Source organism: Lissotriton vulgaris, unplaced genomic scaffold (genome assembly GCF_964263255.1).
Source record: "Lissotriton vulgaris unplaced genomic scaffold, aLisVul1.2 SCAFFOLD_970, whole genome shotgun sequence".
In the NCBI taxonomy this organism is placed as follows: Eukaryota; Metazoa; Chordata; class Amphibia; order Caudata; family Salamandridae; genus Lissotriton; species Lissotriton vulgaris.
The window spans coordinates 598,217-670,305 of NW_028245804.1; positions in this window are offsets into that span (position 1 = coordinate 598,217).

A 72,089-nucleotide genomic window follows, 5' to 3' on the forward strand; every position below is an offset into this window, starting at 1 on the left:
AAGGCTTCAACCCATTTGCTAAAAGCGCACACCACCACTAAGACATACTTAAGGTTATTGCAGCGCTCAAGCTGGATGTAATCCATTTGAAGTACCTCGAATGGTGCAGAAGGTGGAACGAACCCTCCTTTCGGAGTATGGGTCCCCTTAGCAGGATTGTGCTGCAAACATATCAGACAGGTCTGCACTACTCTCTTGGCAGTGTTAGCAATCTCGGGATGCTCCCAAACTCGTGTTAACAATCGAGTAATTGCAAGAGCCCCCACGTGCGCCAACCCATGTGTCATCTGGACCATCGCTTGCAAGTAAGCTGCAGGCAATTTCCATTTCTCCATGTCCTTGCTTCTCCAACACCCTTCATCATCTAGCATCCCATCAGTTGCCCATGCCGCAAGTTCTGATTCAGTAGCTGATTTCTGAATGTCTAATATTTCCGCTCTAGCATCATTCCATCGCTCTGCTTGGGATTTTGTCACATACATGGGGGAGTCAGTTCGAGACATAGCCGTTTGTCTCGCTATGCTGTCCGCAAAGGCATTTCCTTGTCCCACTTCATCAGTGATCTTTTTATGGGTGCTACATTTTATTATCGCTACTTTCTTTGGGCAAAGCAACGCATTTAGGAGATCACGCACCAATTCTCCGTGCATAATGTGTACTCCATGAGAAGTTAAAAACCCACGCTCTCTCCAGAGTAGACCGAAGTCATGTGCTACTCCGAAGGCGTACCGGCTGTCTGTGTATATGTTCACACATAACCCAGCACTCAGTTCGCAGGCTCTTGTCAAGGCTATCAGCTCCGCTGCTTGAGCCGATTTCTGTGGTATTCTAGCCGTTTCCACCACTGTCTTAAGTGTCGTGATTGCATAGGCTGCGGAAGTCGTGCCATCTGGCAGCCTCAAACATGATCCATCAACCCACAGTTCCCCATCCACATCTGGAAGTGGCATATCCTGTAGGTCAACACGACCCTTTGTCTGTTCCTCGGTCAGGAAAACACAGTCATGATGTTTCTCTTCCTGACCCTCCTGGACCGGATCGGGCAATAAAGTGGCAGGGTTCAGAGTAGCACATCTTTTTAGTGTGATATGTGGCGCCAACAATGTAAGCTCATATCCTGTTAACCGTGCACTCGTGAAATATTGGGTCTTTGTTTGATTTAGCAGGGCATCTACTGCATGGGGAACTAACACCAACAATTTGTGCGATAACACTATTCCCTCACTCTGCCGTATCGCTACTGCTGTTGCTGCAACTGCTCGGAAACACCCAGGTAACCCTCGCGCTACAGGATCAAGAATAGCAGAAAAGTATGCACATGGCCTCTGCTTGTCCCCGTGTGTCTGCACTAACACTGATAACGCGAACCCATCTTTCTCGTGCACGTACAATGTGAAAATCTTCGTATAATCTGGTGTACCTAATACGGGTGCAGAGCAAAGGGCTTGTCTCAGTTGATCAAAAGCATTTTGACATTCATCTGTCCATTCAAGGGGCATTGGTGTAGTTTTGGACAGTAACGCTAACAAAGGCTTTATAATGTACGAAAACCCCATGATCCACTGCCTACAAAAGGACTTTAACCCTATGAAGGCGCGTACATCTGTCTGTGTGCGGGGGACTGGTGTATCTAAAATTGCCTGAATTCGATCTGATGTCAATGCACGCCCCTCCTTAGACAAAAGATGACCGAGGTAGGTCACCTTGGGTCTACAGTATTGTAGCTTTTTCTTAGAAACCTTGTGATTATTCTGTGCCAGAAAAGAAAGCAGCGCAATCGTACTCTCCTCACATTGTGCATAAGAATCTGCAGCAAGCAGAAGGTCATCCACATATTGGATTAGAACAACCCCCGATTGCAACTCAAAGGAATCAAGCTGTCTTTTCAAAGCCTGGCTGTAGATACTCGGGCTCTCAGTGTAACCTTGGGGAACACGACAAAATCTATTCGATTTATTATTTAACGTGAAGCCAAACAGATATCTGCTATCGGGATGGACAGGGATAGAAAAGAAAGCGTTTTTCAAATCAATTACACTAAAGGTCGTTGCCGTTGGTGGTACCAGTGTGAGCAAGGTCGTAATGTCGGACACCACCGGATATTGGGGAATGACAATTTTGTTGATCTCTCTCAAGTCAATAATAAAGCGATAGACTTTGTCGTCAGTATCTCTCTTAAGAATCGGAAGAATAGGGCTGTTACAAACATTATAAGGAACCTCTTCCACCACTCCTGCAGTTATCAAATCCTGGACAATGTAAGTCAGGGCAATTTCACCTTCCCTCGAAATCTTATACTGTGGCACCCGTGGCAGAGAGGCCCCCTCCTTAACAGTAATATGAATAGGCGGAATGCGCATCTCCCCCACATCCGTGTCTGAGGTCGCCCATAACGTGTGCGGGAGAGAGGCCAAAGCTGGAATGTCTAATATGGTATAGAACCTATTTGGGTCAGGGTAATTGTCATTCAGGATAACCCGCACTCCTTCAGGAGCGCACCGTATCGTTGCTCGAAAGTATTTAAGCAAATCGATGCCCAAAATATTATCTGGTGTATAGGGCGATAACAAAAATTGACCAAAACTAAAAAATTTGTCAAGACAGAGTGCAAGGGGTTTGGACAAAGGGCTAGGGGAGGGTGTGCCATCAAACCCTACACATGTTATCATTTCGCCAGACAGGGGAGCCCTCGGAACCAATTTCTTTGACAAAGCGCTACGAGTAGCTCCGGTGTCGACTAGGAATTGATCAGTAGAACCCAAAATGCCCGCTGTTACATATGGACCTTCCTGATCTACCGGCACTTCAATTGGTTCCGCACCCCATCCTACGCAGTCCTATGCATGCACATAATCCTGGTGCTCCACATTTTCACCCTCTGATATCTGATATTGGTTTCGTCTATCAAAAGTATTTCGTTCATCCTGGCCACGACCCCTCTGCTCAACCCTTCCACGATCACCTCCGCCACCTCTCGCCCCCGTATAACCGCCCCGCGACCTACCACCTCCTCGACCACGCTGACTACGTTGTTCACGAAGTACCGGACAATCCTCAGCCCAATGCCCAAACTCTTTACAATAAGCACATTGATCCTCCGCTATATCCGTACGACCATACAACGTATTTCCTCCACCTCGTCTACCTCTTTCACTCCCTCTACCCTGTGTTCCACGAACCTGTGCCAACATCACCTTCGTTTTCAATTCTTTCGCCTTTTTATCAACACTTTCTTTAGCCTCCAACTCCTGCCGCTCATAATACTGAGCCATAGTCAACAAAGTCGCAGGGGTCGCCGTGGCCCAGGAACTTTCACTTGATTTCAATGGCTTTGCAATCTCCGGCAGGAGATTAGTCACGTACTTATCTACAAACAAATGCCGACCTGTATCGTCTGTTAAAGATTGACCACTGTAATCGTGAAACGCCTCTTCGAAGCGTGTAAAGAAATCTGAAACCGTTTCATCTGGCTTTTGCTTACACGAAGCTAACATGGTCCAATCGATCTTTTTAGAAGGTACGAGCGTTTTTAATTTAATCAAAATGGCCGTTGGGAGGTCTAAAATCAACTGGCAAGGCTTGCATGCCGGTTTCCTCTCTAAATCAGCTTCATTTATCTCTTTCCATGTACCCCCAAGTATTGTTTCATCATTATTTTTACGGATTTGTCTCCACATGTCAGGCGGAAGTATTAACCCAAAAAACAGATCTATGTCAACAAGAGTCATCACACAAGACGAAATAGCCCCTTCCACCCCTTCATAGAACGCTGCCGGATTTTTACGAAGGTCAGGTAAAGAATTTTTCAATGCCATAACATCCGCTCTATTCCAAGGCGTATACACCCAGTTATATATAAAATACCCCTTCGCATCCTTTGACATTTTATCATCATCTGTACCTTCCCCTTTTGGTGGAACATACAAAGGTGCGGCTTCACGCATAGGCATAACATGCATTGCAGAACTCTTATCTGAACCCCGGAGAGAACACTCCTTAGATTGCCCATCAGATTCCGGCCCGGACTCCTTATTCCTTTTCCGCTCGTCCCGCAATCTGATAGCCTCATCTCGCAGCTGGATCAGTTGATTGTAAAAGGCATCGACATCTGCAAGAACAAATACACCTGTATCTAAATTCTCACGATGAACTGACACAGCCTTAGGTTCTAGCGTATCTGAAACTTTACGATATGAGGTAACAACTTAATCTGCCAAAGTAGCCAAAAAATACAGTAACTCCTGGTCTGTCCAAGTACCCCTTTCAGAAATAACTTCAGACTGAGTAGCATACTTCGTGTTCACTCTACGAGCCCAACTACGTAAATGTGCGGATCTCTCCGCAGAAAACCTGAGACCAGATACACCCTTCTTTCCCAACTTATCCTGTCCGTCCTCGTCCGATTCTGCAGTTGGAGCCGTAGGCGAAACGTACGGAGGCGGTGATCGATCTAGCAATGAAAAATCATCAATTTCATTATTAAGGACAGGATAAAGCGGTCGACGAATAGGAAATTGACCAGTCGTTTGCAATTTATGTTCCCGTTCCTCCCTCTCTTTCTTTTCCTGCGCCTCTTTTTCCTCAAGCTGTAAAGCCTTATCCCGAGCAGCCTTACACTGCTCTTTGTCCGCCAAGGCAACTTCACGCTTCATTCGCTCACGCACCGCTTTCTCCCACATTCGTACACAATCAAACATGTTCTGTCTAGACCTGCGTTGAAACAAACATTGCTCCACAAACTGTACTTTGCGTAAATCGAACGACCCATGTAGAGGCCATTGCAATTCAGGATCTGATTTAGTATACTTATTCCATAATTTACTGTACATTATAGGTGGAAGGCCATATTTTATATACATGTCCCTATTTGGTGTTCCCTCTGGGGGAGCCGGCTGTGTTTCCGCTAACCTAATTGTGGTACCATTTCCAAGACAGCACATCCCTCGGAGTGTGCTTAAAACAGGCATGTTCAAAAGGTACCACGAAAGCGCGATACCGTAAAAAATGGCACTTACAGTACTTCACACAAACGTGCCGCTCAAAGGAAAAAAAACAAAATTAGAGAAACATCTCTACATGCCTGCCTATGTGAAGTGCACTACACATATATATTTCCAAAGTTCACAAATTCACAAATGTTAGCTAACTCAAATCAAAGTCATAGGTCATAGGACTTCGGCAAGCGTCTGAGGACTACCTTACCGATCACAAATCATAGGACTTCAGTAAGCGTCCGCAGACTACCTTACCGATCACAAATCTTACCCAAAGCCTCAAAGGTCCAGTTTCCAACTGCCAAGGTCTTGTAATCGAATCAGCCAAACGGCACTTTATCCAGCAACACGGACGATCGAGGACTCAGTCGGAGACCGGCGCCACCTGGAAGGTCAGATCGGAAGGAAAGGAAAAAACACCGTGGGTGCCAAGACTCGGGTCACTCAGTGGCAGCGCGCGTCCATGGCGAGTATCCAGACCTTCGTCACGACCTCTCCTTCGGGCATCCGAGTCGCCGATGAGTCCCACCAGAGTCGCCAATTTGTGGTATTGGGTTCCCAAGGCCTACATGCTCCGAAGATAACCCACTTACACCGAAAGAACTGTTGGCACGGAAACTGAAAAATGCAAAGAACAAGTTTATTAAGACCCCATGGGGTGGTGGTACATTCCTACACCACCCTTCGGTAATGCAAGAAGTATCACACCAAACATCGGTGTGACTTGCTCTTTTATACAATTTACAGGTAATAAAACAATGGGCGGCACAAAGTTACAAGCATTATGTACATATAAGGTCATCTTTGAAACGCAGCCAGCTTATTGGAGGGGTTACAACTCTGCTGGTCAGTTTAGGCGGCACATTCCAGAGGGGTGACTGGTCAATGGGGACTGCGCATGTACGGGCTTGACCAGTACTAAAAATAGCCTGTTGCTGGGCAAACTCAAGTGGTCAATGGCACGGACAACGGACTAAAGGCCATGCTGGCCACGAGGCCGCTTATGATCTAAGATGGGTGCCGTAACACACAAAATGGCGTTTCCGAATATGGCCAAGTGAAACGGGAAACGTGTAGCACAGCTAAGTGCTAACTCGGCCATCGCCAAATTACGACACTGGGGTCGTTTGTAAGGTGCAAAGCTGCACCAATTGGTTGTCCAGATCTGCCTCATTCAAAAGCATCCAATGTCCGCCTCCGCGGTGGCGGAGCACACCTTCTGCGATTTTCAAAACTGCATCATGCCACCACAATCATCTCTCCCTTTGGCTGTAGGCAATGCTCCATGGCGGTGATGCACCGCAGGGGGCCTGGGTGCGCTACTGCGATGGTGCATCGTTCAAAAGCATCCAATGACCGCCTCCGTGGTGGCGGAGCACGCCTTCCGCAGTTTTCAGAACTGCATCATGCCACCGCAATCATCGCTCCCATTGGCTGTAGGCAATGCCCCAGTGGCCATACAGTAGCTTCCGCGACTTGGGTGGCGGAGCATGCCCACCGCCAACTACCCATGTCTCCATGCTACCGCACTTGTGAAGGGGGTGGTGCTGGTGTCGCACTGCCGTGGCAAAGTGGTAGCTTCCTCAATTTGGGTGGCGGAGCATGCCCACCGCCATTTACCCATGTCTCCATGCCAATGGCTACCGCACTTGTGAAGGGGATGGTGCTGGTGTCACACCGCCGTGGCCAGGCGGTAGCTTCCGCTATTTGGGTGGCGGAGCATGCTGACTGCCATTTACCCATGTCTCCATGCCAATGGCTATCGCACTTGTAAAGGGCGTGGTACTGGTGTCACACCGCTGTGGCCAGGCAGTAGCTTCCGCGATCGATTTGGGTGGCGGAGCATGCCCACCGCCATCTACCCATGTCTCCATGCTACTGCACTTGTGAAGGGGGTGGTGCTGGTGTCGCACTTGCTTGGCAAGGCGGTATCTTCCGTGATTTGGGTGGCGGAGCATGCCCACCGCCATCTACCCATGTCTCCATGCCAATGGCTACTGCACTTGTGAAGGGGGTGGTGCTGGTGTCACACCGCCGGGGTCAGGCGATAGCTTCCGCGATTTGCGGCACATGCAATGGCAATGTCCATTGTGAACACTGCATCAGTACACAGCAGCAACATGGTTAAGGGCACATCATTATTCCATATAATCCACAGGTGGACGCACGTTATGTGTGACGCACATTGGTCTGTGGTCCCTGCCATGTCACTTATGCATTTGATGGTTGATGATACTTCACAGTGTTAAGCTGGTGTCAATAATGTGTAAGAAATCAATGTGTTGTGGGTCAGTGCTGACCTTGTCAAGGCTTGTCTCACTGTATGGTTTTGTTACTTACTTATGCTTTCATATCAGCTCATGCACACAAGTGACAGTTTTCCAGCTACTGTGATCATTGGGTTGTGGATGTGTACCAAGTTCACATGATGCATTGAAGTGTGACAGGTAACGCAGATGGGTATGAGACAGTCATGGTCATTTAACACACATTGGTGGATGGTACGGTACAAGGCGTGCCCATGTGAAATGTGGGGTTCAGTATGTGTGCATTCACATTGACCTATGTGTTGTTTATGGCACTTGTGTATTGTAAATGGAGAGGTGTGCCCTCTGTGTGTCTCAAGTGTCCACCCATGTAACCTGGTGTGCAACGCATCTCTCATGGCAGTCTTTGCTTTTCCGTGACATCCTTAACGGTATATGCTGTGGCCATCTCATGATGGTTGTCAGTGACATTTGTCCATTTACATCTCAACTAGGAGGAGGCCTAATCTCATACGTCACCTGACAGTGCTGGAGGACATGGAGGATATAGAGATCATTCGCAAATTCCGCCTCGACATACCAACACTGAAGATCCTTTGTGATCTGTTGGAGCCCCACCTGCAGCCACATCGCCACTACCCAACAGCATTCACACCCACATACAAAGTGATGGCAGCCCTCCACTTTTTTGCAACTGGTTCCTTCCAGGAGACCGTGGCCAGCACAGCAGGGATGTTGCAACCCATGTTCAGCCTGGTGCTGAGGGATGTTCTTGCAGCCATGATGTTATATAAGGATCAATACATACATTTCCCCAGGGGAGCGGAATTGGCCGTTGTGAAGGGTGACTTCTATCCCCTTGGGCACATCCCCCATGTTGTTGGTGCCATCAATTGCACCTATGTAGTTCTGGTGCCCCCACAGGCGAATGAGCACATTTTTAGAAATCGTAAACATTATCATTCAATCAATGTGCAGGTGGTGCGCCTTGCAGACATGACCATATCACATGTGTGTGCAAGATTCCCTGGTTCAGCCCATGATTTGTACAGCCTGAGGAACAGCAGGGTGCCCCGGAAGATGGCAAATCTGCTTCCCGAGCGTGCTTGGATTGTGGGCATATTTACATGAAGGTGGTGATTGAGCAGTGAGTTGACAGTCATGGAAGATGAGATTCAAGAGTAGACATCACATCAATGTGGTGACCCAGTCCAACAGACAGGTGCCATTCACAAGGCAGTGTGGGGAAGTACGGTCCAAACAGTCAATGCAGTGGGGAAGAGAGTTGCCATCAGGGCTGGCTCCGTGACTGGCGTGTGGCTGGTGCTTTGCCTCCAGAGACTCCCGGGCTCTTCTTTGGACGCCCCCTTGATCGCTTTGGCGGGGGGGGCTACTTCTTTGTCAGCGGCGTCTGAGGACTCACCTCTCTCTGTGGCCGCAGGGGAGGATGGTGCAATGTCTTCCTGATGCACCACAGAGGGGGGCGGATGTTGTTGTTTGGGACGCAGACCTGTCCCTCAGTAACACCACTTGCTGGACCATGAGGTCCACCATTAGTCCAATGTGTGTGTTGATGGACCTCATCAGCAGGATGAGCTCACGCAATAGTTCGTCAGACCGGCCACTTTGTCCCTGGACCTGTTCATATGCCCCGATGACTCTGGTGAAGTGGTCCAGGGATGGTGTGCCAGCCTCCTGAGGTCTGGGGGTGACCCTGGCCCTCCCACCTGCCCTGCTGCCAAGGACCTGTTGCCTTGCCACTGTGGCTCCATGCACTCTCTCCCTGCCCTCCACAGTTGTTGTTGTGTCTTGGTCATCCCCTGGGACAGGGAGGGTGCTGCAGGTGGTACTGGTGGTGGTGGCGGCGGAGGTGGCAGCGGTGGAGGCACAGGCCGTGACAGCAGGGGTCTGCTGTGCTGTTGTTGTTGCAGCAGCCGTGGTGGTGGGGAGGATGGAGGCCTGGGACCTGTTGGTCCCTGGCACACCAGATGGGCCGGCCTGGAGCGCATCGTCCAAACTATCCTGGGAGTCAACATCCGAGAGTCCATGTACCGGGGGTGGAGACTGACTCTGCTGGTCGTTGTCCTCAGCAGCGAGTTCTTAATCACCTGTGGATTAGATGGGGAATGTTCAGTGTTGGGCATAGTGCAAGTATTCTGTTAGCTACATGTCATCGACTGTCTGTACACTACACAATTGAGAGATCTTCACTATTATTATTAAGTGCAATACTGGGCGTAATTACATGGTGCAGAGGAACATCAATTACTCGTACATGTCATGTATCGATGCATTGCATGCAATTGGTGCTGTGTGTAGTGATGCAGGTCTCCCACCCCCAAACAGCCAGCCCAGTGAAGATGGCTACCTACCTGTAAGTTTGTTTGGTGAACAGAGCAATGGCTTCCAGGTGCGCCTTGGTGGGAGGGAGTGCTCCATGCTTCTGGGGTGGGGGACAGGGGGCATGGTGGGAGTTGTGGTAAAGGCCTCCCTCCCCCAAACAGGCCTCCCAAGCAAGATGGCTTCCTTCCTGTTATGTGAGGCTGAACAGTGCAATGGCTGACACATGTTCCTGAGTGGTGTTGGGGGAGTGCTCCATCTTGGTAGGCGATGGGACAGGGGACATGGTGGGAGTCGTGGACAGGCCTCCCAACCCCAAACAGGCCTCCCAAGCAAGATGGCTACCTACCTGTTAGGTGAGGATGAACAGTGCAATGGCTGGTGTTGGGGGAGTGCTCCATCTTGGTAGGCTGTGGGACAGGGGGTATGGTGGGAGTCGTGGTACAGGCCTCCCACCCCCAAACAGGCATCCCAAGCAAGATGGCTACCTACCTGTTAGGTGAGGGTGAACAGTGCAATGGCTGACACATGCTCCTGGGTTGTGTTGGGGGAGTGCTCCATCTTGGTAGGGATGGGACAGGGGGCATGGTGGGAGTCGTGGACAGGCCTCACAACCCCAAACAGGCCTCCCAAGCAAGATGGCTACCTACCTGTTATGTGAGGGTGAACAGTGCAATGGCTGACACATGCTCCTGGGTGGTGTTGGGGGAGTGCTTCATCTTGGTAGGCTGTGGGACAGGGGGCATGGTAGGAGTCGTAGTACAGGCCTCCCACCCCCAAACAGGCCTCCCAAGCAAGATGGCTACCTACCTGTTAGGTGAGGGTGGAAAAAGCAATGGTGTTTGGGTTGTGCAAGGAAGTACGTATCAGTGTGTTGGTTAACATTTGTTTGTACTTACCAGCCTCCACTCCCCCGAATACAGTATGGCAAGCACCTTCTCCTCCCATGGTGTGAATGGTTTTGGAGGAATGGGATGGCCACCGCCAGTCCTTTCAGCCAGCTCCCGGTTCTTGTTTCTCCTCTCTTTGACAACCCTCTTGAAATCCTGCCACTGCTTCATGATCTCCTTCTTGGATCGCGGGGTGGTCCCTACTGCATTGACCCTTTGAACTATTCTTTCCCACATTTGTGTCCTTATGGCTAATGGTGTCTGTTGGACCAGGCTACCAAACAGTTGTGGTTCCACTCTGACTATCTCATTGACCATGACTGTCAACTCACTCTCTGTGAATTTGGGCATTTTCTGTGCTGCATGGTGCGTGGTGTTTGAAGTGTTAGTGGGTGCAGGGGTGTGTGTGGTGGGTGTGGTGTTGATGTGTGAGGTATGTTGTGTGGTGGGGGGTTGTTGGTGCTGGTGTAATGGTGGTAGTGATGTTGGTGGTAGTGGTGCTGTGTGTGGTGTGTTCTTTTGCTTCTCCTGTCAGATCTGGTGTATTCCCTTCTCTTCTGGAGTGTTGCAAAGGATTGTGGTCAGTAAAGGGGCTGGGTTTATATTGAGCTGTGTGGGTGTGTCCAAATGGGATTTTGATGTCAGGTGGGTGTTGTCCATGGAATTGTATGTTTTTTTGGGCATTTGTTTTTTTCATTGGTATGTGTTTTGTGTATTTGGAGGGCATGGCTACTTTGTTTTGTGCAAAGTTTGGCATTGTGGCGGTGTTTTGGCATCGTCCGCCATGTTTTTCATTTACCGTCCGCTGCGGTGGCAATACTGCAGCTCTTCTGCTGTCTCTCCCATTCACTCCTGTGTTCGACCGTGGTGGTCGGAAACAGCGGATCGTACCGCGGGACCATCCGGGATATCCTAATTTCCTGTGCGGTGTATGCGCTTTGCTTGCGGCGGGTTGTAGCTTTTCCGCAGCGTTTCTGACCGCCGCGGTGGGTTTTTGAACGCCACCGCCCGCGTCGGGCGGTTTTGGTATGCCCGCTACCACTGCGGTCGGTCTTTTTTGGCAGTTGATCCTAATTTGACCGCCGGTTTATCCGGTTGTTTCCCGCCTCCATGGCGGTCGGGTGGTTTTCCGCCCGCTATCCTAATAGGGCCCTATGTGTCTTGAAATTGTTTTAAGTATATTATATACACACTGCATAAGTCTCCACACTAATATTTTGAAGCATTAGCAACTACTTGTAAATGTATGTTTAATACATAGGGCCTCATTACAATAGTGGTGGGACAGTCACCGTCAGGCCGTCTGTGGCGGTCCCATCACCATCGGAACCTGAAGGACTGCCCGCTGCTTTATGATGGTGGGCGGATGTAGGGTGAGTGGAGAGAACGACTGCCACCTATCAGACGGGCTCAAGGAGCCTGTCGGACCATGGGAGGGACTGCAATCCCTACAACAGTGGTGGTGTCTGATCAGACAACACCGTAGGAATTACAATGTCCCTTTCTGCCAGCCGTTTCATGGCAGTTAACTCTCCATGAAAAGGCAGGCGGAAAGGGTCTTTGGGACTCATAGCGGGCCCCCTTTTCCCCTGGGCCTCCAATATGGGCCATGTGGGTACCTATGGTGCTCCCTACATAGCCAGGCACTATATGGCAGACACCGCATGGTGCTTGCCACAATGTGTTGAGATATGTAAGATGTGTTTATTTTGTACTGCTGTGTGTGCTGCAGCCCGCAGCACATGCCACAGTACAAACTATACACATTGTGACCGCCGCGAAGGTGGCCGCATTGTAATGCGGCAAGTGGGACCGCCGACTACTATTTGGACGGTTCTGCTTCCGCCACACTGCCTGTTGAACTTAGGTCTGACTGGGATCATAATGGGGCCCATAGATCTGCCTGTGACATGTGCCATTAGAGATTTAACTCTTTCTTACTTTTTCATAATGGCTTCCATAGTAATTGCTGCACTTTTGTCCTTTGCTTATTTTGTTTTACTATTTGAGGTTGATTATGATGAGATAGGTCATGTGATCAAGGGCGAGAGGAAGAAACAAGTCTTTTTTCTTGCGTGTACACAGATTCAATTTCCAGGTGACTATGACTATGCCCTTAGTGATTGAGATATATATATATTTCTTCAAAGCGGCATTCCAGAATTGCAGCAGTAATGTGTGTTTCGGTCTCATTGGGATCTTCAGCTGACCAAAGTGCATTTCACTTTTGAAGTCGTAGACATAGACATAGTGCAATCGTACCTTAACATTACTCTGTGAAGAAGGACCACTGAATCACCATATAACAATGGATATAATGGAAGTCTATATATAAGAGCATAGAAAGCGGACAACAATGCCCAAGTGTACTACTAGCATTCAGGGATGTGGAATTTGTTTGGGGTCAAGGGCGGCAGCAAGTTCTCATGTGTATTTTGTCCTTGGGACAATTAGTCGGCCCAACCCCCTGCAGCACAAACCCTGTGGGTGCCAGTTTGCCGTACCACATTATGGATCAGGGAAGGGCACTGTCTGCATGTTAAAGTATGTTAATGCTGTACAAACTTGCATTTAAGGTTCATTAATTGAAAGCCTTTAATATTAGGGTGAGTGCTTTAAGTAAATGTTGTGAGCTCTGACTGCACTACTGACAGTGGTTCCAGTATAAAAATGTGTACACACCTTTTCAAAGTTTAGCAATATGAGGCTATGTGCAATGCTCCCAGAATGCCTCTGATTTGATGCAACTATTTGCAGAAGCTTGAATGCAAGATTGATGATTCTTTCTATTCAAAATAAAAAGTTCATAAAAAAATGAAAGCGGGGGAAAAAAATATTTTGCTAAACAACTGTAAAATTTCATGTACCATTTATTTGAAGCATCATTTAGTAACAGAGTTAAAAGTACAATACAAGGAATTTAATTAGCATACGATAAATTGCACAGTATACGTTATGCCCTAAGGGCCTCCCAAAACATATACTAAAATAGTGGTATAAGAATCACGTGACCGTTAGAAAGCAGGCCTAGGGCCTGTAGAACCGCTGGGCAACCTATAACCACCTAAGGTTAGAATGCAGGAGGCCCATGGGGGACGGGTGCAGTGTCGAAGCACAGCCCCGGATCACCATTGACTTTCTATGGAGAATGAACAAGTTACAATTTTAAAGATGAAGGGCACTTCTAGGTGAACTACGTTGGAACCCTTTTAGACTAGGACACTTTGAGAGTCAAGACCCACAGGACCACCGGAGTACTCGTGTTACCTCACCCAGGGAAGCTGATTCTATAGGTGTCTTTTAGTGTCTGGTGTCGTCGTTGATTCCAATGGAGAGCTGCGAAGAAATGCAGGCGACCAGAGGAAAAGTGTCCGGGTGGATCCAAGGGTGGATCGGAGCTATGAAGAAGCTGAAAGCAGAAGGGACAGAGTCTGGGTCACTAGCCAGTTACCAGGATGGCGAAGAGAACATGCCTGCCGATGTCAGGTGATTTCAGGTGGAAGAGGTGAAGCTTGTCTCTTAAGCCATGAGGACCAGGAGGCATCGACAACGACCAGGAGCTGGATTCGAGCTGTCCTAAATAAGAATCTAGTTGACTGCGGTGTCGGAATCCGGATTGGACCCAGCAAGCCTTGGCAACGGCAACCCACACAAGATGTTGAGATTGGCTTCTGTGCAGACCAGCAAGGTCTGAGGGAATCCTCCTTTGGAGAGGAGTGAGAGCACATCTGGAGCAATCAGGAAAGCTCATGAAATCAAAGATGGCCCTTCGTGGGGGCTCGCTAGCCAACGGACTAGGAACCGCGAAGGGGCCTCAAGCGGAAATGCACAAAGCGGGCCCACGGTACACTCATGGAGTGTAGGCCACTTAGCTTCAGTGCAAAAGGTGCTCGGGTCAGGGGCTTCAAATACCCCAATGCACAACTTCAAGATACCTCGGGAAGTAGGTGCAGTTGCAAAAATGCAGGATGTCCAAGAATTCTGGTCCCACGTCTCTTGTGTCCGCTACAGGTCTCAGCTTTGCTGATAGCGCAGGTCAGAGATGTCTGGAAGTCCGTGTCCTGTGTCGCAGATTCTTCGGGATCCGGCTGGAGGCTCGAAAATGCAGATCGGCAAAGATGCTGTTGGTGCCTGTTTGGACAGGGTGGTCCCTCCTTGACCACAAGGAATATTTCTTCCATCTTCCAGTCGAAATGGAATGTCGAAGGTCCTAGATTTATATATCAGAGTTTCGTCCAGGGTAATCTAAAGTCTCACGGACTGAAATCATATTCTTATAACAAGTTTAGGGGGTGGACGAATTCTAGGGTCCCACCTATGGGAGGACCTGGGGAGGGGGTGGCAGAGCTGGGGCTGAGCGCCCCAGTAACTGGTTTGAACTGGGAAATGCATGGAGCACCTTGTGTGCCCCAGGCAGTGTCTCGAAAGCATTCACTGAATGCAACCCACCCTGCTCCAATACACTAAAGCCTGTCTGAGGAGGTGCTAGCACCTCCCTGGACAGGAAACCTATTGTCCAGGCTTCCCCTACCAGAGTTTTGTTCAGCAACAGGAGGGCAGACTCGTGTCTGTGGCAGCAGCATCCATTTTGTGATGCTGGGGCTCTGTTTAACTTTAACTAGGTTTACCAGTAACTACATGTCTTCTCCCTCTAGAAGGGTGAAATGCTACCCCCGCGCCAGAACTGGCTGGGGGGGGGTAGTATTTCAAAGTGTTTGACACCTTACACAACATGTTTTGATAAAGCCAAACTAAAGTTAGCATTACCGCGAGGATTATAATGCACTTAAGAGTATATGGTAAGGCTATATCATAGAACAGCTATAAGGAGATGGTTCCGAAAGCTGCAGAGGGGCTCAACTCATGCTAGGGCACCCTCTCACACAAAACCAGGCACTCTGCCTCCAGGATTGTCAAGGGCTGCCATAGGAGTGACTTATAGGTTAATATGTGCCAATATATATATGTATGTATGTATTGCAATTTATATAGCGCACGTATCACCCGAAGGCATCAAGGCGCTTGCCTTGGGAACCCGTCCTGGTATTCCCCTGTGAGATAACCCCAGCAGGGTATCCACAAGGTGAAAGCCAGGCATCCCGCTGCGAGGGGCCGTAGTGGAGATTAAGCAAGCTATTGCCCAGAGTCACAGAGTGTGAACCCATGAGTCGAGTAGGCACCGGAACGAGAATTATCGAGTCTGTGGAATTTTTGAGCCCAAGACCCGCCGAGGCGGGGAATTGAACCCTGGTCTAGGACCGATCTCAGCTTCCGGGTCTGACGCCTCTAACCCCTGAGCCACACTTCTCCATATATACCATATCTAAGTAAGGGGTTATTACACCACCTTACCCAGGCTGAAATTGCAAACCTGTGGTGTCAGTTAGGAAGGCTAACCAGGGGTGGCACAATACATGCTGCAGCCCGCCCATGGTAGGCCTCAGTTGCACCTATGCCCTTGGTACCTAAGGTACCATATACAGGGGGCTCACAACGGTGACCCAGTAATGAATCTGGTATGTACCTAAAGTATATGGAGTCTATTTTATAGAGAAAGACGATAGACTGGGGCCCTGAATAGCAGGTTCCCAGTCCAACTAAGTCGAAAACCAGCAAAACACCAGGCAAAAAGCGGGGGTAACCATATAATCAGATTCCACCTTCCTACACAACTTCCCCCCTCCCCCAAACGAAAGGAGATAAGGCTAACCTTGCCCAGGTGAGCCTATATTGACTAAGTGGCCATAAAAGGAAGTACCTGCACTAGCATGGTTACCCCCTGTCTTATGGTCCACTAAGCAATCCCTCACCCTAAGGGTATCAGAGGGTATACACCATAGGGAATCACTACATGTGGGGTGTTTTGGCAAAGTAAAAGGCTGTTGCTGAGATGGAGTACTGAAGTGAGGCCCCACTAAGGTTGGGCTCAGCTTCTTCCAATCACTGTCCACCATACATGCCTTTCTTTCCATGACTGAGTTACACTGTGCTCTCAGGGTCAACCTCTGGCTGCCTACAGCTGGGATTGGATCCCTTTGGCTGGACCACTGGAGGAGCAGGGCAGGTTTGGAGCCACTGGGTCCCAGGTTTGCCTTGGCCCAACAGAGTCCATCTGGGGGAGGTCCCTTCCCAGGGGTAAGGGGGATCACTCAGAGTTGAGGAATTTGCACCTGGCTAGGGCTACTAGACTGGGTGCCCCTAATCTGCTGATGGGGGGGTACCTCTGGACAGGGGCCCTTTGGGGTCCACTGGCCTCCCTGACCTCCGCAGCCCTGGGCTGACTGAGGCAGGGTAGAGAGGGGCAGGTTACCTGCTCCAGGCTGGGTACCACCTTGGAAGGGTCCACTGACATTAGGTGCTCTGCCAGGCCAGGCCTGACTACCTCTGGGGCAGTTCCTTCACAAGGGGTAGGATCAGTTCCCTGAAGAGGCTGACCCTCGCCTAAATTCTGGTGGAAGGGAGATTTTTCTTCCTCCCCAATGCTCTCTGTCTGCGTGGAGTGATCCATAGTTTCAGGCTTCACAACACTAAAATTTGTCTGGGTTTGGGCTGTGGCCATCACAGCCTACCAACCTTTTCAGGAAGGCCTACCATTCTGTAATGGGCTTCTTTTTCTACCTCAACCCAGGCTGAGATTTCTAGATCATTGCCTAGTAAACAATCTACAGGCAAGTTTGTAGACACTGCCACTCTCTTTGGTCCAGTGAATCCTCCCCAGCTGAGATTTATTACTGCCATGGCATGATCTGAGTTGACTCCATCAATATTGGTCACCTGGTATGTAAACCCAGGTAAAAGCTGTCACCATGGTGATACTAGCCCCTGTGTCCCTATAGGCCACAGCTGTCTGACCATTGATGTGGGGCTACTGTTTGTACTTGCCCAATGTATTGGGACAAGCAGTAAAATTGGCAAACCCCATTCCACCATCACAGACTAGAGTTGATGTTGTAGAGGACCTGGTTAGGCCAGAGTCCACCTGAGTTCCCCAAGAAAACCCAACCAAATTTTTGGGGGCACTCCCACCACCTGGGAGATTACTACTAGTAGCAACAGGAGGTGTTGGAGTAGTACTTGTAGGAATGTTTTCCTTATTGCTGGCTTTTGGGCAACTGCTGTCAGTTTTCCAGTGGCCAGTTGTCTTACACACATGAAAATAACATAAAGAGAGAGAGAGAGAGAGAAGAAAGGCCATCTTCTGGACGGAGTGTTTAGCAACGACCACAGACTGGTAGTAGGGACCCCTATGGCCCTCACATGGTCCGACCACCACTTGGTCCCCCTACGGTGGCAACACAACGCCTCCGCCCCGCCACCCCCGCGTACATCGCTCCAGGGGAGAGAATGGACTAAACTCTCTGTCGACAGGTGGACAGATGCTTTGCTCGCCACCATCCCACAAACAAAGGACGACCCAACTTTATTGTATGACAACTACTCCCTTTGGATATCCAAGGCCCTTGACTCTGTGTTACCGCAAACAACCCTAAAAGAAAAGACAAAATCCAGGGAATCACCATGGTACACTCCCAAACTTAAAGAAATGAAAAGACATTGTAGGAAGCTAGAAAGAACCTGGAGGGAATCTCGCAGCAACGCAGATAAAGTAAACCACCATGATGCCATAAAAGAGTACAAAACCGAGATCAACTCAACCAAGGCCCGTTTCTTTGAAGACAGAATCAACAACGCCCACAATTGTCCCAGAGAAATATTCCAAATTGCTAAATCTCTAATCGACACCCCGTCCACCCCCCCCCAGATCCCAGTAAAGCACAATTTCGATGCAACAATCAGGCGGAATACTTCTACAAAAAAATACAAACAATCTCGTCGGCCTTTGCCGCACCAAATCTAGCTGACCTGGAAGGAGCTACGCCATCCTGCATCCCACCCCATAAATTAGCAGAGTTCCCCTTAGTAGGAGCTGACGCTCTGGATCACACTATGAAAAAAGTTAAATCTGGATCCCCAAGTGATCCCGCACCTCCATGTCATTTAAAAAAGATTACAGACACAATACTACCAGTTATTCTCAATATCCTTAACAATTCCATCACTACTGGCATAGTTCCCACGGCCTGGAAAAAAGCACAAGTACGAGCTCTTCTGAAAAAACCCACCTTAGACCCAGACAACATGGCCAATTATCGCCCTATATCCCTGCTCCCCTGGGTCAGTAAACTGCTCGAAAGACATGTCAACACATCTCTCACACAGTATTTGGAATCAAATAGTGTTCGAGGCATGTGGGCTGCTGAATTCATATCTGTGCATAGATCGCCGCTTAGTGTTGGGTCCGGATGATTGCACATTGTTGTCCTGGAAGAGTCTTCGAAGTATCACGAGATAGGTGGCTCCTCCCCTGGACTACAGTGCGCATGGGCATCGCCTCCATCCCCAGATTGTTTTTTTCCGCCATTGGGTTCGGATGTGTTTCCGTTCCCTCTGTCGGAATCGATAGTTGTTTGACTTTCCTTACTTGAGACCAAAAGGTCTTTAGGACTTGCGTCGGTATTGTCCATCGTTCGGGTTGGTTTATTCATCGGCTCCGGACACTTGCTGCCCTTCCGCGTGCTGTCGGCGCGGACGGGCCTACACGACGCTCCAGACTATTCAACATGGAACGAACTCCGTTTAAGAGGTGCCCAGTGTGTGCCTTAAAATATTCACACCTCGACGTGCACCCAGTGTGCAACAGATGCTTGTCGCCGGATCACGACGAGGCCAGGTGTATGGCCTGCTCCAAGTTCCGGTCGAAGAAGACTCTCAAGCTACGTCGGGCCGCAAGACTGCAGGCCCAGTTATCGGCACCCCCACCAACCAACATCTTTGAAGAAGACGTTGAAGACGACACCGTCCTACAAGTTTCGGACTCTGACCTGGCGTATGAGGATGACAACTACGACGCGGGAGATGAGGAGTTCGAGGAAGTCGTCGAGGAGGTAGGGGACGACGACGGGGCCATTGACACCGTGGAGGATAGCTCGGAAGAGGAGCATCCTCATACTGACTCCAGGGCCGAACCCCAGCATAAGGCTCAGGTCGAGGGATCACCTTCGGGCCTTACCCAAGACCTCAATACTCGTCCCTCAGCCCCGCCTCCGGGCCCGGCCACGGACATTGGTGATGCGCCACTCCCGGTACAGAAACCGAAAGTGAAACCATCAGGGTCCGCACCATCTGGATCGAAACCGAAAGTGCAAGTCGCACTGGTGGGATTGAAGGCTCCAGAGGCCTCGGCGCCGAAGAAATCCAAAATGGACGCCGAGATCAAGAGCCACGCCAAAATGGTCGACTCGAAGACCACAGTGTCGAAGCCGAAGGCAAAAACGCCTGACGCGGCTGCGTCGGCGCCGAAGCTGGTCGACGCTCTAAAGAGCCGCGTCAACGCCAAGAAGGTCGATGACCCTAAGAAGGCCTCCAAGAAGCGTCAGGACGACCCCAAGGCTCTGGCTGCACCGATCCCGGTCGACAAAGTCAAGGGCGGTGCTGTGTCGGCTCCGAAGACTGCGCCTTTGGTTGCTGAACCGAATCCAGACTCGGAGGACTCGCTCGAGCCAGTCCAGCCCTCCCCGTCCTTTACCAAGAAGGTCACGGAGTCCCTTCAACGTATTCGGAAGGAGGACGTGTCGCTCGGGCCAAAGAATGTGGCGCCGAAGCCTCCACAGAAACCGGCGAAGGCGCAGGCGCCCATCCACTTTACGCTGCCGCCTAAGACGACGCCGAAGGCTTTCGCTCCAAAAGATGGGGCCGGGGTGCCCTTGAAGCTGGTGTCTACGCCTAAACCATCCTTGGTGGTGCCGAAGCCACGGCACCAACCACTAGCGGAAGAGGAGCGTCGAGAGGTTGTCATCGACGCCAACACAGGCAAGCTCTCTCTCCTTAAAAGGAAGATCACCCCGGAGCCGGTGTTGGAGCATTTTCATATTCCACTTAAAAAGAAGTTGGACTCTGCGGGCACTTCTGCTCCTAGGGAGCCTGCATCTCCACAAGGTCTGGGACTCTCACCCACTCACTCTAAAGCTGGGGAGGGTGACGAGGACGAGGAGGAGGAGTACAATTATCCAGCGTACTCGGATCCAGAGGAGGTAAATGAGCCATGGTCTGCTGGAGTCGACCCTGCAGACCCTCAGACAGGACACGAGCCACAGCTTTTTGCTGCAAAGACTTCACCAACGGAGGACTCTGCAGCCTTCAACGCTTTGATTGAAAGAGCTGCGGCCAACCATGATGTCGACCTCCACGCCGACCCAGTGGATGTCGATTTTCTTTTTGACACTTTCTCAGTGGCTGAAAAAACAGTCAAGACATTGCCAATGCTGAAAGGTGTGCTAAAGCATGCGCCAGAGGTTTTCAAGGAGCCCACCCGGGCAAGAGTCATCAATCCTCGCATTGATAAAAAATACAAGGTGGCGCCCACTGACCCAACATACATCAAGGGACAGTTGCCACTGGACTCTTTGGTTGTCTCCAACGCACGTAAAAGAGCCAATTCACAGACTACGGGTGATGCTCCTCCCCCTGACAAAGAATCAAAGGTGTTTGAGGCATCAGGGAAACGTATTGCTGCGCAGGCAGCCAATATATGGCGCATATCAAACACGCAGGCGCTACTTGCACGCTACGATAGGGCGCACTATGACACCCTAGAAACACTTCTACAGCACTTGCCGGATCAGTATAAGGAGGGTGCAGAGATGCTGATTCAGGAGGGTAAACTCATTACCAATGCCTCCATCAAGTGTGCTCTAGATGTGGCTGATACCGCCTTGCGAGCCATCAATACTAGCGTTCTGCTACGCCGGCATGCGTGGCTCAGAATATCAGGCTTTAAACCAGACATTCAGACCACCATCCTCAACCAAACAGTAAATCCAGACCACCTGTTTGGACCTGAAGTAGATACCACACTCGAAAAGATGAAGAAGGACACTGACACCGCTAAATCTATGGGTGCCCTTCAGTCCCAGCAGTTTCGGGGTGGTTCCTTTCGCCGCTCCAATAACAGAGGCACCTCAAGGGGGCAAGCGTCACAATCCACGCAATTTTATAAAGCTAACACCCAAACCTCATACACCAACAAAGGTAGGGGTGTATACCGTGGCAACAACGTCAAGGGCAGAGGACGTGGAAATAACAGCTCCAGGTCCTCCACCGCCAGCAAACAGTGACGCCTTGTCACTACCCCCCGACCACACAACACCGGTCGGGGGGAGACTCCAGCAGTTCCTGCCCGTGTGGAGGTCCATCATCACGGACAGGTGGGTCAAGTCTCTCATTCAGTACGGTTATTGTCTGGAACTCACTTCCATCCCGCCAAACATACCTCCAAGGAACCGTCCTATGTCCGCCGAGCACTTGCACTTGTTGCAGCAAGAAGTTCAAGTCATGCTGCAAAAAGGGGCAATAGAGCTCGTTCCACTGCAGGAAAGGGGAACAGGGGTTTACTCCCTGTACTTTTTGATCCCAAAAAAGGACGGATCTCTCAGGCCCATCCTGGACCTCAGACCTCTCAACATGTACATTCTGTCAGAGCATTTTCATATGCTTACTCTGCAACAGGTTCTCCCACTGCTCCAGCAAGGGGACTTCCTGGCAACTCTGGACCTCAAGGATGCATATTTTCACATCCCCCTGCATCCTTCACACAGGAAGTATCTGAGGTTCACCATTCAAGACCAGCACTACCAGTTCAAGGTCCTGCCCTTTGGGGTCACCACAGCGCCCAGGGTCTTCACAAAGTGCCTGGCCACAGTGGCGGCGCACCTAAGACGCCAGAACATCCACGTATACCCCTATCTGGACGACTGGCTCATTTAAGCAAAGTCGTACAGACAGTGCGCCGACCACGTGTCCCAAACCATTCACCTTCTGCACGATCTGGGATTCTCACTAAATTACCCGAAGTCCCATCTCCAGCCCGCTCACATACGGCAGTATCTGGGCGCGACCATAAATACTCTGGTGGCTACAGCCCAGCCAAATTCAGTGAGGATCAACAGCATTCTATCGCTGATTCAAAAATTCAGACCTCAACACTCGCTTCCAGCACGAGTGTTCATGCAGTTGATCGGCATGATGGCCTCCTGCATCTCCATTGTCCCGCACGCGAGACTACATATGCGCCCGCTTCAGGAGTGCTTAGCACGTCAGTGGACTCAGGCTCATGGGCAATTGAAAGACCTAGTGTTGGTGAGCGGTCGGGCATACAACTCTCTGCATTGGTGGAATCCACAAAACCTTTGCAAGGGCCGACCGTTCCAGGAGCCTGTGCCACAGATTATCCTGACGACGGACGCCTCTCTCCAGGGTTGGGGAGCGCATGTACTCCACTACACAGTGCAGGGACTATGGACACTACAGCAGAAGAAGATGCACATCAATGTGTTGGAACTGATGGCAATCTTCATGGCCTTAAAGGCGTTCAAAGTACGTCTGTGCAACAAGGTCGTGTTGATCCGGACGGACAACATGACAGCCATGTACTACATTCAGAAACAGGGAGGGACACACTCTCCACAGTTGTCTCATCTGGCTCAGAGCATGTGGAAGTGGGCCATTCAGAGGAACATCTTTCTCATGGCAGAACACCTCCCAGGCAAGGACAACCAGATGGCGGACCTGCTCAGCAGGCACAGCCATCAAATGCACGAGTGGGAGATACACCCATCAGTACTCCAGCCGTACTTTCAAACATGGGGTCATCCAGAAATAGACCTGTTCGCCACAAGGGAGAACGCAAAATGCCAAAGCTTCGCCGCCAGGTTCCCACACCCGCAATCGCAGGGCAATGCGATATGGAAGAACTGGTCAGGCAAATTTGCGTACGCTTTTCCCCCAGCACCCCTGATACCGCTGGTGGCACGCAAGCTCAGGCAGCACTCGATGACCCTCATCCTGGTTGCTCCAACATGGGCTCGCCAACCATGGTACACCACGTTTCTGGAACTGCCCGTGGCACCGCATCAAAGGCTTCGCCTCACACCCAGCCTTCTGACGCAGAGCCATGGCGACATTCAGCACCCAGATCCGCAACAGCTCAACCTGGCGATCTGGCTCCTGAAGTCCTAGAGTTTGGCTACCTCAATCTTCCCCCGGATTGCATGGACATCATTCGGGAGGCAAGAAAGCCCACTACTAGAGCCTGTTATGCAGCCAAATGGAAGCGGTTTGTCATTTATTGTGCAAACCACAACATCAATCCACTAGATGCTTCCATTCAGAACATCATTTGTTACCTGTTTCATCTGTACCAGTGTAATTTGGCTTATACTTCCATCCGCATTCACCTGTCTGCGATGGCTGCATACCTACAAAATAGACAGCACCTTTCACTTTTCAAGGTGCCTGCTATCAAAGCTTTTCTGGAAGGACTCAAAAGGGTCATTCCACCACGGACCCCTCCAGCCCCTGAATGGAACCTCAATGTGGTTCTTACACGGCTGATGGGTCCTCCCTTTGAGCCACTACATTCCTGCGACATTCAATTCTTGACTTGGAAGGTGGCTTTCCTAGTAGCAATTACATCGCTACGGAGGGTGAGTGAGCTGCAGGCCCTCACCATTCAGGAACCTTTCTTCCAGGTCCATGCTAACAGGGTAGTGCTCCGCACTCATCCTAAATTTCTACCCAAGGTTGTGTCTCAATTCCACATAAACCAGACAATTGAGTTGCCAGTGTTTTTCCAAAATCCTGAGTCACTGGCAGAGCGGATGCTCCACACCCTTGACGTCAAGAGGGCACTAATGTATTACATTGACAGAACCAAAGATTTTAGGAAAACTAAGCAGCTTTCCGTTGCCTTTGCGTCACACCACAAAGGTAACGCTATTTCAAAGGCTGGTATTGCTAGGTGGATCGTGAAGTGTATTCAGATCTGTTACGCAAAAGCTAAACGTACTCTTACAATTCCACCAAGAGCCCACTCCACCAGAAAGTTGGGGGCCTCTATGGCCTTCCTTGGAAACATTCCCTTAGAGGACATATGTAGAGCAGCCACATGGTCTACCACACATACGTTTACAAAACATTACTGTGTAGACGTGCACTCTAAACAGCAGGCAGCTGTAGGGCAGGCTGTTCTCAAGACACTTTTCCAAACTGCTGCAGCTGGCACGGGCGGCCGCCGCTAATGGAGGGACTGCTATGTATTCTATGCACAGATATGAATTCAGCAGCCCACATGCCTCGAACTGCAAATGCTACTTACCAGTATGCATCTGTTCTTGGCATGTAGGGCTGCTGACATTCATATCGCCCGCCCTCCTCCCCGGCGCCTGTAGCAGCTGCAGTGTTCAGGTATATGCTCATAGCATGGGCATCACTCACATAGTTCACTCCATCTCGGCCACAATGGCTAAAAACAATCTGGGGATGGAGGCGATGCCCATGCGCACTGTAGTCCAGGGGAGGAGCCACCTATCTCGTGATACTTCGAAGACTCTTCCAGGACAACAATGTGCAATCATCCGGACCCAACACTAGGCGGCGATCTATGCACAGATATGAATGTCAGCAGCCCTACATGCCAAGAACAGATGCATACTGGTAAGTAGCATTTGCAATACTCCACGACTCTCAAGCAGGTTTCCGCCCCAGGTTGGGAACGGAAGCGGCCCTTCTGACAGTGACCGAGTTAGCCAGGAAACAGATGGACTTAGGCGGCAATACAGCAATCATTTTGCTTGATCTTAGTGCCGCCTTCGACACCGTAAACACCACCATCCTTATTTACCGCCTTAACCAAATAGGAGTGTCAGGAACAGCAATCCGATGGCTACAATCTTTCCTAGAAAACCGCTCATTTAGAGTAGTTGAGGGCACTACTCACTCCAGAACCTGGCCTCTCGCTCAGGGTGTGCCTCAGGGCTCGTCCTTGAGCCCCACCCTTTTTAACATATATATGCTCCCCTTGGCAGACATTGTCCACTCATTTGGCTTGGAGTTAGTCACATATGCTGACGATACTCAATTGATCGTTTCCCTGAACCAAACTAACACCTCCCCGCCTAATCTCAGTAAGTGTTTAGTAGCAGTCAATAAATGGATGGCCACCTCCCATCTAAGACTCAATGGCGATAAAACGGAGCTCATGATTCTTGGGAATCCAAACATCCCCTGCCCATTGCCTGACTAGCCCCCATGCATGGGCACCCAGCCTCAGTCCAAACCCCAAATAAAAAGCCTGGGCATCTGGCTTGATGCTAATCTTAATTTTAATCACCAAGCAACCATCATATCTGCCACCTGCTTCGGCTTGATGCGTATGCTCAGGAAAGTATTACCACTTCTCCCCCCACAAGCCCGCAGGATCATGGTGCAAGCCATCATTCTGTCCCGTTTGGACTATGGGAATGCACTGTACCTAGGGGCTCCGGCCACTACAACGAAGAAGCTCCAGGTCACGCAAAACGCAGCAGCCCGCCTCCTGCTGGGCCTCAACAGGCGGGACTCAGGGACTGCTGCCCTAAAAGGACTCCACTGGCTGCCCATTAAGGCCAGAATACTGTTTAAATCATTGTGCTTTATGCATAAAGCCATGTGGAAGGAAGCACCAGCAATGATCTGCTCGCTGGCTACTCCATATCTCCCTCGCAGGTCGCTGCGCTCCAGTAGAGCCTTTCTGGCCACTGAGAACAAAGTCAAGCGTGCCAGATGGGGGGGCCGTTCCTTTTCCTGGAATGCCGGCCTCCCTGCGCAGCGAACCTAACCTCTTAAAGTTCCGGAAGGAATTAAAAACTATCCTTTTCACCTAAATCACACTGTCCTCACTTGCCCCCCAGTCATACTCAGCACTACGAGGCCTCCGGGTAGTCTGCGCTTAATAAAACCCATTTAATAATAATAATAATAATTTGTTCTCCCTAGCCAGACTTACATAAACAAATGGAATCCACTGATGGGTGTATGTGGTCCTTACAATGGTGGGGAGCACACAGTGTTTTTTAAATACCCCTCACACACCAAAATGACCCTTGGTGTCATGCTTCCTCATCGGGGTCTTCGCACCCCTCTACGGGATGCGGCGTGCTACTACCTACGTCTGCGTGGGAGCACTTGATACACAGACTATGTGTGGTGTGTGTGAGGTTGTCAGTGATGATAAGTGAGTGGTGGGGTTAGGAGTGTTATTTAGTGATGGTTAAAAAGGCTTGTGGGGTGTACTCAAAAAGTTTAACGGCGCTGTTAAAAAGGTGTGTTCGCGGATTGCAGAAACCTCCTATAAAAATTGATTTAGGTTCATAATAGCCACTAGTTTCACTTTTCTGTAGAGTACAGATTTTCAATAACAATACGTGAGTAAGGTGGGGATTTGTGCACCCCGTCCTGAAGAAGGAGTTCCACTCCGAAACATGTTGACGCACACACGAGGTGATGTACATTGTAATACATAAGAACCTCACAACACACCTTTTTAACAATACCAGCCCGGGGGCCCATTAATATTTTTTTGAGTTGCCAATCCGGATTGGGCCCAGCAAGTCTTGGCAACGGCAACCCACGCAAGATGTCGAGATTGGCTCCAGTGCAGACCAGCAAGGTCTGAGGGACTCTTCCTTTGGAGAGGAGTGAGAGCACGTCTGGAGCAACCAGGAAAGCTCAAGAAATCAAAGATGGCCCTTCGTGGGGGCTCGCTAGCCAACAGACTAGGAACCACAAAGGGGCCTCAAGCGGAAATGCACAAAGCGGGCCCACGGGACACTCGTGGAGTGTAGGCCTCTGAGCTTCGGTGCAAAAGGTGCTTGGGGCAGGGGCTTCAAATACCCCAATGCACAACTTCAGGATACCTCGGGAAGTAGGTGCAGTTACAAAAATGCAGGATGTCCAGGAATTCCGGTCCCACGTCTCTTGTGTCCGCTACAGGTCTCAGCTTTGCTGGGAGCGCAGGTCAGCGTTAGTGATGTCTCGAAGTCTGTATTCTGTGTCGCAGATTCTTCGGGATCCGGCGGGAGCCTCGAAAATGCAGACCGCCAAAGATGCTGTTGGTGCCTGTTTGGACAGGGTGGTCACTCCTTGACCACAAGGGAGATTTCTTCCGTCTTCCCGTCGAAATGGAATGTCGAAGGTCCAAGATTTATGTATCAGAGTTTCGTCCAGGGTAACCAAAAATTTCAGGTACTGGGATCCTTTTCTTACAGCAAGTTTAGGGGCTGGACTAACTCTAGGGTCCCACCTATGGGAGGACCTGGGGAGGAGGTGGTTACACTCCTTCCCCTTTGTCCAGTTTCGCGTCAGAGCTGGGGCTGAGCACCCCAGCAACTGGTTTGAACTGGAAAATGCATGGAGCACCTTGTGTGCCCCAGGCAGTGTCTGAAAAGCATTCACTGAATGTAACCCACCCTGCCCCAATATACTAAAGCCTGTCTGGGGAGGTGCTAGCACCTCCCTGGAGAGGAAAACTATTGTCCAGGCCTCCCCTGCCGGAGTTTCGTCTAGCAGCAGGAGGGCATGGCTATATCATAGAACAGCTATAAGGAGATGGTTCTGAAAACTGCTGAGGGGCTCAGCTTATGCTTGGGCACCCTCTCACACAAAACCAAGCACTCTGCCTCCAGGATATAGATAGATAGATAGATAGATAGATATAGATATACTATATCTAAGTAAGGGGTGATTACAACCCTTACCCAGGCTGCAATTGCAAACCTGTGGTGTCAGTTTGGAAGGCTAACCAGGGGTGGCACAATACATGCTGCAGCCCCTGGTAGGCCTCAGGTGCACCTATGCCCTGGGTAACTAAGGTACCATATACAGGGGCTCACAAGGGTGACCCAGTAACCAATCTGGTATGTACCTAAAGTACATGGAGTCCATTTTATAGAGAAAGTGGATAGACTGGGACCCTGAATAACAGGGTCCCAGTCCAACTAAGTCGGAAAGCAGCAAAACACCAGGCAAAAAGTGGGGGTAACCATTTAGTCAGATCCACCTTCCTACAGCTGTCACTGACAGTGAAGCTAGCCGATACAGACAGAGAGAGAGAGAGAGAGAGAGAGAGAGAGACAGAATTTTAATAAATACAAAAGGTCCCGGTCAATGCCAGACCAAATTAATGCCCCAAATATTAAAGAAAGTCTCAAAAGTGCACCCATGGTGTATGTCCTTGCATTAAGTGCAGCTATATGGCTTTCATGAATTCGCAAGAATTTACAGAAGTAGGACAAGAAATAGTACTCCTAGAAAATATTTATAAACTGCATTTTAGCATGAGCAAATATGCATGTGTAGACTTACTCATGCGAAAAACTGAGGGTTTGCAAGTTCACTTTCACTCCAACTACTTTTTCCCCAACTCTGGAAGAAGTTTTACATCTGCCATTGTCAGGAGTAAATTTCCAACATCTCTCAGTATGGGAAAATATTAGAGAAGAGTTGTTGAAAACCCTTAAAACATGCAAGTTAGTAGGTTTGTACAGACTCTCAAGGGCATTCTAACCCTGGAACTATTGCTTACCACTACCTTCAGCCCCAGGTTGTAGATCTGCGGAAACGTGGCAACATAAGGGAATCGCAAGTATTAAAAACACTACTATGGTATGCGCCCTGACTTAATCAGAGAAGCTATATCAGAGCTCTTATATAATGAGATTGCTGCCATAAATTGTCGTTGCACTACATGGCACCAAAGGAACTAGTGGATTTTGTTACAGGACAAGTAGATTTATGAAGCAACCTGCTCAACGGACAAGTAGATATTTTATTACATTCCACACCCCTGAGCATTGCTTTCCCTATGTGATTTTGTGTTGGTAAGTGTGAAACACCTTCACTTTATCTAGAGAAACAATTAATATCGGTCAGTATCTACTATTATCTTTTATTTTTGTCAACCTCATTTCTGTCTTTTACATTATCAATAGAGCTTTGAAAAGATTTCTAACATTCTGAAGGGACTTTCAATTACTAAATCTCTGTCCCCACTGTGAGCATATAGCTCCTGTTGTAAATGATATCATGGTCAAAAATTTTCTTTGTGTATGATGTTATATCCTACTCTATATATCCAATCCTAATCACGTTCATTCATCCCTACCATCCAATACATCAACTACTATAAAACCTAAAATGCTCATAATTTAATCAATAGAAAACATAAATATATCAAACATATAAGACAAATTCTTCCTCAAGCGGTTTATACTATGTCTATAACTTGACAAGGCTGTATTTTGCCCAGTTTTTTAATTTTTTTCATTTTACATAAATTCTCTTGATAGATCTTTGGTAGCATGTAGTAAATATATTCTGCAAATCAGTTCTTTACGGTACTATGGTACGTGGATCTTGCTGTTCTTCTAGGGTTAACATCTAATGGCCTCCAAAGTCTATTAGATGGTTTTAATGATTTTCTGAGTAGTCTTAGCCTCAAAGTAAATCATCAGTAATCATACATCTTGCCCTGTGGCCCTAAATCCACCAAATCAAACAAAATCTACTATTGATGGGACGCCGATTGTGAAAGTATCCTCTTTTAATTATTTGTGCATTTTAATTCGTGTGAGTGGTTCTTGGGAGGGTTTAATCAACCAGAGAATACAAAAGTTGGGGACTGCTGATGAAATTATATTTCGATTTGCAAAAAAGCTAGGCCATAAACCATTTAAGAAAATGATCCAGGGGCATATGTATCAACCGTTTTATTTGTGGCAATTGCTGCGATTCGCAAAAAAGCAGTGATTGCGACTCAAAAATCGGAAAAAGGTATGTATGACACAAATCGCATAGCAAAATAAATCTGAAAAAATTGTGATTTCTTACGTTGCAAAAACATGAAATCTGCTAACTATTTTGCAATTTCTCAATTTGCGATGTCCTCCGTTTGCGAAATTCGCAAACTGGATTTCGCAAAATAAGAAATCGCAGTAACATGTAACAAAAATTTGCAAATTGCGAATTTCCGAAAATCGCGAATTAAGAAATCGCTATTACCACCAAGTGCATGCAGGTGGTAACCAGGTGGAAGGTATAAAAAGCAGCCCACAATGCAACTGAAACTTCCACAATGGCAGCACTATATGTGATTGCCAGGAGACTGCGTATCCATGCCCTTGCACAGAGGAGACTGAAACAGGAGCGCATATTCAAACTGCGCATCACGCTGTTCTAGCAGACTGAAGAGGACATTCATGATAAGTACAGGCTGCACCCACACACCATCTTGGACCTGATTGAGGAGCTGAAACCCTTTTTGGAACACCCAACACGCAGGACACAACCAATTTCCACCCATGGGGAGGCATTGTGCTCATTGCACCTTCTGGCCTCAGGGAGTTTTCAAGGAGTCATAGAAGAGGTTGGTGGGGTGTCACAGAGTGCTCTATCTCGCTTTTTCCATGCCTTTTTGGATGCAATGCTGAACAGGCTAGCACATCACATATACTTCCCCAGCACCTAACAGGCATTACAGCAAACCAAACTTGACTTCTATCAAATTGCACGTTTCCCCCGTGTCATTGGCTGCATTGATGGGACCCATGTCGCCCTCACACCACCAGCAGCAACAGAATATGCGTTCAGGAACCAAAAATGCTACCATTCCCTGAATATACAGATTGTGTGCAATGCCAAAGACATCATCAATGACATTGTGGCAAAATACCCTGGCAGCACACATGACTCTTTCATCTTCCGACATAGTGGGATACATAGACGTCTGAGTGCTGGAGAGTTTGGAGAGGGATACCTGCTAGGTAAATCAATAGCACACCTACATCCATCCATTACTCATTTTGGAGGGGAACACTGACTTAACTTTCCTTTTCATCCATGCAGTTGACACTGCCTATGCAGTGCGAGACTTCATCCTAACACCATTTCTGAATCCAGCAAATGCAAGTGAGAGGAGGTATAACAGGGCACACAGATCAACGCGCAGCGTCATAGAACGCACATTTGGCATCTTGAAGAGCCGTTTCAGATGCCTACATAAAAGTGGAGGGGCACTGCAGTACAGCCCTGAGACTTGTTGTACAATAGTGACAAGCAGCGCAATGCTCCACAACATGGCAATGAGGAAAGGCACCGAAATTGATGTGAGCGACTCAGACACATCGGATGATGACTGCACACCTCCCCCTGGCAGGGCAGCAGCAGGAGTAGGGGCAGCTGCTGGACGTCAGAGACGGTCTGATCACACAAAACTACTTTTAGGTAAGAAATAAATATAATGATCAAGAATAATTTTTGTAACATGTGATGTGTTTATTCACACTTCACACACAATAATGTTAGCAGTACCCAACACATGTTTCAACACAGTGATAGCACTAATGATTAATGTCAAGAAATAAGTTTTGGTTGGTTGCTTCATCACTTTTGACAATAGTGTCATTGTCTACTTCACCTCCTCCGGTGACGGCTTGGTGCAGGGCGGTGTTCTGCCTGTGTGCCCTCCATTGTATGGCTAGATGCAGCACTATGTCTGCCACTGCGACGTTGTGTAAGTGGCAATGTAGGAGGGATGCTGCTCCTACTGGAGGTCTCTTCACTCTCCCCAGAGACCATTAGTATGCTGCCACCAGAGTTAGTAGTTTGCATCTGTTCAACTGCATTTGTAACTTGTTCTAGCCCTCTGGCAAGGTCTTGGCAGCAGTGTGTCATCTGTATCTGCATAGTGATGCTGCGACGAGTTAGGTTGCTGGTGGTTGCACAGAGCCGATTCACAGCCTTAGTGTAATTGTGCATATGTGCATTGGCACGTTGTGCAGCCCTGTTCCTGGCACTTTCAGTGCGTTCGAGTGTAGCACATAGCTTGTCAATGGCACCTGCCAATGCCATCATGCCCTCACCCATGTGCCTCTGATTTTTATTTAATGTGTTCAACTGCCTGTTTATTGAACGCAAAAACAACAGTTGATGGACAGAATGCAGAGCAATGTCATACATTCACCACAGTACAGATATCTGGGCCTAAATCCATTGTTTTTTTGCACTCCACACCACCCCAGTTGCAGTTTATTGAACGCAGTGCTGTGTGTTGCAGGCGCTGCACTTGAAGCATGTTCTGCTCCAGTCCTGCAAAAAGAGTGTGCTCCTCAACATTGCCACTGCTGCTCCTGGACAAGGACCTACGTGCTGCATTTGTTTGAGACCTTTTCTGTGGTTGCAGTTGTGCACGACGGTCACATACTTCCTCAATTTCAGATCTATTGTCACTTGAATCCCCAGTGCCGTCTATGCCGTCTTCCATTGGATCCAGTGGGGGCACATATGTACGCTTTCTGCGCATAATGGGTGTTTGGTTGGATCCATCACTGCTTTCCCCTTCATTTGTGTGTTCCAAATTAATTTGGGAGTTCTCTCCCTCTGCAATGTCCCCTGGTGCCCTTGATTGTGCTGTGGATGTAAAGGGGGACATATGAGTATGTGTTTTGTCATGCATTTTGGACTGAATAAAGTTTTCAACTTTCAAGTTGTCTCAATCCTGAGACTGTCATTTTGCCTTCACTGCAACCCACAATCTAGGCATGATTTTATAAGTCTCATTCACAAACTATACTTCATCCAACTACAACTCCCATAAAGCATTTCTACGTGTCTAGTAAGGAGTGGACCGGAGTCAAATGTGTTTCTTCATGTCACTCATTCTACACAGTGTGCATGCTATGTGTAGCTGTTTCAAGATTATTTGCCATGCATCTTACCTTGACTACTGGATGCAGAGTCGGAGCTGTCAATGTCAGCCACTCCACACACACACTCTCAGGCAGGAGAGTGGACTTAACCAGCTCCTTATGGGGTGTTGGCTGTTCTGCTGTTGAAGATCCTCCACCGATCTTGTGTGCCTCGTTCAACCTGGCTGCCACCCTCTCCTTTGATCTTTGGCGCATGTCATACCATCTTTTTCGCAGCTCATCAATGGTACGGTTGGTCACTCCCACAGCATTCACCTTTACCTGGATTTCCAGCCATATCTTTCGTTTCCTTGCCTCAGGTACCTTCAGGGCTTTTTTCCCAAACAGGAGTTCATGGCTGCAGACCATTTCTTCAATTAGTACCTCCTGTTCTTTCTCAGAAAACTTGTGCTTTCTTTTTCTTTTCTCAGGCTCCATGCCCTCCTGTGGCCTCTGTGACTCCATTGCAGAGCTTGAAATGCTGTGCAGCCTCCAAACACACTCCAAACTGACTCTGGGTGTGGCTCAGGCAAACAGGTGCAGCTAATCACTCCCACTTCCTGGTTGTGATGTCATCAAGCTGCACCTGTATTGCAGATTCACGGATTTGTGATTTCTTAATTTGCGAATTTCGCAAATAAGGAATCGCAAAATAGGATTGTGCAATTTTTTTTTGCGCTATTTAAGAAAACGTAAAAATTTAGAGATTTTTTTACATACATCCCATTTTGAGAATCTGAAACTGCGAATCGCAAATTCTCGCAATTTGAGATTCGCAAAACGGAATCTTGACACATCTGCCCCCCAGTTATACAAAAGTAAATGTTTATCCCTTGGTTTTTAAGGTGCAGGAGTGTGGGGTTACACAACTCTTGGGAAATTTCAGACGGCAAAAAAGACGTATTTATGTTTGACATTTCTTTATTGAGTTTTACACTTGTCTCAAATAAACAGCATGGTACAAATAGTGCGTCTTAACACTACACAGGGCGAAGGCAGCTTTAAAGATAATAATAACAACCCCAACATCAACCTCCCATCCAACAAACAAAACCCCCCTAAAAAAAATCCCTCTCCCCCCCCCACCCCCGATCACTGAGCCCATCCATACTTATGATGCAACGCCCTGAGAGTCGTCAGGCTTTTGTCTGGTAAGGCGCGATAACCTCAAGTATTTGAGGCATGTAACTTCATTGAACTCAGAAGAGAGCAGCGATAAAAAGGGCCCCCATAATTCTGAGAATGAGTCACCCCTCGCAGCCAGCAAAAGGGAGATTCGTTCCATGCCCAAAGTGTACCACATGTGATGCAACCAGCCGGTATAACTAGGTATGCAATTAGATCCCCAGTGTGAGAGAATGTTCTTGAGCGACGCCCCTAGAGCTAGTGCGATTTGGCAGCCCTTGTGCGATTTGAGAGGGAACATGAGGGCTTTTGGTAATCCAAGAATTATATATGTTGGGAGCTGAGGTAGTTCTGTGTCGAAATGTATATCTATGTCACGTAGTATCTGCACCCAGTATGACTTCAACTGAGGACAATCCCGTGGTATGTGAGTCAATGCGCACTGCATACCACACCCTCGCCAACATAAAGGGTCTTTTGATGGGTTGCATTTGTGAAGACAAATAGGTGTGTTGCACGCTGTGTGTTTAGCCCTGTAGTAAATGTCCTCCCATTCCTTCTGTGTGAAGGTCCGTTCTAATTCTGTTTCCCATCTTCTCTGACTTGGTGTCTGATGGGGCATCATGGCCTGTCTGATTAAGCCATATAACTGTGATATGAGGTGTGCATCATCTGTCTTAGAAAGTAGGTATTTTTCGAAAGCTGTGAGATGGCGCTGCGCCAGTGGGCGAATGGTCGGGTGCATAACCCAGTGCTTTATCTGTTGATACTGGAAGAGTTTTAATTCGGGGAGACCCTGTTGACTGCGAAGATCCTCGAAGGAGAGTGGACCTGACTCATCAAAGAGGTGTCCAATTTATCAAAATTTCTCCTCAGTCCACCTTGTGAAGTCCTTTACGTCCAATCCCGGGGAAAAAGAGATATTATCTACAACGGGTGTTATAGGAGATGGAAAGGAAGTGAGGCTCCTTTTAACTGCTATTCTATCCCAGGAATGGAGAGGAACTCTAGTTACACACGAGCAATAAAGATTCTTAAGTCTAGAGGCCTTTGTTAAGAACGGTATCTGCCAGAGCGGTCACCCTGCTAAAAGCTCCATCTATAAAAAAACTGTGCTTTTCAGACTCTGGACATGACCACTCCACAAATGTCTTAATCTGTGTCGCCCAATATTATTCCTGCAGATTCGGGATCCCTAGGCCTCCTTCTTTCGAAGGCCTGTATCGCAGATCGTGTCACATTCTAGGCCTCTTGCCTGCCCAGATGAAGGAAGGTAACTCTTGCTGTAACATACGCAACATGCCTTTAGGTGGTTCTAACGGGAGGGTCTGAAATAAAAATAGAATCTTCGGCAATATAGTCATTTTGATGGATGCTATTCGACCGAATAAGGACAATGTATTCGGTTTCCAGCGGCGTATATCGTCTCTGACTCGGCGAAGTAGGGCAGAATAATTTAGTGCTATAGTATCTTGTATTGATGCTAATAATTGGATTCCTAAATAGGGAATAGATAGTGTTGCCCATTGTATTGGGAGTGTATCTTTTAAGAAACTAAGTGTGGGGGGTTTTAGGGTAAGATTGAGAGCCTGCGATTTATGTACATTTATCTTAAATCCCGCAACACGAGAAAAGTGTTCCAGTTCCAACAGCACAGCTGGGACTGATATCTGGGGGTTCTCCACTGTTACTATCACGTTGTCTCCATATAGACTGATTTTGTGTGTATCCCCCCGAAGCGAATGCCTGAGATGAGTGGATTGTCCCTAATACGTTGAGCCATTGGTTGCATGTATAAGGCAAAAAGTCCCTTTCTGTATAGGAAACGGGGGTGCCGTTTTGGTGGCCTGTGGCAACAGGTTCAGTATAGCCACTGAAGACCCATGCACTCTACCTCACGGAGAATCTGAAATATTGCAGTGTGGCCTTTAGGTACTTCCAGTTCATCTGTGGAAAGCTTTCTCTGCATCCATTGACAGAATTAAGTGTTCCATGCGGAGTATGCATTTGGTATTATCTGAGCATTGATAACTGGGCACAAAACCCCTTGGGGTCGACCAGACCAGGCATTAGTGGTGATAGTCTCGACGCTAGGACCCCCGTGAACAGTTTAAAATCAATACTAAGCAGGGAGATGGGTCTGTATGAAGCACATTGCCGTTTATCTTTCCCCGGTTTGTGGATCACGCTCACAGACGCTCCCAGCATCGAGTTTGGAAGATTAGATGATGTGCCTACAGCATTGTATACTCTGGTAAGGATGGGGGATAGAATGTGACCGATGGTTTTTGTAAAATGCCGCTGAGAAGTCATCTGGCCTAGGGGATTTCAATGGTTTGAGCCTGGCAATAACAGAAATTACTTCTTCAGCTCTGATTGGAGCTTCCAATTCCTCTGCATGTTCAGAGGTGATTGTATACGTAGGGGCACTTTGGAAATACTGTGTCTGGGCCTGCGGAGAAAGATCTTGTGCGGAATACAGCTCTACTCAGAATCGCCGAAAGGTGTCGGTGATTTCCTGATCCATAGAAGCCTCTTCCCCGGTTGGGGCCATCACGGACTCGATATTGAATGACTGCCTTTGTAGTCGAAGCCTGTGAGCTAATAGTTTCCCTGCTCTATCACCTCTCTTATGACGGAGTCGAAGTGCTGCATATTCTGCTCTGTCAAGGTCAAGCGCTGCTAACTGATAACTCATTGCCTCTAATTGTCTCCATTTTGTACACAAAGGAGTTAGGCCCTATTGTCGGGACTGAGGGTGGGCTGGACCGTTATACTAGAGCAAAAACACCACAAGTGCCCACACACTCGTATTTTTATAATGCAGGTATTCCAGAAGACCAAATGAAAAAATTCATTAAATCTGGTCAGGTACTTTTATTTATACCTATCACTTCTGTTTTTGACCCTTTTTAAAAAAAAGAAATGATTCTTTGTGGCAAAAGAAGATACACATATATTACATTACATTACAAACTAGGCAAATTTCACAAAAAATATACATAAAGCAAAAATACATCCAACTGACAGAAAACATTAAACATTAAAGTTTCATTCGTTTCATCATTGTTTGTAAATCAATTTCTTATTTAAAAAAACAAAGCAACGTCAAATGACAAGAGCAACACAGCATATATCTATTTCTCTGTAACACTTGATGATATAGTTAACTCTTGTGGATGTGCCGATGCGTTTCAGGTTCTAGTAACCAGTTCTCAAACCCTCATCAGGGCTTTGTTATTTTTCTGTATAGGATGCAAGAAAACAATAAAGTTTTATTGACAACCTGTAAGCCTCAAGTCTACCATACGTTATTTATAGAATCATGAAATTGTACCTGTATGATTTGATCAAGCGGGGGTTGTTTTCATATATGTCACTGATGACGTGGTATTAAATGGGTCTCTGTATTTCAAGTTTTATTTCTAGAAAAAGAATGAAGGCGCAAGCCATGTAGGAGTGCTGTCCGCAACACACCGTTTCATAGCGCTCAAACACTCGTATCTCGAGTCTACATACCTCCATGTGCACCATCCGGCGCCTCTTGGAGGGGAGGAAAGAATCGTGGTCCCTGTGTGAGTGATCCTGTTTTAAGAGAAAGATTTATATGTGATGTTTTGTCACTTCACTATAAAAGTGAATGAACTACACATTTAAATCGCCAAGTGTCCCATACCTCTTAAGCGTGTCCTGATTCGTAAACACGGTCGTTTTTTCTTTTTAGCAATGATCGATTATTCAGTCCAGGATCTGTCAAAAATGGAGGACCGATTGAATTACCTGAGCCCAAGCGTGCTTGGAACAACCGGAGTTTGGGTGCACATGTCATTTTGCAATAATTAAGTTAAGCGTACCTGTCTTGTGATTACACTCGCTGCTCGTCTTTCCTCATGTTATTCAAAGACCCCGTTGGGGCCGGTTTTATCCCTGGTTTTTCATCACGCACTGTGTTAAAAAGATATAATAACGTGCGTTCAATTAATGTTAGTTTCCACTATCTCCATGCACAGCTATGGGGGAGGAGGGCGGGGGGGGGGGGGTTAGGAAAAGCCGCGTTGCATACCTTAATGCGCTCACTCTCCGCATCTAGTGTCAGACTTCCTCTGGCTCGCCTCACTGACTGCGGCGGCCATCTTGACTCATTATAAAAAAACGGGTTTGTGTCCCATTGTATTATGGGACATGTAGTTTGACACCTATGGGCCCGGGACTGGGCTCCAAGAGGATTATAATATTGGTCCATATTTTAAGGGAAGGCCCTACGAGAATATATCATGATCATGGTTCATATTTATACAAAAAATGTTTTTTTTTTTTTTCAAGCGAATGGAGTGCATTTTATTAATTTGCGTTGGAGACGCTGAGGGGATGTGTCACAATCACAGTTCGTTATTATTTAACAAACATTATGGTTTTGGGTCTTTGAGTTGCAAAGCATGGGCACTTAAGCTGTTGGAGTTGTCCTCGTTCTGTAAGAACACTATTATTGCGCTAGTGGCCAGCACTCTCACGCAGCTATTATATATTCATGAGGTGGTGTTACGGAACAGGCGATCTGTCTTTTGTATGACTCTATTAAAGGAATGTAACTAACCATTATGTCAATATCACGCTAGGGCCATTGTGTATTGCGGTTTATTTTAAACCCTTGATAATTCGGACATGCTATTAAGGCCTGTCAAAGTACTGTTAAATTTAGGAATAAGGTATGCTTCCTTTTGTAACAACACCTTGTCGACATCAGCCGGACGCTGTACGGTACCAATTGTAAAGAGTACTGACCATTTGAAATCATTCTCAGTGTGAGACTTCTCTACGAAATGTTCGACCATGGGGGCTGTTAACACTTTCTTTTTGATACGTGACCTGTGCCGACTGATGCGCAAATTAACCTGCTGGTTTGTTTTGCCAATGTAGATCCTTTTGCATGGGCAAATTATCACATATATGAAATTTTTAGTCCTGCAATTCGAGAAACCCAAATGTTTCCACTTCACCTCCTGATGTACAAATTCATTTCCTTCAATAGTATTTGGACATGCGACAAAATTGCCGCATCTGTGGTGGCCATCCACCGGTTTCTTGTTCCAGAGTGACAAAAGGTCATGTTTGGGTTTAGACTGTACCAAGTCTGCTCTCACAATTTGCTGTCCTATACTTTTGTTCTTTTTGTACGCAAAAATTGGGCGGGGAAAAGGACATTCCAATCCTTCTAAGAGGTGCCAATTTTTTAGCACTGTTTGTCTCATTTTATGTGTGTCAGGACCAAACGTGGTCACACATACCAGGCGATCTAGCACTTTCTTTTCTTTTGTTTGTAACAGACATTCACGTGGCGTGAAGCTCGCTCTTTTATAGGAATGTTTTAAAAGTTTTTTCGGGTAACCCCTATGTTTCATCTCTTCACAAAATGTCTGGGCGTGATTGTCAAAATCACTTATCTCCGTACAATTTCTGTGTATCCGCAACAATTGCCCATAGGGCAAGTTTGCTTTTAAATTCCTAGGGTGGTGGCTTCTATGGTGCAGGATAGTGTTTTTGTCGGTCGCTTTGTTGTATAGTGAAGTTTTTAAAACGCCATCAGCACAGGTCAGTACCACATCCAAAAAAGTCATTTTGGTCGTGCTTGTTTCCATAGAGAACTTGATGTCATTATGTCTCGAATTGATTCACTCGTGGAACGCCAATAGATCGGTCTGGCTCCCCTGCCACAGGAGCCAGACGTCATCTATATAGCGCAACCACTGAAGGATGTTCCAAGTATATGGATTATTGTTATCCACAAACTTTGTTTTATATTGTGCCATATAGAGCACTGACATTTCTGGGGCATAAGGACATCCCATGGCAGTGCCCTTTACTTGCATATAGAACTGATCATTAAATACAAAGTAGTTCTTTTTTTAGAGCTATTTCTGCAAGTCGCAAGATGAAGCACGTGGGAACCCTGTGTGGCCTTTCTCTCATCTCTAGATACAATTCGATCACCTCAAGGGCTTCCTCCTGGGGGATCTGCGTATAAAGGGACGTAACGTCCATGGTCACAATTATCTATGTAAGAGGATCGAATGTTGTTCCTTCCACCTTCGTCAGAAAATCTGTAGTGTCTTTGAGGTAAGACTTGACATTTAAAACGAAGGGCTTTAGAAAAAAGTCCACGTATTTTGATATTGGCGTGTTGGAGCAAGGTAAAGATGAAGGATTCCTGGGCCTAAGGAATTTGATTTTCTTAATAAGAAATTTCCCAGAATCCCGATTTTATATCTTTTACCCAAGATCCACAAGAGTCTAGTAGAACCCCCGGGGAGGCCAATAGTATCTGGTTGTGACTCGTGCCTTGAGCCAATATCAAAATACATGGACTTTTTTCTAAAGCCCTTTTTTGTATAAATATGAACCATGATCATGATATATTCTCGTAGGGCCTTCCCTTAAAATATGGCCCAATATTATAATCGTTCTGGAGCCCAGTGCCGGCCCTATGCGTGTCAAACTAAATGTCCCATAATACAATGGCTCCACTGGTTGCACACCTGTTACGTCACAGGTGTGTCACCCTAGGCACAAGTATCGAGTGCTGGTTACCAGCTCAGATAAACGATATAGTTCATACTGTGGTTCAATTCATCAAAGTTCTTTAATACTTATTTCCACCAGTTAATTCACATTTAATTCAAATTAGATCATGTTAGGCGTAAACATAAATCATTCCAATGCATTTCGGTGCAATCAGCACCTTCATCAGGGAACGCCTGTAAATTTAAACAAATAACATACTTTGTAATCAAAAGCTTCAACTCTGTCTCACTAAATAATATTAATTACGCGTATACTAAGTAAATGTTACTCTTTCCACCTCGGTCCCTCAATGTATACTCCTTTAGTTAAAGGGCACTGCTTCCTATGTTACACCCGCTAATGATCTAACCTCCCCGTTCTAACCATTAATCAGTGTGTCATTACGCGCTTGCTACTGCCCGCTTGGGCATTCTCTTGTTACAATGTGCGTTCTACTTGCCGTTAGTGAGTGTCTGTACCCAGTGCTCGCCTCTCACCTGAATCTCAACTGTTTAGGTCTCAGCTACGTGAAGCCACTCCGCTCCGTTTGGCTTCGACGAGGTTAGCTCAAACGTGAATCTCGCGCATGCGCACCTTAAAGGAGTCCCGATGTTTTTTTTAAAAACTAACTTTATCAACACCGAGGCAAATTCCTTGGATTCTAAACATACGCTTAAAAGCGTCAATCTCGCGGGTCCTACGCTATACAAAATATCAAATGTAATACTTTTGCTGACATGATTTCAATGCGAGAGTAATACTGTTCCTAAAAAGTTCCTGGACAAATGCTGTAAAATTCACAATGCACAATAACTATTCAACATTACAGGTAGCATGTAAACTCCATCCTTTCATTAAGCCCATTTGGCTTAAGGCTACACAGATGGTAAATCCAATGATTTTCCCTCTGTAAGAGGATTTTTTTGTTCAAGGGTCCTCCCTTTTTAGGGACAATTTCCAACACGCAAGCCCTCAATTGGCTTATGTTGTGCTTCTTATCCATGAAATGTACTGCCACTGTGGATTTCAATTGACCTGTTCTTATATTACTTTTATGTTCGTTCAAACGGGTCTGCAGTTTCCGTTCTGTGTGGCCCACATAAACCTGTCCACATGGGCATTTCAGTAGATATATAATGTTGGTAGTGTCACACGTGGCATTAAGGTTTAAGGAAATTTTGTGACCTTTCATCTGGTGAGTGATACTGGCACCCATCATAATGTTATGGCAATTACCACAATTCAAACATGGTACTGTTCCTTTGAATGTCTGTTTGTTCAACCTCTCTTTCGGAGTGTTCAATAATTCACCTATGTTTTTCCCTCTGGTGAATGCGAACAGTGGTTCCTGCTGAAATATGCCTTTAAAGTCGGGTTCCAGTTTGACAATTTGACAATTTTTACGAATAATTCTTTTGAAGTTTGCGCTTACGTTGGAATATTTGTTTACACACGTAATTCTTTGTTCCTTGATTTTTGGAACAAAGAATGCGCGAGTAAGTGGTGCATCTTTATCTCAACTGACAGTCGTTTCAGCATTTTCCGCCATGTGGCCGGGGTTTTAAGTTGCATTTCCTGGACAGATCCGTCCTTTTTCCCCCCTTTAGCGGCCGCCATGATTTTTGAGTTCCTGGCAACACCTCTCTCTGAGAGACTGTCCCGGGACAGAGAGTTGTTGCTATTCCCAGGGGTATGCGAAAGCGCCTGGCACCACAGAAGATACCTCGTTGTGGGGGTTTATTTGAGATTATATTCGTACTCCTGAGTCATCTAGGGGTGTCTTATCTTTGCGGGTATTCAAGGCCACCTTCGGGTGCGTGCAGCACGATGTTACTGACTTGCCCCTCTGCATTTGTTCCACTGGTTGCGATTGTTAGACCCGACCAGGGTGTCTGTATACAACCAGCTCTTTTGTATCCAGGGGCCTGCTGCTACTGCTTCGTCACCTGGTCCTGCTCGAGGGAAGAGGCTTCCTTTGTCACCCCCTGTAGCTGTGAGCGTATGCTAGCAGGCCCCAGGGCCTTATCTAACCATCCCCAAGCTCTCTCAATATAAAATCTCTGTGTCCCCTAACGATTGTGCTGCTCGCCGCTGGTTTTGTCCGATTGCGGCAGGTCCACCCTTTCCGGTTGAAGGACTGAGTTATTTAAGACCCAGCGGTGTCAGGGAACAACACCTGAAACCTTCGTGGGTAACCTGCTCCGGCGTACAAGTGACAGAGACACGGGACACTTCCTTCGGCGTCAAAGATTCGAGCTTTATTTACTGCAGGGAACACAGAAATCACGGCAAGTACAACATGTGCTACTTGTGGAGACTGCTTTAAATTGGTTCTGTGGATCGCTCCTTTTATACACAATTTACCCATAGGGTTACATGGTACACAAAGGTTTATGGCTTGGTTCCCATAGTTATCCCCCAGAGGGGTCGTTTTGGTCACTTTGATACACACAAGGTCCGGAACATAAGTGCGGAAACATTTGGCGGTTCCCAACTGTAAAAACCCATCTTCCCACCATTAGTACATTCCAATCAGCAGTAAAACAGATCGAAGAAGGAACAAGAACAGGTGTGGAGGAAGATGGAGACAGTGGGGGATTGGAGAGGGTGTAAAAGAGGAGGTATCGGGAAACACGAGCTACAGGCATCAAAGGGACGTGCCTAATGAGATGCACGGCTGAGACAATAGACCGGCACGGCAAGATGAGCCTCGAGCGGGGCCATCTACCTTACAGTATCATCCCCCTCGTCATAAAGACAGTTTCAAAGGACATGTGGCTTCTGCAAATATCTTGGGAGTCCCAGGGTCGCGAAGCGGACAACGTCCGTTCGCTGGCTACTTGAGGGCAAGAGACAAAATGGATGCCGTATCTAAGATGGAACCCGTGGGTACAGATAGAAAAACCCACATAACAAACGAACGGTTTAGGTTAGCACAGCGAAACTGCACATATCCACTAAACTCGTTATTTGCGGTTCATAGATACCAGACTTGACCATATTCGTGCGAGTCAAAAACATCACTTACAATTGTCACGGAACCTCAGACGCTCCTTTTGCCCTCATGTAGGCAAGCACTAGTCGGAATCATACTCGATATTCATCAGACCATCTAGATGTTGCTGTAACATAGCTCTGTCCAATCGAACTTCTTTGGTAACAGGCGGCTGTCTTATACACGTTGTGGCACAGAGGCCACATAAGGCAGGACCACACTGCACGCAAAGGCAGCACGTGAACAGGAACGCCACAACAACTCCGATAATCATCAGAATTTTCCAACCCCAAGTCGACATCAGGCCCCAAAACCACCCAAGCAGCGTCCAATCCCCTACGTCCACGTGTATGGACTCAGAGATCTTATGCAACTTTGAGATGGCTTGATAAACAGTCGGAGCGTTATCTGGAATGAAAATACAGCAGCTCGAATGGATCACCTTGCATACCCCACCTCGATCTGCTAAGATCACGTCTAAAACCATACGGTTTTGTAACGTCATAAGTCTATCCGCCTGAAGTTCTGTGGTGATATTACCAAGGGCACTGGCAGTAATATTAGCTGTCGATTCCACCACTCGAGTCAACTGTCTCAGGTTCCTACTATTAACCATAGGCCCCCAAAACGGGAGGAAACCCTTGAAAAAGTCTCCTGCCTCTTGACCGGCAGTGTCCTCTTCGCTAATTACGCCTCTCACAATTCTAGTCTTGTGATAATCTGCATCTACAGTAAACGTCGGAGGCAACAAATTTACGATAAAACATGAGCCCACAAAGTCGAAGGGCAACCATGCATACGCACGATCATGGCAGATAAAGTATGTACCCTTGGCAGCCAGAAACACAGGGGATGAGACCATCGGCAATATGTAATTTTCAGTGCAAGCACTCTCTCCAAGTTGGGCTTTCGATCTTCGGCCACGACCTATGAGACAAAAATTACCAATGTGGGGTACGACCCATATCGGGGGTGAGCTTTTAAGCTGTTTTTCACTAGTGAACACACTATACTCGCCTCTACTCAGGACCCTATAGGCTTGTACCTCTTCTTCGGGAATAAGCGAGGGATCATAGATATCGCTATCTAAATCCTCTATCGCTATAGACAAAGGCTTCTGATACGAGCCAGGGCCAGAGTAGGGAGAACGTGGTTCTCGAATGGGGTGGAAACCTAGTGCGCTTCGGAACATTGTTTGGAATGCTCGAGCAGAACCCTGGGAACTATACGGTAAAACCAAATATGGAATTCCCTTATCTGTGGTATGTGGCATTAACCCACACACCCAACAATTAGTAGTGTTAACCACTAACTGGTGCTGGTGAAGGAGCTGAATAAAGGAATTGTTGCGAAATTCTGCACGTCTAGCCTGCTCGTGTTCGGGTAAGATATGGAAGGAATGAGGAGACACGGTAGAGGTGAATTTAGAGTCAGAAGTAGGAATAGGTGTAGGTATGGCAGAAGGTAAGAAGTACGACATCATATAGTACACCCCACCCGCAAAAAATGCAGAAACAATCAAAAACAATACAAATATCTGAAACATAAAACATTTCGTACGACTAAGTCGCTGCAGCTCAAATCTTTGTGCCTGTGCTCTTTCCACATCCATCAGCTTTGAAAACGCCATCCCATATGACCGTCCGCAACGTTTCTTGACGTACTTCGTTCTGTGTAGCAGTAGTCAATTCCCAGGAGTTCCCAGGAACCGACGGTCTTTAACCTAGTGTCAAGACCTGCTAACCAGAAAGAAGTACGCGCGCGGCCCTACGGCCTTTATTTATAATCAGTGTCTCTCAGCTGTGGAAGCAAAAATACGTAGGGAAAAAACTTTCAATATGTACAAGAATAATTACAATGATACAGGTGTTCAGACTGATCGTGGAAAACGGGATAATGCAGTTGTCAAGGGACAGAACAGGATCTTTTTATTAGTCTTTAGTGCGGGATCGCAAAAAGTATCGGGTTTTCCCAGGACGTGTCTGCTCGTCAAACAAAGGATCCGTTGAAGAGACAGCGTCCTGCTGATCAGTCGAATGTTCTGGTCTTGAGTCTTTTGATGACAAATGTTCAACAGTGTCTTCCTGCTGCACTGAGGATTCTCCGACAGGTTGTGCGTCACTGAAAGGAACAAACGCCGACAACCCTTCGGTTTCAGTTGATGCAATGCCTCTCCTCACCCACGAGTCTGCCGGCAACGGAATAGGGACTTTCTTCGTATGGGTGGCGTGCACCCAGTTTTTCCGCCCCTCAAGACGAACAGCAGTTCTCGTGGCAAGGAGGACCTGGTAGGGTCCGGTGAACCTGGGCTCCAAGTTCTTCTTCCGAGAAAAATTTCTGGTAACCACCCAGTCTCCAGGCTGGAGCTGGTGGCCTGGACCCTCAGTCTGCGTCGGCAGTGCTTCGTAAACCTGTTGGTGAATTAACCTCAGTTTAGCAGTCAAGTCATGAAGATAGTCAATCAACATCGGATACTCAAGATCACAGAACACACCCGGTCTAGGGACCCCCCAAACATTTGCAGGACGACCGAACACTATTTCATAGGGACTGAGCCCTACTCGGGAGTGTACGGTTGCCCTTGTTGACAATAAGGCTAAGGGTAAAGCGTCAGGCCACGAAAGACCAATCGTAGCCTGAATCTTTGCTAATTTTAGTTTAAGGGTGCCATTATACCCTTCAACCAAACCAGCTGACTGGGGATGATTGGCGCTGTGGAATTTTTGATTAATTCCAAGGCCTTTGCACACACTCTTCATCACACTCCCCACAAACTCACTTCCATTATCAGACCACACGACCCGAGGCATTCCATACCGAGGAAAATATTCCTTCAGTAGGATTTTTGCCGTTGACAAAGCGGTGTTGTCCTTGAGAGGATAGGCTTCAATCCATCGGGAGAACGCGCAAACCACAACTAAAACGTATTTCAAGTTATTGCATCTCTCCATATGGATGAAGTCTAATTGAATCACCTCAAAGGGACATGAAGGGGGAGCAAAACTACCAGGAGGAGTTGGGGTTCCCTTACCAGGATTGTACAACATGCATACCATACAGTTCTTAACCAAGCGTTCAGCACATTTCGTGATACCATCATTCTTCCACACAGGAGATAACAACTTGCAAATACCTTTCACGCTAATATGTGCTAACCCATGTGCCATTGTCACAACGGCCAGCACATACGCATCTGGTAACATCCATCTTTTCTGCTCCGACAAATCAATCCAACAACCATTCACATCCAACTTTCCCGTACTTTCATTCCACTTCTTCTTTTCAGTCTCAGTGGCCTCATTTTGTATCGCCTTCACGCTCTCAATAGTGTCTTCACACATACTCGACTCTGTAGGCCACCTAACTGAACTCGTCACATACATTCGAGTGCTAAGGTTCCGGGCAGTCTCCTTAGCAGTCTCATCCGCAAACGCATTACCACGACCAACATCATCCGTCACCTTACGATGTGCACTGCATTTAACAATCGCTACCTGCTTAGGCAACGTAAGTGCATCCAAAAGATCATTCACAAGCTGACCATGCTGAATCTTCGTACCATGCGATGTCAGAAAACCTCTCTCTCTCCACAATCGTCCAAAGCTATGAGCGACGCCAAATGCATACTGACTGTCAGTATACACATTCACACTTTTATCTTTTGCTAACACACACGCTCTAGTTAGGGCAATCAGCTCCGCAGCCTGGGCAGAATTCTGATTCAATCTCGCAGCTTCCACAACAGTACTCAAAGTTACAACAGCATACGCAGTGGTCACATCACCGTTCGGCAATTTAAAACACGAACCATCTACATACAGTGTTCCCTCTGGATCTTTTAAAGGAGTGTTTTTAAGGTCCACTCGACCTTTTGTTTCCTCCTCTGTTCGCAAATAGCAGTCATGGGCTGCTATTTCATCTGACTCTGTACTAATGGGTAACAAAGTTGCCGGATTCAAAACATTGCAACGCTTTATCTGAATATGACTTGCCAGAAGCGTCAACTCGTATCCGGACAACCTCGCACTTGTCAAGTGCTGAGTTTTCGTACGATTTAAAAGAGTGTCGACTGCATGCGGAACCATCACCGTAAGCATATTATCCATGACCAATCCTGCTGATTGTCGGATGGACACCGCCGCTGCCGCTGTTGCTCTCAGACAACTCGGCAACGCTCTAGCTACCGGGTCCAAGGTCGAGGAAAAATATGCACATGGACGTTGCTTACCACCAAAAGGTTGCGTTAAGACACTCAAAGCACAACCTTCTCTCTCGTGAACATATAACGTGAATGGCTTACTGTAGTCAGGAGTACCTAACACAGGAGCCGAGCACAATGAGTCACGCAGTTCAGAAAAACTTTTCTGACATTCTTCCGTCCATGGTAAAGGAGTTGAAACATCCTTGCACGTAAGAGCCACCAATGGTTTCGCTAGCAATGAAAAATTTGGAATCCATTGCCTGCAGTACGACGTGATACCTAGAAAGGCACGCACATCTCTTTGTGTTGCTGGCACAGTCATTCGCGCAATTGCTGCAATTCTTTCTGGGGTCAACCGCCTTCCCTCCTTTCACAATAAGTGACCTAGATAGGTTACTTCTTGACAACAATATTGGAGTTTAGAAGGTGACACCTTGTGATTTAACTCGCAGAGATGTTGTAGCAACGACACCGTAGCAGTTTTGCAAATGTCCTGAGTATCTGCAGCTACCAATAAGTCGTCGACATATTGGATTAAAGCCGCACCAGCCGGCAACATAAACGCATCCAGTTGACCCTTCAAGGCTTGGCTGTAAATCGATGGACTCTCACAGTAGCCTTGAGGAGCGCGTTTAAACCGGAAGCTGCGCCCACCCAGAGAGAAACCGAAAAGGTCTCTGCTCTCCTCTGCGATCGGGATGCTGAAGAACGCATTCTTCAGATCGATCACCGAAAACCAAGACGCAGATGCTGGAATCAGAGTCAGTAGCGCCGTGATGTCAGGCACAACAGGGAACTGAGGAATCACAATTTTATTAACCTCCCGTAAATCGATAACAAAACGATAAACAGGTGGTTTCGAAGGATCAGTACGTTTTAAAATAGGCAGTACAGGGCTGTTGCACACGTTTCCCCGAGTCTCTTCAATAACGTCTCTGTCGATCAAATCATAGATGATCGCTAACAGTGCTCGTTCACCATCAAGGGAAATACGATATTGGGGAATACGTGGCAATCGCACATTGGATTTCAACTGAACAACATAAGGGGAGATGTCAAGCAGGCCCACATCATTGGGACCTGTTGCCTACAAAGATGCAGGAAGGGAGCTCAATTCCGGTGGAAGCTTATCAAGAGACAAGTACATAGGAGAGACAACCTTCTCTCCCAACGTAAGCTTTACACCTGCAGGAGAACAATATAGAGTTGCATACAAACGTTTTAGTAAATCCAGACCCAAGAGATTTTCACCACAACCAGTAGTCAAAATCAACGGAGCTTCAAGCTCACATGGCCCAATTGTAAGAGGCAAAGGGCGTGAAACTGGATTGCTAACGGGGGCGCCAGAGAATCCAACGGAAACATTGGTTAAGCCAGACAAAGGTGCGCCAGGGAGTTTCGAATGCATAATGGAACTTTTAGCTGCACCAGTGTCCAGCAGAAAAGGCTCAACGACGCCCGATGTAGCAACTGCGACGTAAGGCCCTCTCTGATCAACCGGAACTGATACCACTCCCTCTCCTTGTCTATGGCTGTCCTAGTAATTACTGTCGTCAGTTCCCTGATCGACGTAATAATCATCTACATTATACTGCGCAGATCGTCCTTGCGATGATCCACGTTGATCAAAACAGTTATTAGAATTTGATTGGTTATCTGAACGATCATTTTGAACACCGCGACCCCTACCGCGTGATGTCTGTTGAGAACCACCACGACCTCCTCTAGATGAATTACCACTATTACGGTCGTTCAAAACAGGACAATTGAATTTTATATGACCCTCCTGTCTACAATAGGCACACTGATTGTACCCTAAAGAGGATCTTTGGGAAGAGGAGTCAGTTCTAGATTGTGGTCGATTAGATTGCGACTGCGATCTATTTTGTTGCGAAGCATTCTGATTCGAACGTGGAGGATACGCTTGCTGTAACAACACTTTAGTTTTAAGTTCTTTTGTCTTTTTATCAGCACGGTCGTTCTCTTCTTTCTCTCTATTCTCATAATATTGTGCTGTGGCCAATATCTGAGCTGAGATAGAAACGGCCCATGCACTTTCTGAATTCTTCAATTTATTGCTCAAATCGGGCAATAAGTTAGAGACAAATTTATCCACAAACAACCGTTGGCCACCCTCAGTACCCATATCCTGACCACTATGGTCGATGAATGCCTCCTCGAATCTCGTAAAGAAGTCGGAGACACTCTCGTCCTTCTTCTGTTTACAAGCCGACAATTTGTCCCAATTCACCCTCATAGCTGGCATAAGAGTTTTCATTAGCGTAATTATTCGTTGAGGAAGAGCAGCAATCAACTGCTCGGGTTTAGCACCACCAGTTTGTCGACCATCTGCCGCTACAATGGCAGCCCAATCACCACCTAGTTCATTCGGATGATTTTCCTGACGGATTTTAGCCCATACTGGTTGCGGTACAACGTTGCCGAACAGCATATCGATATCAGCAAGGTTCATTATCGTAGCATCTACGAGCTGCGATAATTCCTTGTAGTACCCTGTAGGATTTTTGCGAGGGTCAGGCAATGATTGCTTCACCTGTAACACCTCCGAACGTTTCCATGGGAGGTGTATCCACACTCTCTGGAAATATGGCAAGATCGGTGGAGCAGCTGCAGGATTACCTGGCATCCATACCGGTGGAACTTCGCGCATAGGAAATTGACCAGACTCATCTGGCTGCCTTTCAACATCCTCAACAAACAAGGCTTGAGGTATAGGAGTAGGACGGAAAGATAGCAACCGCTCAACAGCACGTCGAACGTTGGTATCCACTATCAATCCATTCGAGAACTGAAGCTGTAGGTTAGACAAAGCGGACAGCACCTCGTCAGGTGCATCAGCAGATATCTGATCACGAAGGACCTTACACATTTCTTCGAACACAAATCTTTGGGTTGGTATATTGAATTGACAGAACGTATCGAGTACAACACGCAGTGGATTTCTAAGAGGATGTGTCATCCAACCCATCGCCATATTATATAACGAAGCGCGTTCCCTATTACCGGGAAGCTGACTACGTCTCTGAGGACCATCTGAACCAGCGGACCCAAGAACAGGTCCGAGAGAATGAAAGAAGTTAGCCGCAACAGGAGAAGTACGACTACGAACAGAGGGAGAAGTATAGGACACAGGACTGACAAGGGAAGAGGTAGAAACAGAGGCAACAACAGGAGTTAACAAAACAGGAGCAGTAGCGGGAGCAGGAGTATGTGGAAGTGGAGGAGCAGTAGGGATAGCAACAGACAAAGGAGCAGGAACAGTCGGAAGAACAGGTGCAGGTTGAGGAACAGGCTGAGGAATAGGTGGAAGAATAGGTGCAGGGGGAACCACAGGAGCTGCGGTACCCTGTACATATGGAGGTGGTGACTTCAGAAGATAAGACATTAAAGGATCCTCAACTGGTTCTTCCTTCCTATCCGACTCCGTAGGCAAAACAGGATAGCATTTATCTATGGACATACGTTGTAGCCTATCGAACACTTCCTTTTCCTTATCCTCCTTATCACGCTGAAACTGCTCTGCTTTCTTTACAGTGGTAGCAACACCATCTCTCTGATTTCGTTTAGTCTGTCTGATTTCTTTCTGTCGGGCTTCTTTACGCCACAACCGAAAGGCATCAAACATGGCCGGCCTTGACTTTTTCGCAAATAATTTAGCCTCTAAATTATCTAAGATTGGAGTCTCAAAACTACCATGAGGTGGCCAACTAAGGACACCATCCTTCTTAGTATACAGAATCCAGTAATCATTAAAAGTAATCGGGCCCAATCCGTGCTTACTGTACAGTTCATAAGTGGGAGTTCCAACCGGAGGTATCGGGCACGAGTCCTCCAGTCGGGAATCCGTGCCACAACGTCTGAAACAACTAAACAAAGTACTACGACCAGGCATCTTGCACACTAGCCGAGTTTCACAAACTTCAAGGGCTACGGGATTTACCAAGTCCCAGCAAAGAGCGAAAACCCTCGGTTTTTGGCGTCTGCAGTCGTCAAATATCACAAGAAAGTACCCAGAACCACAAATGCAATGGAACCATTCAACAACTAAGAACCACAACCAAGAACACTGGGAGCGACCCACAAATACTTAACTCAAAAATCGATGGCGTCACCAGGAAGGCCCGTCAATCGTCTCGCTATACCAAGGTCTACGCCAGGCGCCAAAACAGGTCTACAGTCAGGGCAGCAGTCCTTCGCAGCCGTCAGGAGGCGGGAATCTTCGTGGGAAAAGTCTTCGGGCCACTTATTTCGACAACAGGATCGATGAAGCGGAGTGCACCTTCCCTCGGAGATTTCACACGAAGTTCCTCACGATCGTCGGGCTTGGACCGGTACCACTGATGTAGCCCCACGTGGGCGCCAACTGAAGGACTGAGTTATTTAAGACCCAGCGGTGTCAGGGAACAACACCTGAAACCTTCGTGGGTAACCTGCTCCGGCGTACAAGTGACAGAGACACGGGACACTTCCTTCGGCGTCAAAGATTCGAGCTTTATTTACTGCAGGGAACACAGAAATCACGGCAAGTACAACATGTGCTACTTGTGGAGACTGCTTCAAATTGGTTCTGTGGATCGCTCCTTTTATACACAATTTACCCATAGGGTTACATGGTACACAAAGGTTTATGGCTTGGTTCCCATAGTTATCCCCCAGAGGGGTCGTTTTGGTCACTTTGATACACACAAGGTCCGGAACATAAGTGCGGAAACATTTGGCGGTTCCCAACTGTAAAAACCCATCTTCCCACCATTAGTACATTCCAATCAGCAGTAAAACAGATCGAAGAAGGAACAAGAACAGGTGTGGAGGAAGATGGAGACAGTGGGGGATTGGAGAGGGTGTAAAAGAGGAGGTATCGGGAAACACGAGCTACAGGCATCAAAGGGACGTGCCTAATGAGATGCACGGCTGAGACAATAGACCGGCACGGCAAGATGAGCCTCGAGCGGGGCCATCTACCTTACAGTATCATCCCCCTCGTCATAAAGACAGTTTCAAAGGACATGTGGCTTCTGCAAATATCTTGGGAGTCCCAGGGTCGCGAAGCGGACAACGTCCGTTCGCTGGCTACTTGAGGGCAAGAGACAAAATGGATGCCGTATCTAAGATGGAACCCGTGGGTACAGATAGAAAAACCCACATAACAAACGAACGGTTTAGGTTAGCACAGCGAAACTGCACATATCCACTAAACTCGTTATTTGCGGTTCATAGATACCAGACTTGACCATATTCGTGCGAGTCAAAAACATCACTTACAATTGTCACGGAACCTCACGGTTCGTGCTTAGGGCGCAATCTTTAATACTGCTTGCTTTGCCCCTTCAGGCTATATACAGCCAGCTTCTCGTGCCGGAGACTGTGTGCTTTTACAATTGCGAAGCGTGTCATGAATCAGCCCCCAGCCTAGGTGACCACCACTGCGCAGTCTATGTCCAACCCAGGGCTCTACTACCGGATCTCCTATGAAGGCCCCTCTCGGGATCACTTGCTCACCTAGTCGAGTCGCAGCATCTTCTGTTGGACGCGGGCGGGGGGCCTCCGCAAGTATTACTGCTTTAAGGGCCGCAGTCCTGACCTGTCCGGGCTGTTCTCAAGGCGTCTATTCCTCTGTGCTGTGCTCTGGGCGGGCCCCTCCACTGCGCCTTTCGCCCTGCCGTTGCTCTTTAGGCGTCCATAGGGGGCTATCTCAAGTCTCCCTCTGATCCCTCGCTGCTCCTTGGGCCTTCCCAAGTTCTGTTGGCCGCCGAAGCACCAGTGTGCTCTGCATTGTGTCTCCTCCGCAGCTCGATCTTTTCCAGATCCGCTCAGCTGTTCTCAGGCAGCATCCCTCGGCCCGCGACACCGTGGCAAGGGGTTTCAACTGTCGCTCAGACCCGTAGGTCGTGCCCTCAATGCTTTTGGCAGATTTCCAGAGCTTTTGCCTGAAGGGTCTCAGACCCGACCTGTCTGGGTTGTTTTCGATGCAGCCGTTTCTCGGCGACACGTCCCGGGCGAGGCCGGACTTCTCCGCTGCTCCCTCTGCTTTACCACAGCTATCCAGGGATCTGCGGGGCCCCCTCAGGTAACTCTCTGAGCCCTCGCTGTCCCTTGGACCTACCCAGCATTTGTAGCCGCCGAGGCTCTGGAGCGCTCTGCTGCGTAGTTCTGGCCTAATCCGGCTGCGTCCGGGCCACCTCCCTGGCAGCACCTATCCAGCTCGCGATGCCAAGGCGATGAGCTTCAGCCGTCATCCATGCCAGACAAACAGGTCTCCACGGCATCCGGGATCACCTCAGGGCCATTTAACCATATATTAATGGCACAGCTACTCAAAGCTAAGGCCTTGGCCCAGTTATGAGGTCGGAGCGACGAGCAGCTACGTCCTACTCAGTCACCATCTTGGCCACGCCCCCGAAAAATATGTTTTAGCTAGACTTTTAGCTTTACCAAAATCAAACGTAACTTTTATCACACATGTGAAAGCAGGGTTGTTTTTTTGGAGGACTCTATTGATTTTGCTCCTTTTGCTACTGTGGTAAAAACTCTGGAGCACCCCCAGGGCTGGTCTATCAAGGGAAGTTTTGATTGATTGTCTAAATCTTGAAAATGTGAACGCAATCCCATGGCTTCCTTATGTCAAAAACCTTGAGTCTGATTGATCTCTTTTCAGTCTCCCTGAAAAAACAGGATGTCAGACGAATGAAAGGGTGAGAAAGAGTTGTTTTTCATACTGTGAGAAGGGTAGTATAAAACAAATCTCGTAATTCATGTTGCATTATTAACCATATGCAAATGTCTATTGCTTCTGGTACTGAGCCCTACCTGATATGGTGTGCTAATCCTCAGCATACTTGACAAGGCTGAGATTAAATCTAATTCATCATTTATTTGCCTTTCCATTGGCTGGATCTTGAGTTACTTCTTTTTCAAAATATTCATGTGAGGATGTTTCAACCCAAACAACTGCAACTTCAACCCAAACGACACGCAGCTGGTGCTGGCTATAAAGGGCGATGGTCAGAGGGTGGCGGAGAGATTCCAAGGTGGGATGATTGCTATCGGCGAGTGGATGGCAAGGAATTGCCTGAAGCTTAATTCCGATAAAACGGAGGTGGTGATCTTTGGTAATCTCTCCCCGGTCTGGTCGGAAACCTGGTGGCCATCGGCCCTAGGCACACCTCCCTGCCCCACGGTCAAAGTCAGAAACCTAGGTGTTACTTTCGATGACCAGCTTAACTTCATGGCCCATGCAAACAAGGTGGCAGCCAATGCCCACTTCAAGCTCAGAATGGTAAGAAAAATTACACCTTATCTACCAGACTCAGCAGCTAAAACATTAGTCACCTCCCTAGTGCTCACATCGCTAGATTACTGTAATGGTCTGCTGCTCAATGCTCAGAGCAGAGTTACCAAAAAACTACAGACCGTGCAGAATGCTGCCGCTCGCGTACTGGCAAAAAAACCCAAATTTGTACCCATTTCGGACACGCTCAAAAACTACCACTGGCTGTCCATCCACAACAGGGTCAAATTTAAAGCTTTGTGTACGGTATACAAATCATTACAGGATCAAGGACCACGCTTCCTTAAAAAGCAACTGATTCCTTATAACCCATCGAGAACGCTCAGATCCACCTCTCTCAACCAATTAGTGGTCCAACGTAGCCGTACAGTTTCCTGGGGCGATCGCCGCTTTACAATTGCGGCCCCCAGACTTTGGAACACCCTACCTAACCATATAAAAACAAGCTCCACACTTCTTCAGTTCAGAAAAAAACTGAAAACATGGTTATTCAATCAGTAATTCACAGCTCCGTACTTCCTGATCATGGTGAGACATCAATGCATTTTCAGCGCCGAGACGCCTAAGGGTAATTGTACGCGCTCTACAAATGGCATTAAATAAATAAATAAATAAACTGTGCCCTTTGTTATTTTTCACATTGTATTTTACACTAGCAGTCCGTCCCGACGTTGTCCAGGTATGAATTGCTGCCGGCCATTAGTACATTGTTTTGTAGGATTTTATTTTGATAGCATTTCTTATCTGTGACAGGCCTGTGAAACGCTCCGATTCACAGTGCACTGCTGATGCACTTAAGAGTGCGCGTTCAGTAGTGTGTGAACTCGAGTTTCCCTACTTTATTTTTCCTTGCAATATTATATAGCGCCAACTCGACAACATGGCATGAGCACATTTTACATTACAGAAGAACACATTCATTTGTGGTAGGCACGGGGAGACAAAGCAATTTGCCTGGAATCACAGGATGTTGAGCTGATGCCGAGATTCGAACGTAGCTCCCCAGCTCTAAAGTTCGCAATTCTAGAACTTGTGGCGGGAGGGGTGTCTAAAAGTGTATGTTGGTGCTGGCCATCAATGAGAGAGACCTGTGCATTTTTCAAATCGGTGGTGAAAAAATATGAGTATGTTGCTGGAGATGTGGGCCGCCGTGCCACCAATGTGCTTACCGGGGGAGGGTAAACACCCATTATTCCGCAACTTTCTTTCCACATACCATCACTCATCACATACCATTTCATTACGAAAGTACCATGACTCCGCAAAGCCATTATAACGCATGGCATTACATTTTATATGCTTTTACCACGCATACATTTACAACGAAATTCATTGTAAATGCATGAATGGTAAAAGCATGTTTTTAAAAAAAATGTTTGGATAAGGTAAGTATGGGTATAGGGGTATATGTTTTGGGGTGCTGAGGTTTATGTTTTGGGGTGTTTGGGTATTTTAAGGGTTCAGATATAGTTTTGGGTTATGGGGGACAGGGGTAGTTTTAGGGTTTAGGGATAGGTATGGGTTTTGGGGTACAAGGGTATTTTTAGGATTCAGGGCTAGGTTTGGGTTTTGGGGTATAGGGGTATTTTTAGGGTTCAGGGGTAGGTTTGGGTTTTGCGGTACAGGGGTATTTTAAGGGTTCAGGGCTAGGTTTAGGTTTTGGGGTACAGGGGTATGTTAAGGGTGTTGGGTACAAGGGTATTTTAGGGTTCAGGGGTAGGTTTGGGTTTTGGGGTACAGGGTTATTTTTAGGGTTCAGGGGTGGGTTTGGGTTTTAGGGTACAGGGGTATTTTAGGGGTTCAGGGCTAGGTTTGGGTTTTGGGGTACAGGGGTATATTTAGGGTTCAGGGCTAGGTTTGGGTTTTGGGGTACAGGGGTATTTTTGGGGTTCAGGGGTAGGTTTGGGTTTTGAGGTACAGGGGTATTTATAGGGTTCAGGGGTAGGTTTGGGTTTTGGGGTACAGGGTTATTTTTGGGGTACAGGGGTAGGTTTGGGTTTTAGGGTACAGGGGTATTTTAGGCTGCAGGGGTAGGTTTGGGTTTTGGGGTACAGGGGTATATTTAGGGTTGAGGGCTAGGTTTGGGTTTTGGGGTACAGGGGTATTTTTTGGGTTCATGGGTAGGTTTGGGTTTTGAGGTACAGGGGTGTTTATAGGGTTCAGGGGTAGGTTTGGGTTTTGAGGTACAGGGGTATTTTTAGGGTTTAGGGATAGGTTGGGTTTTGGGGTACAGGGCGTATATTTATAGGGTTAAGATGGGTTAGTGTTTAAGGGTGTTGGGGTATTTTAAGGAGTAAGGGTGGGTTATGATTATGGGGTGCAGGGGTATTTAAAGGGAGCAGGGTGGACACCCGGAGCTAGAATGTACAGAACCTGGGAAGAAAAAACCATGAAATATTGGGCACAACGCTCGCTTTCTTTTCTGTAATCCCGCGCCCCGCACACGCCCACGCCCCAACACACGTTCACAGCACACAATATGAGACATGGCATGAAGGGCGGAATGTACCACACGCCCCCAGCACAAGCCCACAGCACAACGCAGACACGCCCACAAGGGACTACTTCGCTGGCACAGTTCTTTTACCTTTTAAATGTATATGGTGGGCGTCTGCATAGCCTATGTCCTTCTGCTGCAACTGCCCTTTCCAACGCTGTATTGGGTGTTGTGATTGGTGCTGTGGTTCCTGAGATTATCCGCCTCAAAGGTTTGGGCTCTCTCTTTATTATATTAGTATAGATTAAGGGTTCTATTTGTACGTCCTGTCCTTCTGCACAATCACTTTTCCTCACATTAAGAGGGCCTTGGATGTATCCAATCTTTAGCCCCTCCTGAAATTTGTATGGCTACACTTGATTATATCACTGCTGCTATAAATCTCATGAAACATTATTTAATGTAAAAGTTTATATTTTATTTTTACTGTTTTACATAAACAATAAATGTTTTGTTTGACATTGTTTCAACCCTGTCAAATTGTTTATTTTATACTGTTATGTAATTTTGCTTAAAGGTCTATTTTACAGCCTACCCAATTGCACATTGCACTTTAATCTATACATAGATGGCTTAGGCCACATACATTTTTTTAACTGCCTAGTAACTTGCACGGCCATAGTTTGCTGGTATGGAACTCATTGAATTTTTATGTAATATAAAAATGTTATCGTCTTCCTAATTTTGTGGAATGAGATATATATGTTTAACTGCTGCAGTTTTGGAATGCCACAAAATATGTATGTGAATTATATTGATTACTTCAGAAGGTCGTTGGGTTCTGGTGTATCTTTTTAGACTGGAAATGAGTCTCTTATATTCACTTCTGTGAAACCTGTGGCCGTTACTGGGTATAAAAAGAGCAACATGGGTGCATTTGGCACTGTTAGAAAATGTATTAAGTATATATAATATTGTTTTTTCTAAAATCAAAAGGTTTTGACTAAATCCAGGCCTAAAAAGAAATGGTACTGTGTATGCCTCTTATATAGTCTCCATTCCTTTTCTTGATGCCAGCTTTATCCGCGCACCACAGACGCAATGTGGTCTCTATCCTTGCTGGTGCCTCTTTATATTCTATAGTCTTTGCCATTACTCCTGCACTGCATGTCTTTTCTGGTCTCCAGCTTTGACCTTGTTCCACATATATTTCCAAGCATTCATCCTTACAGAGTTTCCAGCTTTTATCTTGCCATGTTAATTGATGACCGGTTTCCAGATTAATTCTTGCAGGTAACACCTTATGGATTCTCCAGCAATGCCTTTGAACCACCTCCTTTCATAGTCACTATCTTTACTTCTGCAACACACACCTCATTCAGGCATTCTTTCAAACTTCATGAAACAATAAAAATGCAAGACCTATTGCATTGCAAATACTTGTTTTTAGATGCAGGCAGCTACAGAAGGGAGTGGGACTCAGAAAGTGCATGTGCTTACAGCGTAGAAAGCAAAAGTAAACAAGCAGTAGAGAGACTGTGGTATAACCGCCACAGCTGCCGACTTCGGACCTGGGGAATCTGGTTTGATTTCCGGCTAGATAGTGCCTTTAACAATAAAATGTAAAATACATTACTACAGTTGCTAGAACATCAATATACAAAAAAATATATATATATGTATATGTATATATATATATATATATTTTTTTTTTTGTATATATATCCAGCAGGAGCAGCTGGAAACTGCGCTGTCGGGACGACCAGGAGGAATTGTGAACACAGAGGGGGAGTGTAGTATGTATATATACTTGTAATTAGTATTGGTATGGCTTTAAGGAATTTACTAATTCTTACATTCTTAGAGTTTCTCATGTATTCTAATGCTTTGATTTTAAAAGTCATATTCTTGGCTGGGAGACTTGGTGGATGTCGTGGACTATTTTACTCTTGTAATAAATCCTGTTTTCATCATCTATTGGATAAGATCTTCATTTATTCACCTATGAGCTTACTACATATTTTTGCGTGACCAAGCTGCTTTAGGTATTATGCTCAAACCCGGATATCCTGAACTTGTTGTTCTGGGTGACTTTCCTGTTTTATCAATTGATGAGTTTAAAACACAAGATCCTATATTATCTCAAATTTTTGAGAAATACTCAGCCGTTTTTAGTGATAAAATTGGATTGGTCAGAGATTTTGAACATGTTATAAAATTGAAGCTGAATGCATATCCTGTTGTTCAAAAAGTATGTTCTGTACCTTTATCTGTTAAAGAGGATCTGAAGAAACATCTTGAGCTACTATGTTCTCAAGATATCATCTGTCCAGTTGAATCATCTGAATGGGTTTTGGCTGCTGTCGTAGCACGTAAAGCTTCTGGCGAGATTCGGCTGTGTGCGGATTTGAGGGTTTTGAATCGGAACATCGTGGTTGATGTTCACCCTTTGCCAAAAATTCATGAAATGCTGGCAAATGTCGGTTCAAGTAAAACCTTTTTCACGTTTGATTTACGAGCAGCATATCATCAGATCCCTCTTTCTGTGAAATCACAACCTTTAACCACATTTGTCACACCATTTGGGTTTTTTATGTAGAAACGTCTTCCGTTTGGGTTGGCATCCGCTGCTAGTATCTTTCAGAGACTAATGGACAAGATTTTTGATACTTGTCCTGGTATTCAGGCTTTTCAGGATGACATTCTGGTACATTCTGAAACTATTGACCAACATTATATTTTGATTGAAAGAGTTTTAAGTACTCTACATTATGTGGGTTTTACTTTGAATTTGAACAAATGTAACTTTTTAGCACAGAATGTGGATTACTTAGGACATAATTTGTCTTGTGAGGGTATTAGTCCAAAAGCCTCATTAGTGGATGCTATTGGTAGTGCTCCTGCTCCTTCAGATAAGGATTCATTGAGAGCATTTCTTGGTTTGAGCTAATATTATGCTCGTTTTGTGAAAGGATATGCTCTGGTTGTTCAACCTTTAAGAAACCTGCTTAAAAAGCACATTAAGTTTGTATGGGCTTCCGAGCAGGAAGAGGCATTTAGAGCAGTTAAGAGTTTAATTATCAACGCTCCTGCTATTAAACCATTTACATATGGTGTACAATGTATTTTAACAGTTGATGCCAGTTCTCGAGGGCTTGGAGCGGTTCTTAGTCAGATAATCAAAGGAGAGGAATGCACTGTTGCATTCGCATCTCGCACGTTGTCTTCAGCTGAACTGAACTACAGTACAATTGAACGTGAAGCTTTGGCTTGCACTTGGTCAGTTGAGAAGTCTTATATGTATATATGGGGGACCAAATTTCAATTGTTCACGGATCATAAGCCCTTAATGTACATGTTGACTGACAGTTCTTCTAACAAAGCTTCTTCTCCTTTAATCAGGTTGTTAGCTAGACTTCAAGAGTTTAGTTTTGATATCAAGTATCTCCCTGGTGGGAAAAATATCAGGGCTGATTGCCTATCACGTATCCCTCTTCCAAATATTCAACCAGTTGGTGTGGAGGAGGATTTTGAGTGTGTATTTGCTATTGAAGATGTGATTGAGAAATTTGCTATTACTCGTGATGATTGGACGAGTAAATCGTAGGAAGATGGATGTTTGAGTAATGTTAAGAAGTTTTTCATTCAGGGTTGGCCTATGGATAGGAGTTTATCTCAGGAAGAAAGGAATTTTGCTCAGGTTGCTTCGGAATTGTCTTGTTCTAATGATATTCTTATGCGGCAGGATAAATTTGTTCCTCCGCGTGGTGTTAGAGATTGTATTATTTCTCTTGCCCATGAGGGTCATCCTGGAATTACGGCTACTGTTAATAAGATCAAACAAACATATTGGTGGCCAGGGATTGATGGTCATGTTAAGGCTCATGTTGATCAATGTCCTCAGTGTCTTTGTTCGGACAAACATTGGAAGTCTTCTAATGCACCACTTTGTCCTATGGAATGGCCTACGAGAGCTTGGAAAAAGATTGGTCTGGATTTATCTGGTCCTTTTTCTATTTTTAATTGTGAGAAGAAATGATCGCTTGTTGCAATTGATTATTTCTCAAAATGGATTTACTTCTCTTTTGTTAAATCTGCTGACGCTAAGTCTGTTATGTTATTTTTACAACATTTATTTTACACTGAGGGAACACCTGATGAGATAATCACTGATAATGGGTCGCATTTTGTGGCTAGTGATGTGGAGTTGTTCTTTAAAAATAAAAAATCTGGATGTTAAACAATCATTGGTTCCTCTTTATAGCCCAGCTTCTAATGGACTAGTGGAGCGGGCCAATCAATTGTTAAAAGAAGCGGTTCAGACGGCTGTTGCTGGTGGTTTGAACATTTCTTCTTTTCTATTTCATAAGATTTGGAATTACAATTGTACTCCACATAGTACAACAGGTATATCACCTTTTGTGTTATTACGAGGTCGTACTCCGACTTCTAAGCTTAATCCCACTTGGTTGATTGAAAATTCTTCTCACAATGTGGTTGATGTTAATAAGGTTAGGGATTTTGTAGTTAAGAAATAAGAAAGCTACAAACAGAACTATGATAAACGCATGCATGTCATGGAGACACCCTTATTTCCTGGTGATTGGGTGATAATTAGAAAGCCTGTCAAGGTTACTAAAGGGTTGTCTAAATTTTCATCACCTATTCTGGTCATCAGAGTGGCTCGCATGGCTGTTCTTTTACATGATCGAGATTGGTGGAATAAGAATGCACTTATTAAAATTACTGATAAGCAAGCCAATATTATTCGCCAGAATAAGCGTAATGACAATTTGTGTGATGAATCTGATTCTGATGGGTATGGTGTAGAAGAAGGTGATTCAATTCCTGCTGGTCAGGAGCTGAATTATCAAACACAAAATGCTGTAACTGCTCTTTCTCCTGGTGGTTCTGGGGATTCTGGAACGGTTCCTGTTAATTCAGCATTGTCTTCTTTTGCTCCTTTGAGAGGGGAAGGAGAGTGTAGTGGGAGATTGGGTGGTAGATTAACTGGTACTGCAAGAAAAGAAACTTACCTATTCGTTATTGTGATTATGTCATGAATTAAAATATAAGTATGTATTTGTTTTTTAGTTAATGATTATATATATATTTTCTGTTTCAGCTTGTATAGTGGTTAGGAATATATATATGCTATCTTAGTATGTAAATAGATTAGTTTGCTTGATGTTTTTAATGTCTCATAAGGGGAAGATGTGTAGTATGTATATATACTTGTAATTAGTATTGGTAAGGCTTTAAGGAATTTACTGATTCATACATTCTTAGAGTTTCTCATGTATTTTAATGCTTTGATTTTAAATGTCATATTCTTTGCTGGGAGACTTGGTGGATGTCGTGGACTATTTTACTCTTCGAATGAATCCTGTTTTCATCATCTATTGGATGGGATCTTCATTTATTCACCTAAGAGCTTACTACAGGGAGGGGCAAGGAGTGACGACAACCCCAAAAACAAATTTAAATTACTTAGAGCAAAGCCTGTAAAAGTTTAAATAAACAAAAAATAACCACACAAATTATGTGCAGAACGAACATCCACCAGGAAGCACTGGTTAATGATTCTGCTAGGAACCTTCTGCTCAAAGTAAAGATAACACACAGGAGTAGAGGCAGGACAACAACAAAGAAAAATACTTATTAGGTCCCAAAAGCGAGACCTATTGCCTATGCCAATGCTTGTTTCATTTCACAGCAGGCAGGCCTGCAGCATGCTCATCGCTGCAGCATGTTTACTTCAGAGCAGGCAAGCCTTCAGCCTTTTCATCGCTGCAGTTACTTCACAGCAGACTGACCAGCTCTGACTGCAGTCTCTTCGGCTGTACAGCACAGGCAGATTGTAGCAGACTGGATCAAAGTTGGCCCATAAGTTATAGCCTCATAGGCTGCACACCACAGCCTGCTGTGGCAGGTTCGCCCAGATGAGAGCAGGCAGAAGTGCAGTCTGTGGTATTCGTGGGATGTGGTGATGAGAGGAGAAAGGGTGTGCCACAGTTTTCTCTATTAATAATTCAGAATGCCGGGGGCATGGCCTAGCCGGAGGCGAAGATGGCTGCCTGCTAGTAAAGCTTGAGACATCAGCCGGCTGCATGAGCGATTTCCCCCAAGGAATGCCTGTATTGCACTAACTGGACTGACTCACCGGACAGCACAAGTGATGCAGCACATGGGGATGTGAGTGCAGAGCGGCTATATCTTTCACAGGCGGAGCATCGTCGTGGCGAAGACGGTGTGGGGCTAACCAGCGCGGGCGCGTCTGGAGTCCCGAAGAAACGCAGAAAGCGCCCGCCCATCGCCGTAAGTGACTCTGTGCGGATTTGAAGATCGGTGGACCGTGTGAGTCAGGCTGCGGTCGTTGCGCTCCCTCCCCCCCCTTGCTGTCCCGTGCCGCTGCGGTTGTTGGGCCGGCTGCTGCTCCCCAGGCTACCTCGCTTCCCAGGGCTTGCGAAGGGGACAGGGCCCTCCGCATATTGTCACTGGAGGCTGCGCGCTGGCCTGGCGCTGCGGCGACCGCGGTGGGGGTGGGTGTGTGCTTGGCGGCCGCCCGGCTCCGAAAACGGCCGCATTTGCATGCAGTTTGCACATGTGGCACCTGAAGAGTCCCCAAGAGAAAGTCTATTGCTACTACTCCTCCATTTGTTGACAAGCACGGCGAACAGGCCTGAGGAGTGAGCCTGGTGACTGCAGAACTGCGGATCCTACCTGGCAAGGCCCAATATTGTGCATCCCTATCTTGCTGACATAGATGTCCCCGCATTTGCCACAGTGCCCACACGTTTGTACATAGCGGTACCGCCATCTTGCTGTGCTCAGCTGGTGGGACGCGGAACACACCCAGCACACGTGCAGGCTCCATCCTCCTCCCCTACATTCTAGTGCCCCTGGGATCTGTGGAAGCTGACGCCTACCCTCCTGATGGAGAACAACACAGTACTGCCCGGTCCTCCACCTCCCCCATTCCGCCGCTCTGCATTCGCGGAATGGGACGCAAGGATCCCATGCAGAGGACCCTGCCTTTTGAAAAAGTAGCCGAAGGCGCCCCGTCACACTGCACTGAAATGGCCGAAGGGGATCCAATTGCGTCACATCCTGAGACCTCGGAAGCCTCCGTCGCTTCCCTACTGCTGGAAATGAAGGCGGGATTTAAAGCGCTAGACTCCCGCTTTGACTCCCTAGACCAGACAATCGCATCCTTGGGCGCCAAAGTGCAGGGTCACGACAGACGCCTTGCCGTTGCGGAGGCCGTGTCTCTGATCTGGAAGACGGGACGGCTCAATCCCTGAAACGGCTGGAGAGGGCAGAGAGGCTACTAAAGGAAGTGTATATCTGTAACAAGAGGGGAGAGAGAGACTATAGTGGATTCATTCTCCCTGGGTAACGTAGATAAACAAAATAGAATTCACTAGGGATCAGGAGTGTGGTCCCTACTATGGTTGGAAGCACACAGTGTTGTTTTAATACCCCTCACACACCTGGTGTGTGAGGGGTATTAAAACAACACTGTGTGCTCCCAACCATAGTAGGGACCACACTCCTGATCCCTAGTGGATTCTATTTTGTTTATCTACTAAAGGAAGTGGCCATAAAAAATGAGGGTTTGGAGGCGCGCGAACACCGCAACAACGTTCGAATAATGGGGTTTCCGGAGACGACATCTACAGGCAGAATGGACCTCTTTGTTGTGAAGTTACTTACGGATTTGTTTGGTGGGGAGGCCCTCACACTTGGGTTTGTGGTGGAGAGGGCCCACAGATCACTGGGCCTCAGGCCCAACCCGGGCATCCCTCCTAGACCCATCATAGCATGACTCCTGAATTTCAGGGACCGTGACACCGCACTCCGACTGGCATGGGAACGCGGAACAATTGAGTGGCAAGGGTCCAAGCTGTCATTCTATCCTGACTTTACTCCAATGGTTCAAGAGCCACACCGTAAATTTCTATGGGTTAAGGCTACGTTGCGCAACCTTGGACTCAAGTATAGCATGCTGTACCCCGCGAGGCTAAAGGTGGATTTTGGTGGCAGATCTCGTATATTCAATACCCCTACGGAAGCCCAGGAATTCTGCCGCACACTCAAGACACAAAACTGACAGGTCTCCACGGAGGATGCGCTGGCCTCCTCACATCACAGCAGTTCTGACGCAAGTGCGGATCTATTTTCGAACACTGGTGCTTAATGAGGATGTCTTCCATTGCCTTTTGAGATCCACAGTTATTATATGGGAAATCGCTTTATTAATGTTGTTGTTACTGTATACATATGTTTCTAAGCTGGTCTGATTCTGGGCCGCCACCCCCCCTGGTGTATCCCCTAAGTTGGGTTTATTATCTTTTGGGGCCCACTTACTGGACCACAAACGTTGGCTTGTCAATCACTATGATTCCCGAGCATGCTTCCTTGCTAGGGGTTGGCCGCCTAGGGGTTGATAGGTGGCTGGGTGGGGGGAGGGGGGTAAGTTCACATATTGCGAATGTTATTGTTCACCCTTTAGTTTTACATTGCATGCAGAATTAGCGTCATTTTGTAGTCATGACAGAGCTATATTTCCACAATGTTTCAATGACACAATTAGGTAACGTACAGGGGCCATCAGCCCTCACTCTAATGATATGGAATATCCGGGACCGTAATAATACACGAAAAAGGTGCCAGGTGGTCCACTACCTCCTTCGGCACAAGGTCGATATAGTGTTCTTACAAGAGACACATATTCCCTCCACTGATTCGGCTCACTTTGGCGCCAGCTGGGGCACACACAGATACTTTGCCAATTATAGTAAGTACCCTAGGGGCGCAGCAATACTGATACACAAGAGAATCTCCTTCGTCCTAATTGATGTGACCCGGGACCCGGCGGGTAGATACGTAATAGTTACGGGATCTCTATATGGCATTAAAGTTACATTGATTAATGTATACGCTCATTATGTTGGCGGTGCTGAGTTCTATCACGACCTAAATGCCCGGATTGCGAAACATGACCCTTATGCAATATTTCGGGGTGGGGACCTAAATTTGTTAATCAACACTGCACTGGATAGCTCGTCTAACGCGCTGGACGCTAAACCACGGGCGAGGCGCGCTCTGCCAGATCTTTGCGCTCAGCACACACTGATTGACATTTGGTGGCAGTGCAATCCCACCCTCACAAACTACACTCATTACTCTAGCCCACACAGCACCTGGTCACGGATTGATTACTGGCTGCTCTCCCCCAGCCTGGTGGATTGGTTCAGTTCCCTCGTCACACTCCCCAGTACATACTCAAACCACTCTCCGGTGGTCTTACATTTATTGCTGCCTCTGCCGAAGGGTATGATCTGCAATGGGGATTCCCCAGTAAGGCTCTCCTGGATGAAGTGTTCAAAGTAGAAGTGAGTGAGGCAATAGAGGATTACTTTGACCTCAATACGGGCTCTGTGGACACAGCAGCTGTACTGTGGGAGGGTTTTAAGGCGGTCATAAGGGGCGTATGCATCTCCAATCAGGCTGGAGTACTCAGAGACCTTCGCCAAACATTGGCCTGTATCGAACAAGATATCGCCAGGATAGAGTCGCGGCTCTCCACCTTCCCGAATTCACATCATCAGGTGGAGGGCACGCCCTTCTGATGGAATACAGAGACGCAGCGGATAGGGAAATACTGTACATGGGGAAACATCAGGCAGCGCGCAGGTATGGAGAGGGCGAGCGCCCTGGCAGAGTACTGGCACAAGTGCTGAGACCACCATACAGCAAATTCTACATAATGGAGTTGCAATCAGATTCCGGAGAAATTATTACCACCGCTTCGGCTATTAGAGATGAGTTTCTAGAGTGTTATTCCGCATTTTACTCCTCAAGGGCAGACGCTGATGGCATTGACCGGACTGCTTATCTGGATGAAATTGCGCTGGTGTTCCTGGAGAAATATATGCTCGACTTTATGGCAGAGCCTATCTCAGTTACCGATGTTATGCTAGCCATAGAATCCTTGCGAAGCTCCTCTGCCCCAGGGCTCGACGGCTTCACTGGGGATTTTTAGAAGGAGTTCAGGGACATTCTGGCCCCACAGTTATTTGAGGTATATGCAGAGGCATTGGAGAAGCAAATTCTCCCCCCCCCCCACACTGCGGGAAGCAGTAATTATACTCCTACCGAAACCCGGTAAAGACCACAAGCAATGCGGTTCATACCGACCACTGTCTTTATTGAACCTCGACTATAAAATACTAGCTAAAGTACTTGCTAATAAGCTATTGCAGCTGATGGAGTATATCATTTCCCCAGTGCAGTCTGGCTTCGTTCGCCTGTGGTCCACCTCCCTGAATCTCCGCACACTGTTCGCTGTGTTGCACAGAATGCAGCCCGAGATCCCTGCAGCCACCGTACTACTAGATGAGGAAAAGAAGGCGTGCGATTCTTTAGAATGGCCTTTTTTAGTGGAGGTGATGCAACGCATAGGATTGCCCTATGGTTTCATATCTACGGTCTGCCTGCTATATAGTAAACCATGGGCACGGCTCCGTCTGAACGGTACCCTGTCCAGGCCTTTTCGGTTGTTCCGTGGGACCAGGCAGGACTGCCCGTTATCCCCGCTCTTATTCATCCTAGCCATGGACCCATTGGTCAGGCATCTCCAGGAGCGTCAACTGCATAGAGGACTGAAGTTCAACACTGGCCCTCTGCTTGCTTCTCTATACGCCGACGATACCATCCTTTACGTCCGAGAACCGCTCATTAATATGTCTCCTCTTCTCCGAGAAATCATCCACTTTGGTAGATTTTCAGGGCTTGGGATAAACTGGCACAAGTCAATCATATTCACGCTCACAGCCAGTACTGCCCGATGGGACTGCGAGTTCCCCCTTGAATGGTGCCAAGATTCTGTAAAGTATCTTGGGATACATATTCATCTGGACACCACTCAAAAAATACGCTTAAATTACGGACAGACTTTTGAAATATTGGAGGAACAGGTGGACAGTTGACTAAGATTGACGCTGTCTCTGGCCGTCCGGGTGGCGATTTTGAAAAGGATGTACCATGTTACAACGCATACCATTACAACTACCTACTATTACAACGCGACCATTACAACGCATACCATTACAACGCATAGCGCTTTGAGGTGCTGGATAGTGGTAACTATAATTTACTATTCTAACTCCAGTCCCCGTGGACACTAGGGAAGGTGTTGGATAGTAAATTATACTTATTCCCTATCCTAGAGCGCCCCCCAGTGCAATGCGTTGTAATGGTATGCGTTGTAAAAGTTGCGTTGTAATAGTTGGTAGTTGTAAAAGTTGCGTTGTAACAGGTGTATACCTTTTGAAAATGGTGGTTCTTCGTAAATTTTTATCTCTCTTTAATAAAATCCGATCCCCCTTTCCAATACTTTCTTCCGCACTTTGCCGACACTCATGACTCGACTGGTGTGGGTCGGGAGTAGACCGCGAATCCGCTGGGCCACAATGACACTGTGGTAAATATTTTACCGTATCATTTTTGCCATATAATTACAAGTTCAAGAATAGCTCAATAAAAATGAAAGGCAGAGTCCGGGGTGTCTGAGTCTGAAAGGGCTTTAATTCAGAAATGACTCGAGTCAATGGAGATCTGTTCCATCAATACAAGGGTTCGAGCATGCAAGGGAAGATGTCAGGAAAGATGTCAACGATTTATTCACAGTACATGACATATATAGTAAAATGACACAATAGCATTGCATACAGTAGGCGTGACTAGTGAAATGTATATGATAAGAACACATGTGCGTAGCGAAAAGGCGTGAACATGGGTGTGCACAGAGGCGTGAACTAGAAACGTCACAGAAAAGTGTCATAAGTGGGTGGATGCTTAGGGAATTCTTGCAGAGTCAGCTGAAACCTATGGCCTGGATGCGCGCGCAGCTAATATGACGTGTCATTGACGTGCGTCTGGAGGGAGCTAAGAGTCTGACTTTTAACACTAGTGGAGGGGACATAAGTCTGGCATGTCAGATCGACCTGTTCCTAAAACATATCTGATATCTTGTGTTTGGAGGATGTTTATACTGGAGGAAAAGGTCTTTCGGGCAGAGGCTATGCTACACTGAATGTATGCGTGTCTAGGTGCAGATGCGCGGAGCCAGGGCCTACCATGGTAACGGGAGCAATGAATTTCATAAGGAGGACAGGAAGGCTTTACCCTTTACTCTGCAGCCGGGGTGCTGTTTACTTATTTTACTAGACAGGAATGTGTTTTCGAGGAGGCTGAGCTGGCTACGCTGATAACGTGAAGGCAAAATACTGTTTTTGGCAGGCAGAGCAGGCCGAGCCGGGCACCCCTCGCTTGGCAGGAAGTAAGGCAGAGGTCAGGGATGCATTTCATCTCCACGTTACAGCTTTCGGAGACAGAGACAGGAAAAGTGGTTCAATGGCAGGAATCAGGGCCTAACTCGGCAGAGCCAGGAAAACGTGAAAGTGCACCATGTAAAGACGGTGGCACGGCATACTTAGGAACTGAATTAGCAATCCATTCATGGTGGATCTGAAAGAGGACATGTTAACGTTGGACGCAAATGTATTTGCGTCTTCAAATTCGGTTGCGGAGGGAAGTTACAAGTACTTTAACTCGTACATGGAGACAATGGGGTACTCGTTAGTGGACATAACTGACCATAAAAATTCCAATTACCTCATTCCCTCCTTGTCCCCTACGGACCCATTAGGATATATCTATTTTCATGAGACCATCTATTTGTTCGTATAACATCATTTGTTCATCTTTCTTTAATCGGGAGTGGGAACGTGCACTTGAACGGGGAATACAAGCCGCAAATCGCTGGCCCACATTGAAGACATAGACAGCAACTGAATACAATGGCCAATATAATCCCTAGGAATGACAATAGCTTCCATCCCCAGGCTGTTACTACACCCCAGAGCCAACCGGACCAAGTCCAGGAGCCTGGGTTCTGGTGTATCTGATGGGCAATTTCGTGAAGTCGGGTGATGGCCTTATAGACCGAAGGCGCGTTATTAGGAATAAACACGCAACAACTGGATCCGATGACTCTACAAGCTCCGCCCCTATCGGCCAGGATGACGTAAAGGACAAGGCGGTTCTGAAGAACAACAAGTCTCATAGCAGACTGCTCCTCTGTTAAGTTGCCCAAAGCTGAAGTAGTCTCATTCACTACTGCTTCGAGAGTTCTGGTTAATTTGCGTATCAATTTACTATTGGACACTGTGCCTAAATAGGGAAAGAATCCTTTATTGAAATCTGTATATTGTTCCCATGCAGTTTCAGTATAATCAACTAATGGAAGGTCTCTTTTGTGCCTAACTAGATTGAGGCGAGAATTTCTGTGATAATCAGGAGGGGCTAGAAAAACAGGTGGCAGTAGGAATGCAATGTAACAGGTACCATCCCAGTCTAGGGGTAAACGTATATAAGCTGTATGGCCACAAATGAAATAGGAATGGCGGGAAGCTTCGAATGTAGACTTGCCTTTATCACTGAATTCGATCACAGTAGTACATTCACTATGACCTAGGTGTACTGAACCATTCTTTCTGACACATAATTCACCTTTGACTGGTAATACTGACATAGATGGCAAGTCTGGACTGGTTTCTGACTGAACATTTAGAATCATGAGGTCGAGTGTAAAATTGCCTAATCCATACACTTCATTTTCTAGGTCGGTCCCTGTCCTTTGGGGAAGACCCTCCTTGTCTGGGAAACATGCCTTATTCATAACTGTGTTCAGATTTCCCCATACCCAATTACCCTGGAAAACTATGGAATCAGCATCTACGGAATTAATTAAACTAAACCATGCACCACAGGAACCATTGTGTGTAAACGGATACGGAAAGAGTCAAGTCAAGTCAAGTCAATAGATTTATATAGCACGCTACATACCCAGAGGGTCTCAAGGCGCTTGAAGAAGGGTGGGGGAATTACTTGTCAAATATCCACGTTTTGAGTTGCTTTCTGAATGCTAGGTGGTTCTGAGTAAGGCGAAGGTGAGTGGGAAGTGAGTTCCAAGTTTTAGCTGCTAGGTAGGAGAAGGATCTACCTCCCATGGTGGTTTTGTTGATGCGAGGTACAGTGGCCAGGGCTTGGTTGGAGGATCGTAGCTGGCGGGAGGGGGTGTAGAAGGATAGTCGTGTGTTGAGGCATTCGGGTCCGATTTCGTATAGTGCTTTGTGTGCGTGGGTTAGGAGCCGGAAAGTAATCCTCTTATTGACGGGGAGCCAGTGGAGGTTTTTCAGGTGACCAGAGATGTGTTCTTTACGCGGGATGTCTAGTATGAGTCTGGCTGAAGCGTTCTGGATGCGTTGGAGTTTTTTCTGGAGTTTTGC